Raw genomic sequence first — 72,089 nt, forward strand, 5'->3', positions numbered from 1 at the left:
GCACATATAACTCTGCATATGGATCTAACGCGAAGTCCTTTCGCACGGCCAAAAAGTGTGCCGACTTTGTCAATCTATCGACAATCACCCAAATAGTATCATGGCATCTTTAGCTCCTTGGTAATCTCGTCACAAAATCCATAGTTATATGTTCCCATTTCCACTCTGGGATTTTCAAAGGTTGCAATAATCCTCTGGGCTTACAATGCTGCGCCTTTACTTGCTGGCACGTCAGACATTTAGCCACATGTCTGGCTATGTCTACCTTCATACTATTCCACCAATAATACTGCCTCAAATTCTGATACATTTTGGTACTACCTGGGTGGATACTATAACCACTACGATGCGCTTCTGACAAAATTTCTTTCTTAAGCTCCGCATCGTCGGGCACGCATAATCGTCCACGGTACTTCAGTATCCCGTCCTCGGATATCTGGAAGTCCGGCTTTCTCTTGGTATCATCCATCTCTAAAATCCTTTGGATTTCTTGATCCGTAGACTGCAAAGTCCTAATCTTAGCCTGGATTTCTGGTTCAATCCTCAATGTGGCTAGCAAACTCGAGACTTGACTTACTTCAAATCTAAATTCCGAGTCTCGCACTTTTTCCAACAAAGCCCATTCCTTGACCATCAAGTGTGCGATGCTTGACTTCCGACTCAATGCATCGGCTACCCGGTTGGCCTTCCCGGGATGATACAAAATATCGCAATCGTAATCCTTTAACAACTTCATCCACCGACGCTGTCTCATATTTAACTCCTTTTGAGAAAACAGATATTTAAGGCTCTGGTGATCTGTATATATCTGAAATTTCTCTCTGCATAGATAATGTCGCCAAATTTTAAGGGCGAATACTATAGCGGCTAATTCCAAATCATGCGTCGGGTAGTTCAGCTCATGCGGTCTTAACTGCCTTGATGCGTAGGCCACTACTTGTCCATTTTGCATGAGTACACACCCCAATCCTTTCAACGACGCATCACTATAAATTTCATATCCTCCGGGTCCTGATGGAATAGTCAACACCAGTGCCGTTGTCAATCTATGTTTCAATTCCTGAAAACTCCTCTCACATTTGTCGGTCCATTCAAACCTTGTTTCCTTTTTCAACAAATGTGTCAACGGTGTTGCTATTGTCGAAAATCCTTCCACGAAGCGTCGGTAATATCCTGCCAAATCCAGAAAGCTTCTAACCTCTGTCACCGTCGTCGGTCTCGGTCATTTCATTACCGCCTCAATCTTCGTTGGATCCACTGAGATTCCTTCTCCAGAGATCACGTGTCCAAGAAATGCTACTCGATTGAGCCAGAACTCGCACTTGCTAAACTTAGCATACAGTGCGTTCTCTTTTAAAGTCTGCAAAACTCTACTCAAATGAAATTCATGCTCCTCTGGGCTCTTCGAGTACACCAATATGTCGTCTATGAAAACGATCACAAATTGATCTAAGAATTCCTTAAACACCCGATTCATTAAATCCATAAAGGCAGCAGGGACATTCGTCAATTCGAACAGCATTACCGTAAATTCATAATGTCCATATCTCGTCCTAAATGCCGTCTTCGGTATATCCTCCTTCCTAATTCTCAATTGATGATACCCCTTTCTCAAATCAATTTTAGAAAACACCGAAGCCCCTTGTAATTGATCAAACAAATCATCAATCCTCGGCAAGGGATATTTATTTTTTATCGTCACCTGATTTAGCTGCCTATAGTCAATACATAACCTCAGCGATCCATCTTTCTTCCTCACAAATAAAACTTGCACTCCCCATGGAGACGCACTTGGACAAATAAATCCATTATCTAATAATTCTTGCATTTGCACCTTTAATTCCTTTAACTCCGACAACGACATTCTATAAGGCGCCTTCGAGATTGGCTCAGTTCCAGGGGCCAACTCGATTACAAACTCTACTTCTCTTTCTAGTGGCAATCCCTGCAATTCCTGAGGAAAGACATTGGGATAATCGCACACCACGGCTATGTCCTCTAGCCTCGGCTCTTCGGCCGTCGAATCTACTACAGCCGCTAGAAATCCTTGACACCCTTCATTCAACAACTTAATAATTTCTAACGATGAAATCCATAGGATCGAGGGTCCCCCTCGATTTCCCACAAACTTGAATTTCGGATGTCCAACATGATTAAATTGAATCACCCTACTACTACAATCCATTACGGCCCTCTACTTAGACAACCAATCCATACCCACTATCACATCGAAATCATACATGGCTAGAACTGCTAAATCAATCATTTCCTCCCTATCCCCAATCACAATCTTACAATTCGGGCACCCCAACGAGACTAACATCTTATCATTCAAGGGAGTCGTAATACACAACACAACATCAAGCAACTGCAGTTCTATGCCAGCCAACTCAACAAATTGCTCAGATATAAATGAATGTGACGCCCCAGGGTCAAATAAAGCATACGCAGCATGGTCGCATAAGGAAACCGTACCTGTGACAACCCCTGGTGCGTTCTCAATCTCTCTTCTAGCCATGGCGTACACCCGTCCTTGGGCCTGTGGCCTAGTCTGATTAGCTATCTGGGCAGCTCCGGTTTGATTCCCGTTCTGGGGTGGCGGCAACGCAGGCGATCTATTCTGCCTGAGGTTGGGGCAAAACCTTATGTGATGACCAAACCCACCACATCCGCAACACGCTCCGCCCCTGGTTGGACAAGGTCCATTTCCATGTCTTTCCCCACACACCCGACATGGACCATTCTTATTACGGGCCAGTTTCCCTATATTCCTTCTAGCAGGAGGGACAAAACGTCGATTACCCGTCATTGGCCTCTTTCCTAACTGACGGTTGTCCCTACCCTGGGCAAACCTCGACCCAGAAGTAGCGGCCCTATCCGCCAAGTCTCGCTCAATCGCTTGAGCCCTACCATAGATCTCATTATATTATCTTAAATTCAACGAAATCATTTGGCTGCGAAGGTCCGGTTTCAAACCGTCTCGGAACCTTCGAGCCCTATCCAACGGGTCCTCGACCATCTTCGGGGTGAACTTAGACAACCGAGCAAATTCAGCCTCGTACTGATCTATGGTCCTCTGCCCTTGACGTAGCCTCATAAACTCAGATAATTTTTGCTCCCGGGCACTCTCAGAGAAATATTTACCATTAAAGGTTTCCACAAACATCGCCCAAGTTTGGGCGGTACCAGCTGGAAACAACCTTCCTCTGGTGGCTTTCCACCAATGACTTGCATTTCCCTGCAATTGATATACTGCTAATGTCACTTTCTCTTCATCAGTGCAGCCTAATACCTCAAAGGCTTTTTCCAACTCCTCTACCCACAGCGATGCACCCTCAAGTTCGCCTCTCCCATCAAACTTAGGAGGCTTTAACTTTAGAAACTGCTCGACTAATTGGTGCATTTGCCTATTCACATTCACCTGCCCCTGCCCTTGAACCCCCATTATTATTATTGGCAGCAGCGGCCACAGCGGCCTCGGCAGCTTGGGCAATAGTGGCAGCTCGTTCCTGAGTTTGTCGTCCTATCATATTACCAATTTCTTCTAGGGTCCTCATGACCGCATCCATTCTAGGATGTTCTGTAGCTCGAGATCGGGCTCGTGAGCTGGACGGACCCCCAGTTCCTCTACCTCACGAACTCATCCTCACGATTTCTACCACTTGTCTACCTGCTATAATTCCACTCAAGAATTAGAAACCTAGGCCAACTATGCCAGTCTAGCCCTAGGCAATGAATTAACACAAGAATTCACTCAGCAGGTAATCAATCATCACAGCACAAGGCCATAATCAATAGGGTCTGTGCACTTACCTCAGGTTAAGACGCACCTGCATTTCAATTGTTATAACAATCAATTCACCCAACAATCACAACAAACAATCTAGAGGCACGTGTAGCTTATTCCACCCTATGACTCGCTAAAGTCTCCCTAGATTACTACCCCAGGGTCTCCGCTCCTTATCACTCCAGGCTTCGACCAACTTAGATCGAGCTGTGCTCGCTCTGATACCAAATCAACAAGTGATGTCACGCCCCGAACTCCATCGAGCACAAGACACACTTCTCCGGTCGAATAATGCGACGTCCCAAGATATCGCCGACCTCATTCAACTTATCAGAGATTTAAAACGACCATCGAAAGCCACAAATACCCGGACAAGAATTAACTAGGGGTACAAGGGAGAATAAATATCCATTACTTAACCAACTTTATACAATATCCACATATACAACCTTTACCATAATTTACATGCACGTCGAACTATTCAAAACTACACACCACCGATATCCAAAAGATCAGCAGCCTGGGTATACCCTATCTTCAAAAATGGAATATATCAAAAGGATCACCTAACCCCTATACTGGCCCCTACGCTAGCCCCTACGCCCTCTACTTGGCGTCCACTCAGAATCTGACTCCTCAACACCCGAATCTGAATCCCCCTGAACTGTCTGCTCCTCTGACGAATCCGGCTCGGCCTCGATCTCAATCGGGTGGTTTATATCACCCGACTCTGCTGGAACCTCGACTCGCTCCTTCTCAACTGGCTCATCATCTTACTCGTCCTCTGGCACAAACTCGGGATCGCACTCTAGGACATACTCTGGCTCGTACCATGGCTCGTCCTTGGGTGCGTCCTCCGGTTCTTCTTCAGGCTCATCTTCTGGGGCCTCTTCAGGTTCTGCCTCAGGTTCTTCCTCTACTGGTTCTTCCTCTGGGATCGCCTCGAGATCCACATCCATCGGATCATGCCCCGCCTAGAACTCTTCCGGCTCCGGTTCATGCTCAGCCCCTGAAGGCTCCGGTGCTGCAGGCGCAGGCTGAAGGTCGGACTGCACTAGACTAGTCTCCAAACTAGTCGTCTCGACATCCGGAGGAGGTATAGCTGATGGATCCCAGTCCCCAACTCCATCACAGGGGACGTCGAAGCCACGGACGGGGCCAAACTCATCCACCCCGTCTCTGAACATCCAGGCAGTATACGTGTGGGCCTGCCAAAGGGGTAGTCCTATATCTACCCAAACTACGGTGGTATGCTTAACCCAGGTCATATTATCATCTATCGGGTACTCTACAACACTGTGGTCGGTGTGCATGGATACTCCAAAACGCTCAGGTGGCGACGGTGGGAGATTCATCGCTCAGGTCGAGGTTCTGAAATTTTTAGTTGAAACAACCATGAGATCACATCTCAGTAAGCACACACCCTAAACCCTACCTAGGCTATCACGTACCTCCAGACAATCACAAACATAATCACCCTCAACCATCACCTAACAGGCACACAATTATACTTACCTAGGCCTTTCCTGCGTGCAGCCTGCACGTTAGCCACAGTAGTACAATTTCCAACCACATGCACATTTTAATTACATTTCACGCATTCGTTCCTGCCTCATCACATTCTTTTCACCCAATTCGCCAGTGACCCGCGTAGTAGTACCGCCTCAGGTTCACTGCGACTATCTCATTTTTCCACTCGACACGCTAGTGACCTGCGTAGTAGTACCGCCTCAGGTTCACTGCGACTAACTCATAATAACAACACTTCTTGGCCTGCGTAATGGTACCGCCTCAGGCCGTGTATCTTGCCCGCGTAATGGTATCGCCTCAGGCTCAACACCCACCACATACGACACAACCCGCGTAATGGTACCGCCTCAGGTTGGCCGTCCTCCGGTAATACCGGGCATCGTCCCGCGTAGTCGTACCGCCTCAGGACGGATCAATTCCCCGCGTAAGGGTACCGCCTCAGGGATTTTCGTAATCTCATGCCCGACATTTCACACACTTTCTCATTCAATTACTCGCTCGATTCTCACACCAACAAGCCCAATTACTAGCCGATTAAATCCGGCTCATGCATGCATCCATCTCCACGCATTTCACATACTCAGATAAAGCCCAAACATGGCTAATTTGGCGATCCACGCAACTCAGCCCATGCGTGCACACAACAAATTCATATTTCAATCAAATATTTCGCAAACTAGCGAGCAATCACGGCCGCCATCGGGCCCACAATCACAGCCACAAATTCAACATTTCCACGCATATTTCAAGCCATAACAGGCACCACAACACAGCCATATCACAGCACGTCAAACCGGCACAAATCATCTCCAAATCGGACCATATGCCCGTCATTTCATTTCCCGATTTTCCAGCATCTAACTCAGCACCAAATCAGTCTCGAAATCATCATAATTTCATTCATAAATCAGCCATAATTATCCCCCAAATCGGTCCACTAATATAACCACTAAACAGTCTCTAATTAACCCCTAAACCGTCAACTATCAACCCGATTCAGCCCTAATTCATCTATCGATACCCGAGGTCCTAAATAGAGTTTAGGGCGCGACTTACACGAACTCTAGACTAGCTCGGCTAGAGTGGGAAGGGGGCGGCTGATCGGCGGCCTCACGATGGCACGCGGCGGCGGCGAGCGACTGAACGGCGGGCGGCGGCGACTTCCTTGGCCACGGTCACTCACGGCCACGAAGAGAGTGAGAGATCACCGAGAGGGAGAGGGAAAGAGAAAGACAGACGGCGTGAGGGCGGTGGTGCTGCTCGGTGGCGGGATGGCGGTGGCACGGCGGACGGAAGGCCGAATGGCGGTGGCGCGGCCAAGGGGAAGAAAGGATGGTGGGTCGGTGAGGGTAGGGGAGAGAGAGTCGAAGGGAAGGTGAGAGAGAGTGAGGAGAGAGATAAGAGTTTCGACTTTAATAGTTCAAAGTCAATAATTGAAGGGCCAAAAGACCATCTTGCCCTTCTCTCACAAATCCAATCATCGGCTTAGATTCGATCTTATCTTGAGATCGACGGTCCGGATCGAATCTTTTCCAAAATATCCAAGGGCAATTTGGAAATTTCTCAAAAAGTCCAAGGGCAAAATTGTCCAAAATTTTTTATTTCTAATATTAGGTCGAAATGACCAAATGCCCTTCCCAAATTACCTTGGCCTTAACAAACTTCCAGGGGTGAAATGGTCATTTTTCATTTCTCGCCGAAATTCAATTTTTCTGAAGGATTTGGACAAATCCGAGGCTACTCGAGCAAATGACGACATCGTCCAAATGATCAGTCGTGACTTTCTAAATTTCCAATGCCCAACTTGGTCACTAATTAATGATTAAGTTCTAAATAACGTAACTTGTGCATATCTCATACCAATGGGTGGTTTTTGGGGAAATTCGCACATTTGACCCGTGGCCGATACTGAATCTTGCCACGTACAAGTTTACTCGGGTCGGGACGACTTCGGTTGTCACTTAATTGCGAGGATCGATCGCTAGTTCCGACGGGCACGATCGTTTGGTATAGGTTCGGAGCCATTTATTGATTCATTTCGTGGTCAAGCGGAATCACCCGCGATCCACTAATATGACAGCGGCGAACTGATCCCTAACTATCCTTGGATCGGCCTTCATTGGCTTAAAATGTCACCTCGACAATTTTTATGATCGAAAGTCGGTTCACGATCGAGTTTCTTTAGTCACGCGAATTCAAATCCCTAATTAGCATTTCCCTAACGGTTAGTATATGTAACATCTTGAATTTCGACCCATTTCCGGGATCCGACAAAGTGGATATTATTTCTCATTTGATTTTAGTACGTCTCGCCCAGAGCTGGCCCCTCGCGGGATACTGACTAATGGAAAAGGCTAACTAGGAAAACGATACGTGGACCGGGGACCCGATCGCGAATCGGGCGCCGATTCCGAGAAACGGCAGGGAAGTATTTTGGGCCAGTGTGGACCGACTCTAAGAAGGTGACAGATCTGGTTTGGCCAACGACGTACGATCGGATCGCGGGTGATTCCGCTCGACCGAGAGTGCGCGTGGCAAATAAATCCCGAACCTGAACCGAACGATCGTGATCCTTGGAATAATCAATAATTCCTTGCGCTATCCCGGTAATCGAGACCGTCACGACTCGAGTGACCCTAGGTTGATACGCATAACCCCTAAACAGCCACCCGTCAGTAAGAGACTCTAAAATTCTGAATTGAGCAATTTTGATCGCCAAATTGGACCCGAACTTCGATGTCGAAATTCTATAGGTGTTTGCGACTATTTTGCAAGGCCAACGTCGTTTTGGTATGGCCACATACATTTGGGGTCGGTACGGTCAAAAAATGGAATTTCTACCCGGGACCGGAAAATTACCGTTTTGCCCTTATGGCCTATTTTTGGGTTCCGAATTTTGGCAATTTTTGGGAATTTATTGTGGATAATTATGAGTCAAAAATTCATAATTTTTGAATGACCAAAAGGGCCCTCAATTATTGGATGAGAGTGATTAATGGCCATTGGATCAAAGGGCAAAATGGTCCAACGCACCGGATTGCGACATGTGGCGCCACTTTTTGACCCGTAAGACCCCTTTGACTCTTTCTCTCTCTCCTCCCATTTCTTCCCCCATCAGCCGATCATCTCCCCTCCCACGCCACTTCTTCTCTTTCATTTTCCTCTTGGTTTGGCCGTGAGAGGTCCCCCGCCGGAGGAGCCGCTTGTCGGAGTGCCGTCGCGCGCGAGAGAAGCGCCGTTCGCCGCCACCACCCTCACCGACCAGAACCTCTGCTGTGAGCCGCCGGAACGCCGCCGCCAATTTCGCCATTTACCGGCAATCGACCGCCCGTTCTCGTCGATTAGAATTTTGGGGAGCATAAATAGGTGAGTGGAAATCCTAACCCTTAATTAGGATTATGTGCACTTTGGACAAGTTTTAGGGGTAATTGGTGGGGGCTGATTTGGGCTGATGTTATGGTGATTTTAAGGGCCTAAGGTGATGGTTTAGGGATGGTTTTAAGGCTGTGGAGACTTGGTTTAGAGGTTGTATGAGTTGGATTTGCTTAATGGTGCAAGTTACTGATTCTCGGATTACTGATTTTACTGTACCTCTGAACTTTTTTATTTTTATTGTGATCATTGTGGTTCGAATCTGAAGAAGTTTTCTTCATAAAAGTTGTTCCCAACATCTTTAAGTATAACATACTTTAATTTGGGAATTTTTAGAAATCATTTGAGGCCATTCGGAAGTCCATCTTTGGACCGAAACAAAACTGCCCGATTTACTGTTCACCCGACCTTCTGGTCTATTCGAATTTTTATAAATTTTTTCAGGCCTATTTTCAAAATATTTTCTTCACAAAAATTGTTCGGGACATTTGTTGCTATAACATGTAAAAATTTCAAGCCTTTAAACAATTATTTGGGTACTGAATGAGTTGTATTTTGATGGCCTGAGGGGCTGTCCGAGCGAATCAGATTTTGTCCGACTTGGAGTGTTAAAACGAGGTATTTACGGTTAGAACTGGGTTTCTAGTTCTTCATAGAAAATGTTCATCGAGATGTTTTGTACAACATATCCAAATTTCATAATTTTTGGAATTGATTTACCATTTATTTCAAATGGATTTCTGTCACTGTGCAACTGCCCAGTTTGGACCCGATTTTTGTATATTTCCGGTTTTTCTCTCTCTCGGACTGATTAGTGGCTGATTTGGGTACAAATTGTGCTTGATTGTATTAAATTTTGTGGTGCCTCGTTTGAGCGACTCGGTGGTTGAATGGTACTTTGTCATGCTCAGTTGTTTAATGCCATGCCGCATGATTTCGTGTTCGAGCAATGCAGTGTGTATTTGGCCAATCATTGGTGTGAATGTTTATTGCCCAAGTGCGTAAACTATGTTTTGGGCCACATGGTACTAGTTGGCCAAGTGCGCATGTTATGCGAATAAGTATGGGCAATTGATTGGCTATTTGAGCACGTTGATTTGGCATGTTTGTTGAAATGCCGTGCTGAAATTGAATGCTCATGTTGCATTATACGACATTGCATGGCCACGCATTGTGTATGCCTAGTGTGAGGCATGTGACGAAATTATGCGAGAATGCCTGTCTGCCATGAGTATGTGATCACCTAATTATACCCTGATACGTTTTACGCGGGGTTCAGATAAAAATTGGCAGTGTGCCGTGTGATCACTTATTGGCCTTCAGGTCGTGCCGTCCTCATGCACTTTGTAGCAGGACGATGCCCGGTATGTCCGAAAGACGACCAACCTCATGCACTTTGTAGCAGGCTCTGGTTCGTAAGGAGATCGGTATTGCGCCTCATGCACTTTGTAGCAGGCTAGAGACACTGGGCCTGGGGCGTTTTTACGCTGGCCGTGGAGTGTTGTGAGCCTTCGGGCCGTGGCCTTCGGGTTGATTTCTAATTAAAAATGAGCTGTATGCCAGTGTGCAGTGTGAGCCAGAATGAAACATGGCATGATGATGACATTTGCATGCATAAGAATGCATGGGCCAGTGTGCGAGTATGCAAGACTCGGTGAATGGCATGCGAGATGAACACTTTGAGTATGAGCATGCGTATGGCATACGTGTGAAAATGTGTACCATGTATGTGCCGTGATTTTTATGTCGAACTGTTTAACCTGCAGGGTCAGCAAGGTAAGCGAACCGGGCTCAAGGGCCTAGGTCGTTTGATTGATATTATTGTCCGTTGTTGTGTTGATTTGCTTGTCAGGAGGTGCATGTTAGCCTAGTTTCGATTTAGGAGGCCTACTCACTGAGATTCGTCTCATAGTTGTTTAAACCCCATTTTTCAGACTCCTGATAGAGGTTGCCTGGTGTACCCGATCCATACGAGAATCCGGAGCCCATAAAGCAGGAACCCGAACAGGTTGGCGAGGTCGAGCAGATGGATTCAAAGGATGAAATAATCGAGGTTGAGTCCGAGTCATCAGGATCTGATCCCGATTAAGTTTCCTAGGATCAGCCTTAGCCTCCCTTAGGTCAGGCCAGTAACCCTTTTGATTATAGCCCCACCTTAGACTGCCCCCTTGGCCACTTAGGGATTTTGTTAGTAGTGGCCGTCGACCCGCTTTTGTTTGGCGATTTGTATTGGTGTATAGTGAACATTGTATATGTTTTGAAGTTCAATGCAAGTCTTGATTATTAGGCTTTGAATTGTTCGATGTTCTTGCTACCCTTGGTCATGTATTGTTTTGTAAGGGTGTTTTAATTGTTGCTTCCGCATGTGTCTTATGCTCTGTTTTGGGAGATGGGTCGGCGATGCGTCCTGGGACATCGCATCAAAATCGACCGGTACGTGGGTTGATCGTGCTTCGAGGGGTTCGGGGCGTGACAGTATCCCAGGAATGATCAGTTCCGGGCGAGATCCAACTACAAGTACGTTCATAAAACCATCCATTTCATAAATCCCAAGTGGGTCGGATTTCAGAATGTCACAATAAAATTGGTCAAAGTCATGATATTGTAATATAGTTGGTTCATAATATCCAATCACTAATGACAAACACCTTTAGATAAATATGTGATCATCTTGACTAAAAAGCTAAGAAAAAAAGAGCGTCCACCTGAAATAAAAAGTTTGACAAAAATGAAATAAAAAGAAAAAAAGTATCACCGAATAGTTATTTATTTTGTCAAAACTGAATAGTTATTTGATTGTGGAGGACCCGTTTCCTGAGAAATTCTAATTGTGACATCGAAAGTATAAAATTTATTTGAAATGTCAAAAAAAATATTAGTTCAAGGAGAGAGATAAAAGTGATTTGGGTGAGGGGGTGATGACTAGATAATTTTTAGGCATGATGCTATAGGAGAAATTTAAGTTGAGAAAATTGTTTTGGAGGGAGATTTATTCTGGGATTTGCTTTCCCAGAGGAATCTCTTTTCAAAGAAACAAGTTAGATTGTGTATTGAAAATAATAAACTTTCCTTATTTAAATATTTTAACAAAGTGTCCTACTAGCATTTATTAATAAAATCCTATATAATCCGACGATTGTTATGTTTTTGTGATTCACTCGTTAGCACCACCAGGACCATGGGAGTATTAATAGAAAAGGCAAAGTTAAGTCAAAAAGCACCTGCATAGGATGGTTCCACGCACCTTCCGCAAATTGCTATCGGAATTACGCGTGCAATGATTGCCCATTGGTTTTCTTCGCTATTTCTTTATTTATAAAAAGAGAAAATGACACAAATAATTTCTGAATTTTGATCAAATATATAATATGATTTATGAATTTTTAATTTGTTCAATACGATCATTCAACTTTAGTCTAATGTTCAATGCGGTCCCTAAACTTTTAATAAAGTCCCACTACATTGAACATTTTTATATAGTTCATGGACTAAATTGAATATAGACTAAAAGTTCAGGGACCGTATTGAACAAATCAAAAGTTCAGGGACTACATTGAACATTAAACTAAAGTTTATAGACTACATTGAATAAATTAAAAGTTCAAGGATCACATTATATATCGGGTCAAAATTTAATAATTGTTTGTGTCATTATCCCTTATAGAAAAGGCAAGTCAAGTCAAAGTCATGCTCGCTTTGAACCAAAACACCAGCTTAGGTTCTACACAAAATAAATTCTACTCAAGAAATAAAAAGAAAAAAAATTGGTTATGATGCAATATCACAATATAATTGGTGAAAGTCATCATATTGTAGTTTAGTTGGTTCATAATGTTCAATCACTAATGACAAACAATTCTAACGAGCAATGGCTTTCGTTAGTTTTCTTTTCTATTTTTTATTAATATGAGAAGGAAAATATATTTATTGGATCATGAAGATTAACAGAGAGAATACTTCTTACATTGCCAACAAAGCAAATTGGCTTTCGACAAAAAAGAAGAAGAAGCAAAATGGCTAAAAACTTGTACATTACCCTAAGATTGCTTCATTTGCTATACCTTCATCACATATGTATAGATTTTATATACACAGACATATGGCTAAGATATTAAGTATAATACCCAATTATAACTTTGTTTAAGTGATCATGACGACAAAGACAATGACAAATAATACTCTATCCAAAAAAATTAAAGGGACTTGATTATTCATGTCACACGCGACATCATCCGATGGTCATGCTAGCTGGATGTGGCTGGATTTTGTGTAAGATCAATTTGGTTAGAAAATTTGTAAAATTTGAAGAACTTGATTCGATAAAGTATAAGTACGATAGAGAAAAAGTGAAAGTGAAGGATAAGAACAAGACTGCAGTCAGCAAATATCAGCAAGATAGCGGCAGTAGCTGAGAAATTATGGTCTCTAATCTGACAAGACAAGTAAGCCTACTTTGTACTGCATGAGCAATGAATGAAATGGTCACACTGCATACTGAAAATTCCACTGGTATGTGGGTCCAATCTCAAATACATCAAAAGCCAAGAAAAGGTCACTACTGTGAACATCTCTCTATGAACTTGTCTAATCATAAGCGTCAAGAGGGAAAAAAATCTCTAAGCCAAACTAGCAGCTGGGAGCGAAATATAATCAGCAAGGGATGTTAGCACATAAATTTTGAGGATCTAGTCAATTATTTATTGCATAGAAAACTTAGAGATCGATCCCGACCCCTAAAAAAATATTAGTCAAATTACATGCAAATATTATGAGTATTTTTCATTCATTAATGGTAAGCCCACATATAATTACATTTTGATTGGATTGGTGCGAGGAGACTCTGAGCTTAATTGAGTTAATTAGACTAAGCCTGCGGGAATGAGAAATTCCGCCTAACCATTTATTTCCTTTGCTCGACCAGATATCATATATGCAGTATAAGGACTTTAGCACGAATGGAGGAGCAAATCTACGTTATTGAGGAATATATTTTGAACATTTTTTGGGAGAATTAACTGGCCAATTCTTTCCAATATTAAAGATGCACATCATGCTAAAAGCAGGCAAGTTAATTTTTCTTAGTCAAAACTGGAAGTGATTGAACACTACTCGAAAGGGAATAAACAAAAATAGAAAAAGAAAAAGGAAGAAAAAGGTGAAGAAAGAAAGTAACTCACGGCGTGAGCATGATAGACCAAAGAATAATATATATACCAACTCACAAGAGGAAAGTGGAATTCGGTCAGCCCAAAACATATGGGCGGAGAACAAGAATTAGGGTTGCCCATGCCAGAGAACATTGTGGGTTCAACGACATTGTAGATTGATTTACATGTCTCAAAGTCATCATTAGATGGAGTTAAAGCGGACTGTAAAATGCATGTGAAGGAATTCGAAAACTACACTTGTAAGAGTGAACTAGGTGGAATTACGATATCAGCAGCATTCGTGAAAAAAATTGGGTTGAACGGACCAAAATATTTTAAATATTTGTAGCTTAAGTTTTGTCGAATTAATGCATTTCGTTAATCAGTCAATTGGATCTTGATGAGAAGTTTCATTGTAAGTGTTCGCCGATACATTTTCTTGGGTTTCGCTTTCCACATTATTTTCAAATTTCCACACCTTTTAAAAAAAATTAGAGGGGAAGTTAGGAATTCAACAGGAAACGTAAAAATCGATTAATTTATTGAGAGAGATAAAAATGACTTCGGTGAAAGGAAGTGACTAGATAATCTTTAAACATGATGTAACAGTGAAAAATAATTACTAACTCCATCATGTTTAAAGATTATCTAGTTTTGGGTGCACTGTACTGTAATGGCTTAAAGTAAATGATTGCACAGGTAATTCAAGCCAATTCTTATGTACTATATAGCTCGACTTTCAACTTGACTCAACTTGTTTTTTTGCCAAGGCTAAACTTAATTCATTTGTGAAAAATAAGCTGCGAGTACATGCCCGCTTAGATAAAACTGAAAAATAATTACTGAAAATTTCGAGTACTGAATTTCAAATTGGACCATTTTAGATACTTAAAATGAAAGAAATGTTGTTTGATAATAATTAATTTCCACCGCATAACGCGGTAGCTGCATGGAACCTATGCGCGTGCTTTCATTGATTTTAAAATCGGAGCGTGGAAACTACATTTTACCGACAGTGGAGCGCACATGGGGCTTTCGCTTTCCTTCGTCTCCATTGGCGAAGGCTTCATGGATATTATGAACCAACTATACTACAATATCATGACATAGACCAATTATATTGCTGTATAATGTCGCATCATAACCAATTGTTTTAATTTTTTTTTTGTTTCCTATGAAGAATCTATTTTGTTAACATGTTTAATGTACTACCTCAAATTACAAATGGGAAAAAAATGAGACGTGATAAATAGTGGACACTGTAGTTCACAACGATGATAGTTTATCGGTTATGTGTTTCGTTATGGAAGAAATAAACAAGTATATGCATATAATAAAGATTAGATATCAAAGAGAAAATGAATTAAAGTTTAGGGAAGAATATGAAATGCAATTTTTTTCACATCATAAAGCTTTTTTTTTTTCTCCTAATGGTGCTTTTACTGATTACTACGCATGCTCGATCGATAAATCTCTCCATGAAAAAAAAAAATTGGAATCCAGGATGCGATCGGGGCAAAAGAGATTTTATGAGTCATTTAGAGTGAATGAACCAAACTTCCATTATTAGAATGATGTAATGAAAATTTGTCTACATAGGTAGGGTTTCCTCTCCATCTTGAAACATATATATATATACACACATACAGATATATATATATATATATATGAATGGGTTAGTCAAATTATTTAGATTAAAAATGTTGCAGCATAGGAAGATCGATTGGGGCTATTTGTGCAAAGCCCGTAATGCTGACTTATTGCCATTCAACGGTTCAAGACTCTACATGCTAAGCGAACCGCTGTGAGCCATGCCGCAGAGAGAACAATCATCGCACGCGTTAGCTTCCGCAGCACCTTGCGGAAGGTGTGTGGAACCCACCGAGCAAATACTCACATGCTCACATGCACTCGCGTGCTCCTGGTGATTTTGATCGAAACTCCAGATCCAGCACGACTTTGAATTGATAAAAGAAAGTAGAAAAGGAAAACAAAGGAGCAAATGCTCACGTGCTCCAGCTGTGATCTCCACCGATTCTCGGCATTATGCGAGGAAGGTGCATTGCAGGTGCTTTCATTGAGATTCGAGATCCAGCACTGTCTTAACTTGGCTGGACTTTCCTAAAAAGCAAAACTAACGACCGACAGTCCGACACTCACATGCTCCTGCTACTAATGTACATCGAATCAATAGCAAAAGCATATCAATCGTGGGATTATATATATGGAATTTTTTTTTATTAAAAGTCTGCAGGATGCATTACTTTTTTCAAAAAGAGATTCATCTGGAAAAATAACCCTCAAAATAAATCTCTTCCAAATACAATTTTCTCAAACTAGAATTCTCCATAAATTAAGTTTGAATTATTGATGTAATAGTGGGCATAGTTATGATTTTGTGTGATATTTTTCTGTTTCGAACTTCAAAAGAAGAGAGATCAGAGAAAAGAAGTATCTTATCATCATCATCATCATCATCATCAAGATTATTATTATTAATTTGAGAGAGATCTAATCTTTTAGGTCAGAATCATATTAATAAAAATAGCGCATGAGCCAAAACTGCAGCAAGTTATGTTTGTCATTGCATTCGAGTAGATTCCAATTCGAAAACTTATTTAAAAATCAAAATGATTTAGAAAATTTTGAACAACCAAAAGGGATATTTCTCCCTCGACATATAGAAAACTGTGCCCGGCTAACATATTTTACAAAATGAAATTGACTTGAGTTCAAAAGAGTCTTTGTTTTAGTTACCAAAAGGGATGACCGTTTCTCTCTTGACCAGTAGGTGCCCCATACAATTTTTAGTTGTTATTCGAATAAAAATTCAAAAAATATTATTAAAAATATCCATGTCAGCACTGGTCTTGCCATATAGATGGCTAGAGTTTACGTCAACGATTTATGATCAAAATTGGCCAGATAGATTGAATTGACACAAATGCAAAAGGTTTAGGATTCAATTCGCAAAAATATAAGATTTAGAACTGAATTGGCACAATTATATTAGGTTTAAGACTATTTTAGTAATTTTCCCTTATTTCGAGTCTTTGACCCAGGTTCGTACCATTAAAATTTTAAACTATGGTCACTGTGATATCGACACTTCAAACTTTTTTCTGTGTTACCAAAAATCTTGAATCATGTCCATTGTTACAACAATAACCCACGTGTAACCAAAACCCACAAATTTATACACTAGAACAAATATCGGATATTGGTCTACATTGTGCAAAGTTTAGGATTTTTAATGGTGAACAGAGGATATTTTAGTCACACCGGTACAAGTTTACCAAAAAAACGTTTGAATTATTGATGTAACAGTGGGCATAGTTATGATTTTGTGTGATATTTTTCTGTTTCGAACTTCAAAAGAAGAGAGATCAGAGAAAAGAAGTATCTTATCATCATCATATTCATCATCATCATCATCATCATCATCATCATCATTAAGATTATTATTATTAATTTGAGAGAGATCTAATCTTTTAGGTCAGAATCATATTAATAAAAATAGCGCATGAGCCAAAACTGCAGCAAGTTATGTTTGTCATTGCATTCGAGTAGATTCCAATTCGAAAACTTATTTAAAAATCAAAATGATTTAGAAAATTTTGAACAACCAAAAGGGATATTTATCCCTCGACATATGGAAAACTGTGCCCGGCTAACATATTTTACAAAATGAAATTGACTTGAGTTCAAAAGAGTCTTTGTTTTAGTTACCAAAAGGGATGACCGTTTCTCTCTTGACCAGTAGGTCCCCCATACAATTTTTAGTTGTTGTTCGAATAAAAATTCAAAAAATATTATTAAAAATATCCATGTTAGCACTGGTCTTTTCATATAGGATGGCTAAAGTTTACGTCAACGATTTATGATCAAAATTGGCCAGATAGATTGAATTGACACAAATGCAAAAGGTTTAGGATTCAATTCGCAAAAACATAAGATTTAGAACTGAATTAGCACAATTATATTAGTTTTAAGACTATTTTAGTAATTTTCCCTTATTTCGAGTCTTTGACCCAGGTTCGTACCATTAAAATTCTAAATTATGGTCATTGTGATATCGACACTTCAAATTTTTTTCTGTGTTACCAAAAATCTTGAATCATGTCCACTGTTACAACAATAACCCACGTGTAACCAAAACCCACAAATTTATACACTAGAACAAATATCGGATATTGGTCTACATTGCGCAAAGTTTAGGATTTTTTTATGGTGAACAGAGGATATTTTAGTCACACCGGTACAAGTTTACCAAAAAAACGTTTGAATTATTGATGTAACAATGGGCATAGTTATGATTTTGTGTGATATTTTTCTGTTTCGAACTTCAAAAGAAGAGAGATCAGAGAAAAGAAGTATCTTATCATCATCATATTCATCATCATCATCATCATCATCATTAAGATTATTATTATTAATTTGAGAGAGATCTAATCTTTTAGATCAGAATCATATTAATAAAAATAGCGCATGAGCCAAAACTGCAGCAAGTTATGTTTGTCATTGCATTCGAGTAGATTCCAATTCGAAAACTTATTTAAAAATCAAAATGATTTAGAAAATTTTGAACAACCAAAAGGGATATTTCTCCCTCGACATATGGAAAGCTGTGCCCGGCTAACATATTTTACAAAACGAATTTGACTGAGTTCAAAAGAGTCTTTGTTTTAGTTACCAAATGGATGACCGTTTCTTTCTTGACCAGTAGGTGCCCCATACAATTTTTAGTTGTTGTTCGTCTGTGGCTATTGGGATTATGTCTCGACTTACACGCTGTTACCTTAGGATATTAAATTGCCAGAATAGACACTCAAGTGAATGATTTTATATAGATGTCGCACTCAAGTGAGGGAAAAAAAATTATTAAAGAAGTTCCGTCTAACGCAGGTAAAGAAGGGACAAAAGAAGGAAGGAGCAACAATGAAATGCATCCTCATGTTTTTTTCCTTGAGGGAATCTTTTGACTAAAATCTAGCCGACAACACAAAGGTACGCAACAAAATATGGGTCCGCTGTTATGTAGTACTAAAAAAGATAATAACACAAACAGTTTCTGAACTTTGGCTCAATGTGCAATTTGGTCCCTAAACTTTTAATTTATTCAATATGGTCCTTGAACTTGAGCCTAATGTTCAATGTTGTCCATGAACTTTTAATTTATTTAATTCGGTCCGTGAACTTTTAGTATATGTTCAATTTAATCCCTGAATTATATGAAAATATTAAATGTAGTCCCTAAACTTGAATTAATGGAAGGACTATATTGAACATTTTCATATTGTTCAGGAACTGAATTGAATATGTACCAAAAGTTTATGGACCACATTGAACAAATTGAAAGTTTAGGGACCACATTACACATTGGGTTAAAGTTTAAGGACTACATTGAACAAATTAAAAGTTCAGGGACCAAATTGCATATTGGGCCAAAGTTCAGGGACTGTTTGTATCATTTTCCCTACTAAAAATGGTTGATACTTGACGCCTGGAAGTTAGATTAATTCTTAAAGATTTTAAGCATTTCATCAATGAGAATATATACGTATCTAAATGTAGAGACATAAAGCTGCATAATCTATTTTGAGCAAGGTTTATACCATTGAAAATTCTAAACTATGGCCATTCTGATACCAATACTCCAAATTATTTTTTTACATTACCAAAAACCTTATATTATGTTCATTGTGACAACAATACCCTACATGTCATCAAAACCTACAAATTTGTAAAATAGACCAACTATGGGATATTGGTTCACCGTAGGGGTGAGCGTGGTCCGGGCGGGCGGTTCCCGACATGGAACTGGGAACCGCCCACTAAGGACCGGTTCTGAGAAATTGAAACTGGGAATCGCCCGTTGGTTCTATGGATCCACCCGGGAATCGGACCGCCGGTCTAGTCCGGTTCCCGGATGGGTCCATGGAACCGGTCCCACCAAGTTTTTCGCAAATAAAGATGACCGAGAGTGAGAGAGAGAGGCGATGAAAGGCTAAAGGCGCGGCCGTGAGTTGATGGGAGTTGAGAGTCGAGCTTTAGATTAGGGATTTTATGGTTTTCATTTTTCTAAAAATGTTTTCTTTTTTTTTTGGGTTGAAATTTTTCTAAAAAATTATATATATGTATATATATATTACCGGTCCGGTCTGGGTGGACGGTTCCACGCCTAGAGCCGGGAACCGGACCGTTACTCATCGGTTCTAGTAAATTAGAACTGGGAATCGGACCGGTCCTCACGGGAACCGCCGGTTCCGGGCCGGTCCGGTCCGGTTCGAGGTGGTCTGGGCGGTTCCCGGTTCCTTTGCACACCCCTAGTTCACCGTGCGCAAAGAATAGAATTTTTTGTAGTAGATAAAGGATATTCTTGCCATACCGGTACAAATTTACCCAAAAAAAAGAAGAGAAATTATGATTTTTTGTGGTATTTTTCTATTTTGACCTCCAAAAGAAGAGAGATCAAAGTAAAGAAGTACCTTGCTATTCTTATTATTATTATTTTGAGAGAAAGATCCATTAAAAAACTAATCTTTTAGGTTCGAATCATATTAATAAAAATAACGTTTGAGCCAAAACTGGAGCAAGTTATGCTTGTCGTGTCATCCGTGTATGTTTCAATTCAAAAACTTATTTATAGACCAAAATGATTTAGAAAATTTTTAGCAACCAAAATGGATATTTCTCCCTCAAAATCTAGAAAACTGTGCCCGGCTAACATTTTTTACAAAATGAAAATTGACTCTAGCTCAAAAGAGTCTTTGTTTTTAATTCTTCTATGCAGGCGCTTATTCATTAATTGCTAATATATATGTCGACTAGTGGCGGTAAGCAATGACGAAACCAAAGGGGATGCCCATTTCCCTCTTGACCATTAGGTGCTCCATACAATTTTTAGTTTTTATTTGTCCGTGGCTATTGGGATTTTGCCTCAATTTTTAGTTTTCTCTGCACACTCTTGTCTCAGAATCTCAAATAAGCACCTTACTCTACTCGATTCAACAAATTGGCAAAGATTGTAAGCAAATTAGCTTCATAACTGAATGAGTAGATCACCAAATCAATAAGTAATTCCTCGCCTCAACTAGAGATTGGACACGTTGCTATAAAAAACTACGTGAATGTCATGGAATAAAGCATTCTACATAGGTAATCACTAGAGGTGAGAAAATGGATGACGAACCCATTTTGTAATTCAGATTCAATGACCGGGTTACCTGACTGTGATGAAAGGGGTTTAGATAGGTCTAAAACAATTAAAGCCCGATCAGATAGAGATGCTGTTCCCAGTGTTCTATTGAAATTGATAAGTATTAAAGAATATTGGTAGGAGACACGGTATATATCTTATTTTATCTTATAACTCATATAATCATATTCATCTAATTCGGTATGTACATGACACACATGCCAGAATTTATGATGTGGTGCCACATGGCTATGACATTGTGCGGCATTGATTTATATTAATTCACTATATTGACAATGATATTATTAGTATATTATTGTTGTTTAATCACCATAATGTATGCTTATACCAATTACTATGGAAATGTATTTTTGGAAATCCAATACGATTAGACCTAATGCACGCTTTGTAACATACATTTCGTTAGACCAAATGTAAAGCCTCTCACAATTTTGCAGATAAAATAGTCAGTTTTATAAGTCGCTTTATAGCATGTTGATAATTTCATGATCCTTGACACGCGTTAGTAACATAATTTCTTAGCATAAGTGATCGCTGATAATACAATATTTCAGTAGTGAAATGAAGATTATCCATTTGATACTACAATATTTTTTGAAATTCCTGTTGTTGATTATATTAAGAACATCCAAACACTCGGATTGATCGTGATAGGGTATTTGAAAGTTCATAAGTGAGAAGCATAAGGCTTCGAAAGAGCACCTGGAATGATCGCAACGGGTACTTAAAACATCCAAACACTTTGATTCATCGTGATAGACATTTAAATAGACGAGAAGCACAAGGCTTCAATGGAGCACCTGGATTGATCGCGACAAGTATTTGGAAGTTCAAAGATGAGAAGAACAAGGCTATGATGGAGCACTTGGATTGATTGTAACAGGCACTTAAAATATCCAAACACTTGGATTGATCGCGACAGGCATTTGAAAGTTCATAGATGATTTCTGAAAAGATTTGTCAATAAACATGTGGAATTTACTCCAAAAGTTTAGTGATTTTGGAATATTTAGGACTTACCTTGGATATTCGGGAAAATCTCTCATCTTCAGGAAGTTCGAAAATTCAAGAATATTTGGACAAATCATGAGGCTTCATAAAGCAACTTGAACATCAGGTACAAGAAGCTCTTGGTCTTTGAGGGAACATTACATGTTAGACACGATTAGAGAAGATATGCATGCATTCATCAAAGAGATAAACAATCAATGCTATCCTAGAATGCACATTTTAAAGTTTATTGAGGTTTTTATCAATTCAATCGAGGTTTATGAATAATGGTTTTATCATGCTTGCATCACTAAATTTTCACCGGGGAAAATCATCATCAAGACAATTTTCACTCATAACATGGATTTTTTGAAAATGCTAAATGAGAGACTTTTAGTCTGAAAGGGTTTTTCACTCACTCTCATTTAGAAGGCTTTTTTATCCCATCCATTGATGCGGGATAAGGGAGAAACACTCGATCTTACCATTATAATCCTACCTACAAGGGTTTGAGTTTTTTCACAAATGATATGACCTTACCAATCTGAGATGTTTTTATTGAGACCGTAATGTAGGCTCGATCAATGTTTGGGAGTAGGAAGTTTCATCTCCTTTTGACACTTTCAACCAGGTTTAGTGGGCAGCAGATAACCACGTTGAGGCATGGGTGCCGTCCAGATGTACTTCTAAGGGAAAAATGTCAGGTGGTCACATATTCTAGTGCACTTCGGAACCCTAGATGAAGGCCAACCCTAAGCTCGGATCTTGTCTCCTTCCTTTGTTCGGTCACGGGCTATCTCCTTCATGGCTGTCTGTCGTCAAATCACCGTTACCTTGATACACTACTGCCATTACATTGCGAGAGCTATGAGACGCCCTCCCGCACTACTAAAAGCTCGTTTAGTATAATTAAGATTGATCTATAAATATGTGGGCAACACATGTTTTAAAGATATGATACGTCAAAACACAGTGGGTAGCTTTCTGAAAGCTATTGTAAAGCTAGTGCAGCTGTGAATGTACGACAGCTATAAGATATTTGACAAACACCTTATATTTTAATTGCGTAGCACAGGTGAAACCATCGTAGGAACCCACACGAAACCACCTCTATGAATGAAATAATTTATTCGTGATTTCAGCTTCGTTGTCGAAATGAAGATAAGAGGTAGGATGTGGAGTTTACAAGAAGCTTCAGGAATAGAATTGAATTGATCCAAGGAAAATTGCGAAAAGTAGGTATGATTGCAACATGAGGATTTCAGATATGATTAGGAGCACAAACGAGATGATTTAATTACTTGCGTTGAGTAAAGGAGATTTGATCGGTGATAGACTTGGTTTGATTTGAAGCGACCGGAGAAGACGTAAAAAGATATGGAAGTAAACATAAGAAAAAGATGAGGAGTGCGGCTCACAGAAATCGATGTCTCAAACCGATTCTCAGTTATTGATGTATGCGGATGAATTATACGTCAACAGTGGAGATGGATGGAGATACTCATTAGATTACCGAGTCGAGTAGAGGATCCGAGTTCAAGAAGAGACTTTCTTTGTTGTTATTATTGTGTCGTATAATTTAACGGATGAAGATTTCTCTATCCAACACGGTGTTTCCCTAGTGCCTCTAGGTAAATTTTCATAGTTGATCACAATCTCATTTCCATGAATTGATGTTTGAGATTTATTGGGACACCACGGAAAATAAAGTGCAAGGCAGGTGATTTATGTGTGAAATTCTCTCCTTTCTTATTCATTTGTGGGTCTGAACCCTAGGTAAATTTTCACCAGTGACTCTACGTAAAATTCCACCCTCGATAACAATCTCATTTCCATGAATCAATGTTTGAGAAGTTGTTTTTCGATTGATTCAGGGCGCAGCAAAGCCAATTTAATCAAGGTAAGGGTGCTTACTTTTCCTGACGCTGAGTCATCCTAACCCAATCTAGCCGCGTTAATTGAACACAAAAAGTTTTTGGATGATATGGAAACCCAAGATATGAGTGGTAACTTCCAACTGCTTAGGGATCACACCTTATTTTTGTCGAAGTTCAAAAATTAAACAGAATTTATCGGTAGCAATATAACTTATTTGTCACGCCCCGTACCCCACGAAGCGCGAACATCCCACCTGCGGTCGATAAGTTGGCTGCGACGTCCCAGGAAGCGTCGCCGACCCACACCCATACAGAGATCAAACACAAGCGGAAGCATAAAATAAACAAACCCAGACAATTACAATATGAGCCAAGGATAGCCATCCAATAAACAAGATTCAACGCAGAAAATATGTACATACTTCTATTACTATTTTAAAACTCTTTTTTTACAGCGTTCACGACAACCAAAAAGGAAACACCAACAGCTGGGAATAACCCAAACAGCCACTTCTCCGTTCTGCTCCATCCCCACCGGGGTGCATGCTCGACGACTGCTGGATAAAAGGCGGTATTCCCAAAAAGAGGTGGTGACCTCGGCATCCTCTCGCTGGGGGTCTGAAATGTTTCGGTTTACACAACCGTGAGACGAATCTCAGTGAGTTCAACCCCTAAACCTAGGCTAGGCTAGCATGCAATCTCCTGACTGGAAACAAACATTTAAAATCATAACACAACCATAATCATACAATTCTCTGACCCTGCAGGTTAGACAGATCAATATATAACAATCATGGCACATACGTGGCACACACAGTCACACGTACGCCAAACACATGCTCATGCATCGAGTCTCACACACTCGCATGCTATTCAATGCATGTTTATGCATGCAAATGTCATTGACATATCATGCACATTTCTTTGGCCCACTGGCCCACACTGGCACACTTGCCCAAATTAATTATTATTACGACTCGAGTCATCAATTTTTCATGGCCCGGTGCGTCTAGCCTGCTTCAAAGTGCATGAGGCGCAGCAACCGATCTGGCCCAGTGTCTCTAGCCTGCTTCAAAGTGCATGAGGCGCAACACTGTTCTCCTTGCGAACCAGAGCCTGCTTCAAAGTGCATGAGGATGGTCGCCTTCCGGACGTACCGGGCATCGTCCTGCTTCAAAGTGCATGAGGACGGTATCGACCCGAAGGTCCTTAGGTGATCACACAGCTCATTATTATCTGAACCCAGCGTATAACGCTTCAGGGTATTTTAGGTGATCACATGCTCGTGGCAGACACGCATTCTCGCACAATTTCATCACATGCCTCACTCTTGGCATACACAATGCGTGTCTATGTTATGCAATGCAATGCACCACGAGCACCAACATAATTCAGACACCCAATGTCACAACACGTGCTTAATTGGCCCAATTAATACCGTGGGGCCTAACGTGCGATTCACAAATCAGCAATTCATTGTAACCAAACAATGGCCAATCGCACTCCACAAAATCAGCCACACAACACACGACATAACAGTACGAAATCAACCACAATTAAGCACAATTGACGTACAATCAGTCAACCCGGCATACCCGGCAATTTCACCGACGAACTCCTAAATTGGTCATTAAACCCCATTATCCTCCCAAACGATTCTCATTAATCCACTAAATTTTTCCGATAATAATTTCTACCAATCAATTCTCAACCCAGTCTCAATTACACACTGCTATTATCTAAGCCAGTCCAAAATGCACCGATAACACCTAAACCAGTCCAGAAAAACGCAACATCAGTCCTAATCCGGGTTTAGGAATTTTACTCACCAAAACAAGGGTCACGACGACGGGGAATGGCGGCCGATCACTGATGAACAGTGAAACCGGCGGCGGAATTCCCGGCGGACGGCGGCGCGGTGTACGGACGGAGTGAACAGTGATCCCCGTACGGACGCGTGAACAGTACCCCCGCACAGACACACTGTACGGACGGCTGGGAACGGTGGCCGGCGAGGCGCCGGTCACGGCGGCGACGGCCGTACGGTCTGGATGAACAGTACCATATGGACGTGAACGATAAACTGTACGGTCACTATACCTGACCGGGCTGAATTGGGCGACGTATGGACATGCTTGAGCAGCCGGGTGTCGACGGAACAGCGATCGGAGCTCCGGCGAAGCTCCGCGTGATCTTGTTCCTCAGAATGGAAAATGAGAAAAAGAGAGAAAAAGAGAGAGAAAAAGGAGAGAGAAATGGACGGAACCGAGGCTGAGCTGAAGCGGGGGACCAAGGGGGTCGACGGCGAGGCACGGCGGTCGGCGCCGTGCTCCGGCGAAGCTCCGGCGAGAGAGAAAATGAGAGAGAAAATTTGAGAGAAAATGAGAGAAAGTGAGGGGAAAATGGAGAGAAAATTTTTCTGAAGGCTGGTCTGGTCGTGGGAGTGAGAGAGGAGAGAGAAAAAATGCTTATCTTAGTCAAAAACTAGGGCCTAGGGTGCCATGTGTCAAAAATCAAGCCAATGGACAATTTTGCCCTTGATCCAAAGGCTAGGATTTGCCCTAATCCAATAATTTAGGGGTGAAATGGTCTTTTGTCCCCTAACCATGGTTGACCAGACCTGGTTTAACCTTAACTCACCTTGGTTAATCCCAAAATTAAATCCAATTTTCGGAATTAATCAAAAATGGCCTAGGGGCATTTTCGTAATTTTCCAATCCCGAACCGAAATTCCAATTTTCGCACATACGCGTTCCATATATGTGTGGCCAACATAATATGGCGTCGGAATCGCGAAATTCATCGCGCAAGCCCTCGAAAATCGACGTCAAAGTTTCGGGAATAAAATAATATTATTTTTCCAATTTTTGTCGAAATTCCAGTTTTTGTCCAAAATGACTCCTGGTATGCGTGGCCACCCAAAAATGGCATCGGCCACGAAAAATAACCTCATTTGGCCTCGAAAAGCGACGCTGGCATCCTGGGGGCAAAATCGTAATTTTTCACCCCCGGACCGAAATTCCAATTTTTACTCGTACTAACTCCACATGTGAGTGGCCAGCGTAATATGACGTCAGATTCCCAAAAATAGTCTCTTAAGCCTTTGAAAATCGATACCGAAATCCGGGCCCAATTCCGTGAACAAAACCCGCTAAACTTTCAATTTCAGAGTCTCTCACTAACAGGTGGCTGTTTAGAGGTTACGCGTATCGACCTAAGGCTATTCGTATCGTGATGGTCTCGATCATTGAGAGAATGAGAAATTATCATTAGTTCCAAAGGTCACAATCATTAGGTTCAAGTTCCGGACTGGTTGACCACGTGCACTTTTGGTCTTGCAGAATCACCTGTGTCCCAATCGTACATCGTTGGCCTTGGCCAAACCAAATCCATTACTCTTTCCTAAGATCGGCCCACGTTGGCCTAAAATATTTCCTCAGCGTCTCTCGTGATCGGTATCCCTTTCGCGATAGGGTCCCCGGTCCACGGACCATCTTCTAGTTAGCCATATCCTATTGGTTAGTATCCCGAGAGTGATCAGCTCTGGGTGAGACTTACTAAAATGAAATGCGAAATAATATCAGTTTCATTGATCCCGGAAATTACATCGAAATTCGGGCTGTTACATTATTTCTTGGAATGAAGGCAAACAAAGTAGACCTTAGTCCAACAAGACCAAATACAAAAGTTCCCATAGTAATCTCTAGACCCACTTGACAATTCAAAGGAGTCCACAACAAGCGGACTTATTAATTAAGGATGAAACCAGTAGCATTCGCTGGCCACAAGAAGTCAGATCTTCTTGTGTAGTTCGACTACCCACATGTTGTAAGCTCGGCACACAAGTTTCGGGGCGTCAAAACCGGCCGCATGTGCCATGACCTCGAGCTCTTTCTCCGTCCGGTCCTTCCCCCCGGGACTGACATTCAGCATGCTTATGTCTGCTAAGAATGCGTTCCGGGTCACCCTGTCGGTGTCCGGATATTCTGGAATGACCGCATCCACGATCACCACCTTGCCCTTATCCGGCAGTGCCTCCCTGCAATTCTTCAATACCTTAACACAAAACTCGTCGTCTCCACCGTGAATTATCCACTGTAAAGAACAACCAAAATTCAGTCTTCTCTATGCGTACAAAGCAACCACAGTGTCTACTGTATGATTCTTTATATTCACCCAAAGTGGCAACTGAAGTTGTGTTAACCTTCATTAAAATGACGTCTGCTTTAGGGATGTATTTCGTCATGTCCCCTTCGACATGTTCAATACCTGTCATCACGATAAACCGGGTCATCCCATCGTTGTTTAAGTACTCAAAAGCCACAGCTTTTTCCACAGAAATCACGATTCATTTTCTTGAGCACGTTATTTTTATATGAAGAACATATTTTCCTCAATTTGCCTCTAATTATTGAGTTACAAGTTATATTACGAGTTAGAGGACATGCCTCTTCTATCAATATCATCCATCTCCTTCTTATGATGATTTTCCTAATAAGATAGACTCTTAGGGCCTGTTTGGTAACTGGCCAAATAATGAAAATTTCTGTTCTTTTGTTCCCAGAATCAGTTTTGGAATAGAAATCCGTTTGTTAAATTTTTTGATTCTGGGCACAAATTTGCAAGAATTTGTGCCCATAATCAGTTTTTGAGCAGAATCAAGAATAAAAGAAAAAAGTAGTTTCTTAATTCTGGGAACAAAAATGAGAATCAATTTTTTTTTCTTCTTCTTTTTCTTGGTTTTTAATGTAGCTTCTAATGTCCGGCGCGAGGGCCACTCTCGTCGCATCTGGCGAGATTAAAATATTTTAATCAAAAAATATTATTAATAATAAAATTTTTTACCGGCCATGAACAAAAACAAATTATTTTACCAGCCATGGCCAGCGACTAGGCCATGAAAAAAAAATATTTTATCGGCCATGGCAAAAAAAAGGAAAAAAATATTTTAATAAAAAATATTATTAATAAAAAAATTGTTAATAAAAAAAATATTGTACCGGCCATGGCCGGCGACCAGGACATGGCAAAAAAAATAAAAAAATATTATTAAAAATTTTTTTTACCGGCCATGGCTAAAAAAAAGAAACAAATATTATTAATAAAAAAAATTTTACATGCCATGGCCAAAAATAATAAAAAATTATTTTTTAATAAAAGTATTATTAATAAAGAAATTTTTTACCTCCATGGCTAAAAAAAAGAAACAAATATTATTAATAAAAAAAATTTTACCAGCCATGGCCAAAAATAATAAAAAAATTATTTTTTAATAAAAGTATTATTAATAAAGAAATTTTTTACCGGCCATGGCCAAAAAAAATAAAAAAAATATTTTTAATAAAAGTATTATTAATTAAAAAATATTTTACCGGCCATCGCCAAGGAGGAGAAGAAAAAAAGAAAAGAAAGAAATATTTAAATATTTAAAATGTTATTAAAATATTATTAACAAAAAAAAAATTTATGCCGTTACCAAACGCATTTATATTCTTTTACTATTTCAGGAATAGAAATTCTGGGCCGTTACTAAACGCCTTCAAATGCTCAGAATCAGTTCCCTGGCACAGAATTAAAAAAAATCATTTCTGACGAGAATCTATTCCCGGGCACAGAATGGTTGCCATGCGCAGTCTTAGTGTGCGAATCATGTCTCGAGCTGCAATGGCAATCCACTACAAAGTCCTGTCCGTTGCGCAAGCTTAGCCTTGCTAAAAAAGCACACTTAATGATGTGTGTGTGAGAGAGAGAAATTGATTACCAGGAATAGAAGGTGCCTCTCTGACAACATGAGGCAGATCAAAGTTGATACCATGAATGTGTGGGTGTTTCGACACTATAATCCTCAGGCTTGCCCCGACACCGCCGCCAACGTCGACAACCGTCTTGGCATTGTCAAAGCCACGGTAAAGCTCAACGATTTTGTTCATGTAAACGTTGGTTGGGCCTTGCATGGCGTTGTTGAATATCTCGTTGAACTTGTCGTCTTCGCTTGTGTACTCAAAAACGTTCATGCCATTTGCAAGTTCGAAGGGCCTTCCTCCTTCCATAATCGCGTCTTTTAAGCAGTACCTGTAACAGCAGGCATAAACAAAGAGATTGTCATGGGAAAAACAAATAATTATGAAAAGAAATTAAAGTCACGTCTTCCAAATCATTTTGCCACTCGACCAACCAATTAAAGTCGAAAAGAAGATACTCAATTATGGAATAACATAGTTAAATGTAAAGCAGAAGAGAAGAATTTCTGTATATTCAATGATCATAATGAAGATTACATTTGTCTATTTATAGGTTTTATAAGACAATTATCTAAAGTAACATGTATCAATAAAGATATGCACGATCAGGAGATATGCGTGCAATTAAAAGAAATAAATAATCAACAATAATATCATAATTGTCTCCAATATAGGAAAATATCCTATAGAAAATTTTAAGAGTCTCTAATATAATATCGCTAACAAATATGAAACGATATTATGATATCTCAATATTTAGCAAAAAGAAGAAGTAAAATGCCAAAAGCAGAAGTCCCTCCAAAAGACAGAATTAAAAGATCACAAACCAGCCGCTCGTCATGACTTTGTCGGTCAAGAGAAGCAGCAAGGGCGCAGCGAATGTCGATGCCCCGCGGGCTCTCATAAAGTACTTGCTCCTCGGTCCCAAGCCGTAAAGCCTCCGGGTGTCCCCGTCTGGGCCGTGGGCGAGAGTGCACGAGAGGATGGAGTTGCTTGCGAGAAGCCGCATCATCCGGTCCAGAGTGACGGGGGCTTCAGGGTTCTTCGTAGACAGGCGCGATGCAATCTCGGCAGGGGAGAGCGGTGGAGCTGAGCCAGATGGCCCGCCCTCGGCCAGCATCTCCAGGATGCCAAGCTCAACGGCGGCCTTCAGCACCATGGGGATGCCTATCAGCGCATTCATTTCCATGGCGAACAAGAACTCATCTTCGTCCTCACTGGACGTCGTTATTACTGAGCTCTTGCACGCACTCATGTTTGATTTTTGCCCTCTTCTTTTTGGCCTTTTTGTGGTATAGAATGGCTGATGCGTCGATACCATGGAGGAGATTTTATAAGCATTCTTGAGATTGTCGTTACCTTTATTGAGTGGACAACTTTTAAGAGCTTAACTTTCACGAGACAGAAAATATTAGGTGGTCCCCGACCACTCACGAGGCACCACATGGTCCACGTGGCTTGGGTGGGACCGGCGGGCCGGGACCCCTTTTTTTTCACAAAATATTAATTTTCTTTCTCCTTTAGCCTTGCATCCTCCTATGCACGCTAAGGACCTACGCCCCTTCGTCAGTCTCTCCCTTCTCTCTTCATTAATGTGGGGCCTCCTCCTTCTCTCTCCTTCTCTATCTCCTCAGCTCTTCTTAGAGAAACTCACGAAGGAAGCCCCACATTCTCTCTCCATTTTTTCAAATATCGCTCCAGCCCGAGAGCGATTCGCCCGCCCACCGATCCCGACCTCCACCATGGCCTCCGCCTCCGCCCGCTGGTCACGATCATCGCCGTCGCAGCTGCGTCCCGGCCCGTCGGTCCCACCCAAGCCACGTGGACCATGTGGCGCCTCGTGAGTGATCGGGGACCACGCCTACGTGGAGCGCCGGGACCACCTAATATTTTCTCTCTCGTGAAAGTTAAGCTCTTAAAAATTGTCCACTCAATAAAGGTAGCGACAATCTCAAGAATGCTTATAAAATCTCCTCCATGGTATCAACGCATCAGCCATTCTATACCACAAAAAGGCCAAAAAGAAGAGGGCAAAAATCAAACATGAGTGCGTGCAAGAGCTCAGTAATAACGACGTCCAGTGAGGACGAAGATGAGTTCTTGTTCGCCATGGAAATGAATGCGCTGATAGGCATCCCCATGGTGCTGAAGGCCACCGTTGAGCTCGGGATCCTGGAGATGCTGGCCGAGGGCGGACCATCCGGCTCACCTCCACCGCTCTCCCCTGCCGAGATTGCATCGCGCCTGCCTACGAAGAACCCCGAAGCCCCCGTCACTCTGGACCGGATGATGCGGCTTCTCGCGAGCAACTCCATCCTCTCGTGCACTCTCGCCCAGGGCCCAGACGGGGACACCCGGAGGCTCTACGGCTTGGGACCCAGGAGCAAGTACTTTATGAGAACCCGCGGGGCATCGACATTCCCTGCGTCCATGCTGCTTTACTTGACCGACAAAATCATGACCGGCGGCTGGTTTGTGATCTTTTAATTCTATCTTGTAGAGGGACTTTTGCTTTTGGCATTTTACTTCTTTTTGCTAAACATATTTTCCTTTCATGTTTTTCCATAATTCAGTATTTGCTTTTCGACTTTAATTGGTTGGTCGAGTGGCAAAACGATTTGGAAGACATGACTTTAATTTCTTTTCATATTTATTTGCTTTTCCCATGACAATTCTCTTTGTTTATGCATGCTGTGCAGGTACTGCTTAAAAGACGCAATTATGGAAGGAGGAAGGCCCTTCGAACTTGCAAATGGCATGAACATTTTTGAGTACGCGAGCAAGGACGACAAGTTCAATGTGCTATTCAACAACGCAATGCAAGGCTCGACCAACGTTTACATGAACAAAATTGTCGAGATTTACCGCGGTTTCGACAATGCAAAGACAGTGGTTGATGTCGGCGGTGGGGTTGGGGCAACCCTTAGGATTATAGTGTCCAAAAACCCACACATACATGGTATCAACTTTGATCTACCTCATGTTGTCAGAGAGGCATCTTCGATTCCTGGTAATCAATTTCTCTCTCTCACACACATATTATTAAGTGTGCTTTTTTAGCAAGGCTAAGCTTGCGCAACGGACAGGACTTTGTAATGGACAAACTAATTAAATGGATTTTCGTCACTGCTCGGACATGATTCGCGCACTAAGAGTCTTATCTTTTTGGAAAAATCATTATCTGAAGGTCAATGATATTGATAGAAGGGTCATGTCCTTTCACTATGCATTTGATTGGTGGGTTATGAATATAAACATCATTCACATTTATAATTTAGTAATATAATTTGTAACTCACCAATCACAGGCGGATTGAGGAAACTATAGCTCTTGATATAGAAAAACGTGCTCAATAAGATGAGTCCTGATTTATTTGAATAAAGCTGTGGCTTATGAGTGCCAAAACCAAGATGGAATGACCCGGTTTATCTTGTGACGACAGGTGTTGAACACGTCGAAGGGGACGTGACGAAATACATCCCCAAAGCAGACGTCATTTTACTGAAGGTTACACAACTTCAGTTGCCTCTTTGGGTGACTATACTTAGAATTATACAGTAGACACTCTGGTTGCTTTGTCCTCATAGTTTAGACTGAATTTGGTCGTTCTCTGCAGTGGCTAATTCACTGTGGAGACGAAGAGTTTGGCGTGAAGGTATTGAAGAATTGCTGGGAGGCATTGCCGGAGAAAGGCAAGGTGGTGATCATGGACGTGGTCCTTCCAGAATATCCCGACACCGATGCTGTGAACCGGAACTCATTCTTAGCGGACATATGGATGCTAAGCAGCACTCCCGGGGGTAAGATGTGGACGGAGAAAGAGCTCCAGGTCATGGCACTTGCGGCTGGTTTCGACGCTCCAAAAGTTGTGTGCCGAGCTTACAACATGTGGGTAGTTGAACTACACAAAAAGATCTGACTTCTTGTCGTCGCCGAATGTCAATGGTTTCATCCTTGAAGAATAAGTCTGTATGTCGCGAACTCATTTGAATTGTGAGGAGAGTCTCCAGATTTCTCTAGGAACTTTGATATCTGCTTGTGTTTGCCTTCGGCCCCCTTTGTTTGCCTTCATTTCAAGAAATAAGTTATATTGCTACGGACAAATTCTGTTTAATTTTTGAACTTCAATAAGGGCACATAACTTTTTTCTAGCCTGCACTTTATTCCGCTTGAAATCTCAACAAATGCTAAGTATTGATTCATGGAAACAGAGTTGTCATCAATGATTGTTGCGACCTTCCTCGAGGTGAACTACCAAGAGAAAGCTAATAAATTACCGGACGGACATGAACGGTTACTCATCAGATAGATGGTGCCGTCGCCTAGCGTGAACTCTTCCAAACTCATACCCATCGCAACTTAGGTTTTGAAAAAAATCATTTTAAACATGGAATTTAATTTATTTTGAAGCCGCCACTAATCAATTATGGGTTGATTAAATACCCAAGTAAAATACGGGAGTACATTTTACTTCTACGAATCAGAGATTCATAGATACAGGGGCTTGATTATGCTAGATCAATCAAATGCCCTTTCGGTAAGTTTTCTCTTTATTTTGAAAATGTTGAGCAAGCAGTCTTTGTCAAATTTGTTCACACGTAAATTTTGATTACCCATTTAGTAAAATTATTGCATTAAAAACATTAGGGGTTAATTGATCAAATTGCATAGCATATAGACATTGGGTGCATTTGCATTAATAAGATTTATTAAAACATATTTTCTTTTTTCAAAAAAAGAAAGGGGGCGAAATCGGGCCGGGTCCAGGCCGGCCCAGCACCTTCTTTCCCTGGCCTAGCCCTTTCGTCCTTCCCCCCGGCCTGGCCTTCTTTTCCCCTTTCTCTCCTTCTTCCTTAGGCTCTTTGTCACAACAGAAGAGCAAAGCAGAGCCAAAGCAGGAGCAGAGCAAGCGGCAGAGCAGGTGAGACGCGACGGGAGAGCAGGCCAGCCGGCCGGTTAAAAGGAAGGGGGAGAGAGAGAGAGAGAGTACGAGGGGGTTCGGTTGGTTTTGGACCGAAAAACAGAGAGGGAAACCGAGGGAGAGTGAGAGAAAAGAGAGAGCAGAGAGCGAGAACCGAGAGTGAGAGAGCTCCCCCCGACGACCACCGCACCCGACCCCACAACTGACGCCCTCGGGATCCCGCTTCCCGGCGTCTGCCTTTTGGTAAGTTTCTTTTGAGTTCAACTCCTCTCGCCCCGAGAATCTAGGCTCAACTACACCAAGGCGGCTGGCCACAGCTCGATTCATCTTGGGCCCCCCTGCTAGCCGCCGTCGCCGAGCCGGGTAGGGACCCACGGCGAAGACCCTTTTCGTGCCCTGTTTTTCCCTGTCTCGGCTGACCAGGGGCGAGACTCGCCGACGCTCGTTGGCCGCTGGTTTCGAGCGTCGGCGAGCCTTCCCCGTCGCCGTTGTGTTCTGCCCTCTATTTTGTGTTGATTGTGGCCGTGAGTTTGAGCCTTAATCGGCTGAGTTCTTCTTTCCCGGGCGACGCACACCAGCTGTTTGTTAAAATGCCCAAATGACATCCAGTGTTGTGTCCCGATTTTTGGTCGAAACCGAGTCGTCCTTGTAAGAATTTTCTAATGTGGGCTTCATTAATTGAAATTAACTGAATTAGTTTGGTCTAATAAAGTTGAGATATGTGGGTTCTTAATAAGTCTAATATGGGGCTGGCTAGTGTGGGCCGAGTACGGCCCAGCCCGTAATGAGAGGGCCCATGGTCGAAGACTCTATAAATAGCGCTCAAGTCCCTCCCCTAACCTGATGATGCACAATCTAACTCACATACGGATCTAGAGAGAACTTTCTTCTTGTGAGTGGCAATCTCATTAGGCCAGTGTTCAAAAGAAGGGTATAGGGGAGAAGCACTTGAGTTCATGTTCGGAAACCATCGCAAATTCCGCGTCAAGTTCGATGGATTCCAAACCAGGTACGCGAATCGATAATTTCTCCATTAACGTGTTTCGATTTCTGATTATGGTGATCTTGGGCATGCCATTTTCGTGGCCAGCAGTCCTTGTACTGTTTTGCTCCGTGGTGGCGTCCCTGTTGAATGTGGTGTTCCCGGGCATCGAACGTGTGGTCGTTCCATTATGTTTTCGCTCCCCTCCGTCGCTGTTTCTTCAAAAGGCCGGAAATGGCATCCTCGGCCGGCAGCATCGGGACCGACCGCAGAACGATGACCCCGACGGGGAGGGGTGTTGTTGTCGGGGTGGCCTACGTTTCTCAATCCGCGGCTGCCATCGTGGCAGCTCACGACGGCCACGGATCTCACGGATCGGGCGCCCGAGTGGCGCATGCCGTGGCCGTCGCTGAGGCATCGCCGACCAAACGGGGGCTGGGCACTCAGCCTGGCTCAACCGAGGCAATGCCGGACGAAGGCCAAGCTCTTGGCCAGGTCGAGCGGAGGCTGGGCTCATTCACCGAGCCTAGTCCAGCTTTGGACCCTGGCCGGAGCACTCGAGTCCTTATATTATATAATATTATAATATTATTTTCTTATTAAAAACATTAAAATTTAAGAAAAAAATTTATCAAAAATTATCAAAAAAAATTCCGAAATTTTTTTATTTTTTCAAAAATTAGGAAATAGCTGAAAATTTAGATATTTGAGTAATTTCCTTTTAAAATATGTGAAACTTTTTTATCAAAAAATTGTGCTCAAATTGAACAAGCTCTTAGGGCTTTATAATAGGTTGAATGTTTTTAGAGACAGCTGCTAGGTTGTTGTTTGCGCATTTCTATTTTGATTATCACTTGATTGAGTGCTTTTGAAGTATTGATTGTTTTTTCCTTAGCCTAATTAGGATTATAACCCTAGGATTCACAACCGATAGGAAGATTGCATGAACACTTTGGTTGCTAATTGTTATTTTAATAATTGCTCACCCGCATTATCAACTTACACGTTAGTTAATAGGTTTAAAATCAATCCAGACTACCTGACACATATTTTCTTGAATTGAACAAGGTTAGACATCGAAATGGCACTAGTTGATTAACTAATGTAATCAAGTTCCCGAATTCATTGGATCTCTGATTCGTAGGAGTAAGGTAATTCTCCCGTTGCTTTACTTGGGTATCTAATCGACCCACCAAAAACTAATTAGTGGCGATTCCTAAATAAAAATTTATCTGCATGTTAATAACCTCAACATTAAGTTGCGAATTGGTATGGGCTTGGGAGAGCCCAAGTTAAATTATAGGTTTAGACTTAGTAATTCATTAGCCAAACCCCGAACATGGTTCGAGGAGGTCGCGACAAAATTAAATCCTAAACTACTAACATGTGATGGGTGTTCATGCAAATACACAAGCAAGTAATGTAACACTCAATAATCAAAGTAATAAATAAATTACTTGGAAAGATGAAAGAACCTTGATGTGCTAAGCAAATCAAAAGCATAGCTTCATTATCGTCGAATGCAACAAGGATTCTGCAAAAATGTTAACTAGAAAGCAGACAATGATGCAATGTGCGCATGACCTAAACGTGATTTCTAAATATAATAACACGATGTCGATTAATTCTTTTTGGATTTTTTCTTGTTTAAAATAAGCATGACTTAATTTAAATATTATGACTATATGTGTCCTAATCTAACATGCATTGATGAACTAGAATAATATCCTAGATGACATGTATACTATATTAATAAAATAAATGCAACCTATATCCAATACTAAGAATATGGCATGAATGCTATGACACGAGATAGAATCAATCATGGATTAACCCTATTAATTAGACCATGTGAAAGGCTATTTGTGTGTTTTATTTTTATGAAAATTAAAAGGGAGATTTGGGCGTTATATTTTAATGGCAGAGTGATACATAACATCCACGGGAGTTCATTCAACACATTCGCTCGTGCACAAGGTCCCTCTCCTCAGCAAAGCTCTCCTCTCAGCGGCCAGCTTCCGGCGTTCATCTCCAGCACGCCGGTCCTCAAGCACGACCACGTCTTCAAGCTATCACTCTCCACTGCACACTCAATAAGCCCCGGTATTGCCATCAAACGGTCTTCATCACATCCCAGTCACCGGCCAGCACCATGCCGCTCTCTCGCTGCCCAGCCCGCATCGCTGGTTCTGCCGTCGTCGCCGCTGCCCAGCCCAGCCAGTTGTCATGCTCCTGCTCGGTCACGTCCACTGGTCACCGCCATTCTCCACCGTTCTTGTTCAAAGTTATTAATCTTATTCAGGTAAGATTATGTTTTTAATTAGTCTTATTTGATTTTCAGGTAGTTTGATTTTTAGATTGTATGTTCATCTATTGCATGTTCTAATTGTTTGCATGTCTTAGAATACTTAAGGCGCGAATGATAATCATTCTGTTCCAGAAATCAATTTCTAGTCAGAAATTTCTATTTCTGTTCCATGGACGAGTTTCTGAGTAAAGAAACGCGTTTGATAACGACACAAAATTTATCTTTCTAGAACATAAATTTGTTTGATAATGACACAAAATTTCCATTCATTAACGGGCGGCGGTCGACAAGGGTGAAGGTGGCTGACTGTTGACACCTAATTTTTAGCCGACGCGTCATTAAAAGCAGAAAATTCGAGATTATGGTTTCCGATCGCGACGAAACCCGTTTCTTGAACAAAAAGTGTCATTTTTTAATTCTGTTTGTTGGCCTAGCTTCTATAGAAAATTTTCTACTCATTTCATTTAAAAACCCGAAAAGTCCAACGGTTGACTTTCGAGTTGACTTTTTGGTCAACCCTTTGACCAAAAGTCAAGCCCAGGTCAAATTGGGGCTTTTCACATAAAAAGATTCCTTTCAAGTCCAATTTCACTTTAGAAGTGAAAATTCCAGAAAAATTCAAAGATTTGATCATAAAATCAAGCTCCTAGTGAAAAGTCAACTAGGGTTTGACGTTTGGTCAAACCTTTGACCAAAAAATTGAAAAATATAAAAATCCAAAAATTATCTTATTTTACATTCAATTTGCCTTTGGCATTTGAAATTTTACAAAAATTGGTTTAGAATCAACTTTTTCCCAATTTGTGGAATTTGGTTCAAATCGGCCAAAAATGAAATTACTTCATTTCTAGTCATTTTTTAGGTTAGTTTTCTTCACGACATTTGATCTAGAGGTCATATTATATTCAATTTTGGAACAAATTTTGTAATTCCAAGCCAAACGCAAAAACCCCCAATTTAGGCCCTAATCAGTGATTTTGATCAATTCTTCATGATTTGCGCAATTGAGACACGAATGAGCCTAATTTCTTATATGAAATCCAAATTCGAAATCAAATTTGGAAGATTCACATGAATTTGAGCCAATTTGATCAATTTAGTGGTCCAACGATTGAGAAGTCTAAGAGTAATTGGTCCAATTAGTGCAATTCAACTTGACCCACTCTAGACTAATATTCAATTTGATGAATTGAGACTCAATTTGGCTAATTGGACTTCAATTAAATTCGTTAGTCTAGCTTGGCCATGCAATTAACTCAAATTCAAGAACAATTGAGCTAAACAAGTTAAATTGGATCAATTTGTGCATAAGTTTCAAATTGGTTCGATCCAATTTAATCGAATTCAATATTAATTGGATCGTTTAATCATGATAGGAAGCAAATTGTACAAAATTGGAACAAATTGAGCCAAGGATTGAACCGGTTCAACCCGATTAAACTCGGGTCAAATCGGTCCAATCGGTTCAACCCGGTTTGACCCAAATTGAACCGGTCCGATCGGACCGGCCATTTTCCAATCAAAAATCCGGCGGCCGGCGATCTATTCCGACCAGCCAAGGTTGGCCACATCCCTTTGAGCCCAAAATGACAAAAAATGCCCTTAAATAAAAATTACGAAAATACCCCTAAGTGAAATTACTAAAATGCCATTCATTAAGGATTAATCAAATTACTTAGGAGATAAGCAAATCAATCATGGTCATTCATTTAGAATTGATCATGTCCATCCATAATGCCATGTCACCAATCCTTAGCCCTTAAGGAATATTCTTAATCATTAAGGATCCATTCTAGGCCATTGGATCAATCTAAGGGCTAGGATTCAAAGTTGAGGGGAGTATATAGGTTTTTTTCCCTCAAAAATTGGGGGAGCTCTCACATTTTCAGATCTGGTTTTCTCTCTCTTCCTTCTCCTTCTCTCTCCATCTCACGTTATCTCTCTCTCCCTCTCCCTCTCTTGGCCATGAGTTTTCTTTGCTCACGCCGGCCACTTGCCGGCCGATTTCCGGCGCACCGTCGCCACTCCGGTAGCCCCCCAGACGTCCTAAAGCCAGTCGTAAGGCTGGCCACATCTGCTGGTGGCTGGAGCATCTCCGATCAGCTCCATCTCTCTCTCTGTTGCATCACCGGCGGCCGAACCGATGATCTGTCCAGCCGATGATTCCGGCGATTCCGGCATTCCGGCGTTCTTCCTAGGCAGTCTAAGGCTTGCAATCATCATCCTTAGCCCTGTCACGAAGCTGTGGTGGCCAGCTTTCACCGGAAAAGCCACCGGAGTTCAACTTTGAGCTTGATTTTATTTCTTCATCTTTAGATCGCAATCTTACGCCGATATTCTTACCTTTTGACGTAGATATCGGGAGCTATATTTGGCGCCATTCCAGAGTTTATCGGTGGCCAAAATAGCTCGTTTGAGCTCAGAAACACTCCTGAACAAGGTAGGTACATTTGGATGTTATTCTGTAAATTCGTGTACAGAGAAACCTGCATGTTTGAGATGCTGATTTCAGCTCGTTAATGTCGAAATCTTGCGAAGTGATGAACTAGAGAGTCGTAAAACACGTCTCAAGCTTCGATTTGATATATTGTATGCCTCAATCAGACTTAGTTTACTAGGTCAAAACTCTTTCGGAAGTTAGGATCAGAATCTGGAATGTGATGTTCAAGTCTGTTCTGATGATTTCCTGATTGACGTTATGATGTTCTATGATTTTTCTGATTTTCTACAATCGTTTTTTGAAGAAACTTTCTTCATGAAAGTCGTAGAACACATCTTAATCTGTTCATCATAAAATTTCATAAAATTTCAAGCATGTTAGGATTGTACGATCTGCAACGCCATATATGCATAGATCTGTAGACAGACTAGTTTCTGACTGACCTTCATGTGTTATTATATTTTCATAAATTCATGTGTTCAAAATATAAAAAAAATTTCTTCACAAAAGTTCACACTGAGATCGAGATCTTTCCAGTGATACTAATTTCATCAAAATCGGAATTCATTTGAATTTTTAAAATGAATTTTTATGATCTAATCAGTATCTGTGTTCAGATCTGATTTTCATTCCTTTGGAATCCAAAAGATGTTTCTCCAAATTTGATAAAGTTAGAGTCCTCCTTTGCAAAAAATCAAAACTACAAAGTTGTTCCTTGGGATCTCATTATGTTGACTGGAAATTTTGAGGGCCTAATAGCAATTTTTAGAGGGTCAATTTGCTTAAAATCTCATATAAGGCCTTCTCGGGTTAAAATTCGATTTGCAGTTGAGTCCTTTGTGAAAACCGAATTTTATAAAAATTTGGAGGACTTTTTAGAAAAAACTCAAAACATGAAAGTTGTCACAAACGGAGAATCCTAACTGTATAAAACGTTTCACACGGTTTTGATAAGTTTTGTTATTTTTCCCGCCATTATTTTGAAATCCCTAACAGAACCGGGTCCAGTCTGTCATCGAGAGTGAAATTGTCTGTTTCGTGAAAATCGGTGGGGATTTAGAAAAAAATGGTCTTCTTAACTTTTGATCCTCATGACATGAGCTTTCTAATGACATCTGAATCACTTCATTTGGACATCATTAGGTTAGTTAATCACATCTGAACAGAAGTAATCCGAATTAGATAATAACTGAATAAGTGGTCTCCTTATGAAGCCCACTTCCCATTGCTTGATTGATTGAGAAATAAGGCCCATGGGCCTGAATGCATGCTTATTTCATTGCTATGCATGTGTTTGTTAGACGGATGTTAGGCCCGGTACATGTTCGGCGGGTAGCCCATTATGGTCATTTAGAACCCGACTTTAGGGGTTAATTGATATGAGTTGCCGCTTTGTAAATGCAAATGGTAGCCCATTATCGTTAACCATTAATCAAATAATGTTAGATGATTAGGTGGGTGGTGAATCGAAATGCATGAAAAACAAAGGCCGATCCCGAGGCCCATGCTTGATTAGTGAATTATTTGCACCATTTCTTTTCTTTAGTTGTTCCTTTGTGCATTGTTTGTCGTGAATGTATGTTGTGAATCTAAATGCCGACACTCGAGAGGCGGTCCATGGAGGGGATAATCCAAAATTGTAAAAGACCAAGGCGATAGATCGATGTCCAATCCGGTCTCAATTTGTATTCACTTGACGGTGGCGATAGACCGATGTCCAATCCGGTTTCAATTTGTATTCAATTCATTCATCCCCGATCATGTCTTGGGTTTTCAATTTGTGTTGTAATAAACACCGGACGAGTTGCGGGTTTTACTTTCTTGCACTTAGAATTAGCTCGTCTTTTCAATACTTTGAGTGTTTACTTTACGAAATGTCTTTCAATATAATTGATTGTTTCTTTCTTTTTCTAGACTAAGATAGGATTAGTTTAGAATCTTAAATGAAAATACAAAAACAAGATGCATGATCACTTAGTGGACTAAGACTTTAACATGAAAATGGTAAAAAATAAATGCATAACAACTTAGATAACAACCATGATAAGTTTAGCGGTACCGAAAGGGCATTAATAGAAATATTAACGTAAGCTAGTCCCCGAACTCATGATCTCTGGTTTTCGTAGAAACCGAAATGAAACTCCCGCGTTTCGATTGGGTATTCTAGCCGACCCCCGACCTAGGCTAGTGGCTACTCCTTAAAAAGATAAAATCGATCCGCTGTCACGCGAGGTATGGATTTAGGGAAAATCCACGTTCATGATCAATGGACCATATGGATGACCAAAAGATCGATGCTTCGGTAAAGCTATCTTTTATGATGTGTCGTATAGACCGTTTCATGAACACTTACCTCTAAACCCGCCTTATCGAGTTTGGCCCTCGTGAGGTAGGTCGCGACACCGGCGGGAGCAGTAGCAGTAGCTGGCAGACAATCGGCGGGCGGGTGGTAGTGGGCGGACGCCAGCAGCCCTCAGTGAACGGCTAGCGATGGACGGAGGTGGGCGTCACGCGGTGGACAACGGTCGGCAGTGGTGAGTGGCCGACGGGAGGTAGGTCGCGACACCGGCGGGAGCAGTAGCAGCAGCTGGCAGACAATCGGCGGGCGGGTGGTAGTGGGCGGACGCCAGCAGCCCTCAGTGAATGGCTAGCGATGGACGGTGGTGGGCGTCACGCGGTGGACAACGGTCGGCAGTGATGAGTGGCCGACGGGAGGCGGCGAGCAGCTGACGAGCGGGCGGCGGCTAATGACAGGAGGGCGGGCGGCGGCGAGCGGGCGGCGGTGGGCGGCCGGCGACGGCGGCAGATGGCTGGCAGTGGGCAATGGTGTGCGGCGGGCGGTGGACCGTGATCAACGAACGATGGCGGTGGATGGCAGAGGACGATGGGTAGCGGGCGACGACGGTCGGTGGCGGTGGATAGCGAGCGATGGCAACGGGTAGCGACCAGCAGCCGTCTACGGCAACAGGCAATGGGCAGCGGTGGCGGGCAGTAGACGGAGGCGAACGGCGGCAGTCGACGGACTAATGGTCGGTGGGCGGGGGGAGGCAAGCGCGAGCTATGAGATAGAAAATTAAAAAAAATTTGATTCTGATTTATGTTCCAAACTTATTTCTAGAGTAAAAATTTGTTCCAGAAATAAAAAAAAATGAAATTGCATTATCAAACAAATTTTTGTTTCAAACCTATTCCCCGAAAAAGAAAATTAGTTCTTGCTGGGATCAAAATGATTATCGTTCGCACCCTTAGCTTCCCTTAGGATTATCATTGCACGTTAATTGGGGAGTCCCATCTTTGAGCCAAAAGATCGGACCCTCCATTATAATACTCATGCATAACACATAGTAATTATTAGTAAGCTAAGTTCACTATCAAGATCCTTATGCACAATGGGCATATTTTTTATATAGTCTTAGACTTTACTACTTAAATAATTGATTGCATATTTGAGTTATCAAATCATCAATCATGTAGCACTTTAGGTTATACATGTCATATTAGGTTAGGATGCACTACAGTCATATCCATTCAAAAAAGGGTTAATACTACGAAAAACCCCAAACTTGTATACGTGTGACAATTTTACCCCGAACTAATTTTTTTATCACCAAAAACTCAAAACTGATACACCTGTAACAAATTTACTTTGAACTATTTTTTTGACCACCAAAAATCCCATACTGGTACACTTATGATAATTTTATCCCAAACTAATTTTTTGACCACTAAAAACCTCAAATTGGTACATTTGTGACAAATTTACCCTCCGTTAGTATCCGTTAAATTGGATTAATATCCCGAAAAATCACAAATTGGTAAACTTGTGGCAAACAGAGCGGTAAAACCCAAACTGGTACACCCATTAACTACCACGTATCATCTAACTTAGAAATTTGACAGTAAAATTTAACGGAAACTAACGGAGGGTAAATTTATTATAGGTGTACTAGTTTGGGGTTTTCGGTGGTTAAAAAATTAGTTCAAGGTAAAATTATAACAGGTGTACCAGTTTGAAGTTTTTGGTGGTCAAAAAATTAGTTCGGGATAAAATTATCACAATATACCAATTGAGGGTTTTTTGTGGTCAAAAAAATAGTTTTTGGTAAATTTGTCACAGATGTACCAGTTTGGGGTTTTTCGTGGTATTAACCCTTTAAAAAACACCAAAAAATATGAATTTGCATTTCATATAGTCTTCATATGGATTTAATCCATGATCAGTTCTATGTCATAATAATATTCATCTTTTTAATGCATATCACATGTTATTAGCTTTAAGGCATAATTTCGTAATATTGCATCTAGTTAATCAATGGATAGTATGCATGGCATTTAGGAGTTTACGCTAATTTATCAATGCATGTTAGTTGAGGATGCATATAATCGTAGTATTTAAATTGAATTATGTTCTCGTTGCATTTAGGGAGTTGATTTTAATTCATTATCTTAATAAATAATTAAAAACTCAAAAAATACTGATTAGCATTGCATCTTATTTGTTAGATCATGCATTTCATTTAGTGGGTTAAATCATGCATACATTAATCATGTTCATGTAGCTTTTCAAGGTTTAATTTCCTATTCATTAAATAAATCAGAGAAAAATCCAAAAAGAATGGTTCAAGTTGCATGTTGATTTTGCATCATAATCATGCACATTTATTCAGGCGTTACATATAGGTCTTGCATATGCATATTATATCATCACATCTTTGCCTTTGGAGTCTTATTTTGGAATCAGTAGTGAAGCTTTGCTTTGCTTGCTTATGCACATCAGGTTCTTCACTTTTCCATAATTTATTTAGTGCTTTGATTATTGAGTGTTACTTTATTGTTTGTGTACTCACGTGATCACCCTTCACATGTTAGTAACATAGGATAAAACCGACAAATACTGCAAGCAAAAATATTTTCAAAATAAAGAGAAACTGTACCGAAAAACCATTAAATTAATCTACTGTAACGAAGTCCCCAAATTCATGAATATATGATCCGTAGAAGTAAGGTAGACTCCCATGTCTTACTTGGGTGTCTAATCAGCGGCAGCTCCAAAAGGTAAGTTAATTATTAGATTAAATTGAGACCCAAGCTACGGTTGGTATGGAATTGGGAAAGCTGCTAGGCATAGGCACCATCTCTTTGAAGAGTGACCATTCATGTCCGCTTAGTAATCATTAGCTTTCCCTTGGTGATTCACCTAGAGAAAGGTCGTGTCAAGGAATCAAGTCAAAATGAAGATCGATGAATCAAGAACGAAGCACATGTTCTAGACATAAGGCCAACAATTTCGACTAACCTGATTACCAGTTCTTAGAGGCCATGAATTTTGAAGGCTACTCATGATAATGGCTGAGAAATACAGGTTGTAATCGTCAGAAAGAGAAGATATGAAGTATAAATGGAATCGTAGACAAGGGGCAAATGATAAGGTCATCATTATCGAATTAGTGGGTTTCTTGATAACCGTTTGTTAAATACATGTTGTTGAATCTTAGGAGTGACATAGGTTGTTGTTTGTTTTTTTTTTTGTACGGTGCTTACTTGAGTATCATGACTTTTTTTATCACTTGAGCGCCATATTGATAAAAAATCGTTCACTTGAGTATCATTGGCAATTTGTATGGCCGGAAAATCTAACGTGGCATTAAATTGTCTAACGTGACTTGTCAGCGAGATGAAGTCAACAAAATAGTGCTTAAACAACATGGTTTGGCCCATTTGTTTGCCCAAAATCAACAAATTATGGCTTAATTCTTCAAACCCTAACCCCAAATTAAGGAATTAGGGCAAATTTCTTCAAACCCTAACCTGAAATTTGCAATGGAAAGAAGCAGTTCAGATTGTGTAAACAAGCCAAGACGATTATGATAATTGCTTAGTGTCCACGTTCAAGAAGTGCAAGTTTTGAAGTTGCGTGGTTCAATTTTTTTTTTTTAATGATCGAAAAAAAATTGTATTCATTGCTCAAAATGATACATGAGAAGTACATAGACTTCGTAGCAAAGCCAATTGAAGCAAAGCAAAGTCTAGAATACTGCAAAATAAAGCCAAATTCAAAAAACAAGGAAGATCAACAAAGGACCAATTGGATCAAGCATACACTCATTCCACAAGAACATATCTATCATGCAAAATAATCGCCGTCTGATCAGTAGATCTCGTATCATCATCAGCGATGAGCAGAAAATTCTTTCTCCAGTAACTACGGCATTGCTAGTTGGCAGTGTGTGCCTAGGTCTGCCTTCCTCTACACCATTGTCGTATGGAGACAACCAAAATAGGTTGAAGAATCACAGATCTAATATTTGAAAGAGCAAATCTTCGTAGTTCAGCGAGACACTAAAGCTCCGCGATTACCATTGAAGCTGAAGGCATAAGACCTGTACAGAGACAGAGCACAGGGATATCGAATCCCCGAAAACATATTTATTAAACTCCTAAATTTAGATTGGAAGACAATAGCTCCTAGATCTAGAACTAGATCGGGAGAGTTCAAACTCTTAAATCTAGAACTAAAGCAAGAAAACAAAGCTCCCAAATATATATCGGGAGAGAAAAAAAATAAGAAAAGAACAAGAAAACAAAAATAAAATCAACAAGAGTGGGAGAGAAGGGTGAGACTAGATTCAACCCTCCCCATGGCTGAAGTTTGAAGAAGACGATGGAGAGAGAAGAGAGAGAGGGCACTACAAAAAAACATGATTATTGCGACGGAAATTTGCGACGGATTATTTTCGTCGCTAATTTGCGACAAACTTTGCGACGGATTTATAAATCCGTCGCACATTTGCGACGAAAATAATCCGTCGCAAATTTGTGAAGGAATTTGCAACGGATTTATTTTCCGTCGCTAGTTCCGTCGCAAATTTGCGACGACTAATTTTCCGTCGCAAATTTGCGATGGATTTATTATCCATCGCAACGATATTTTATCCGTCGCAATTTGTGATGGATTTTGCGACGAAAAAGGGTTCGTCGCTAATTTGTGACGGAAAATTAATTTTTTGATATGCACCCCATCCCCACCCGTCAATTTCTCTCTCTCTCTCAGTAGTGATTCGTCAGGTCGCCCGCTTTTCTCTCACCTTCTCCTTCTATCATTTCTCTCAATAATCCATGCGTCCAGAAATCAATCTCGGTGAAGCTTTTCCACTGGTAAGTATCGTAGCTAATTTCGTGACTAAACATGCAACTAATATGGTCCTGTCCTTCTGATTCGTCGTTGGATGCGAATTTTTTTTTATTGACATTTTTTTTCTGTTTTTGTTGTACCGGCGACCGGCCACCAATTTGCGACGGACGGTATTTGTCCGTCGCAAATTTGCGACGGACACACCTGGGCGAGGTGCTGGTCGACCTCTCCGCCATGGTGGCCTCCCCCAGATCTGGGCGAGGCCGACCGGCCTCGACCCATGGCCGGCGAGGCCGTGCGGGGTGGCCATGGCCGCGGGTCGACCTCGCCGTCGCCCAGCCGGGCGACGGCGAGGTCGACTGCGGCCCCGGCGAGGCCGCTCGGCCTCTCCCAGGATCTGGGCGAGGCCGAGCGGCCTCGCGGGGCCGCCGGTCGACCTTTAGCTGGGCGACGGCAAGGTCGACCGGCGGCCATGGCCAGGCCGCTCGGCCTCGCCCAGATCAACCGGAGAAAATTGTAAGAAATTTGTTTTTTTAAAATTCGGAAAAAATAAAATATTATTTAAAAATGAATGTTAAGTGATTTTGCTTTTATTTAGGTACGTGTCCAATTGAAGGTCTCGCAATCCAAGTGAACTTTGCAATTCTCTTCAAATTGACCACTTTCTGCTACCAAGATTTCAGTCAAATATCTGGGTAAGTCTTCTTTACATGGTAATTTTTTCATTTTTTAAAATTTCAAAGCAATTGTTGCATGAAAAACAAAATTTTAATTTTCATAATTTTTTTAATTAATAACAGTAGATATGATATTTTAAACATTTTACGAGATTTTTTTATTTTAATACAGACACAATGCAAAGAAACAGGGCTTGGATGTATAATAAGAACTTACCTAGACGTCAAGGATTGACCGATGAGTTTTGTACTGGGTTGGAACTATTTTTAGACTTTGCTAGTAGTAAATATGAGTTCATGGATGGAAATAAGTTAAGGTGTCCCTGTAGAAAGTGCAGTAATGGTAAATTTCATGTGCGTGATATAGTTGGAGAACATCTTTGTAGATTTGGATTTACTCCGAATTATTATAATTGGACTTACCATGGTGAACCATTTATATCTGATGAAGAATATCGAAGAAGTGACCAATTTTTAGTTAGGGAAGAATGTAGCTATTATGATCAATTGAACCCATACGAGAGGATGGTGATTGATGCAGCTGGTCAGAATTTTGTTTCAGATTCGAACCATGCAAGTACTAGTTTTACTCCTACACATGAACAAGTGGGTACTAGTCATACATCACAAATGGAAGAGATAGGAGTAACGGGTTTTGATGAGAATGTGTGTAATGGAGCTTTTTCATCTAATCAGTTCTGGGAAGTGTTGAAAGTAGCAGATGAACCTTTATGGCCAGGTTGTGACAACAATACTAAGTTATCAGTGATAGCAAGACTGTTAAATATCAAGGCAGAGCATAATGTGTCGCAAGATTGCTTCAACTCTTTTGTTGAAGTAATGCGGGAAACAATGCCTCGTGATAACAGCATGCCAAGTGATTGTTACGATATGAAAAAGCTAGTGGATAACTTAGGTCTTCCGATTGTAAGGATTGATGTATGTAGTAGGGGTTGTATGTTATATTGGAGAGATGATAAAAATGCAGAATCTTGCAAATTCTGTAGCCAACCTAGGTACAAGATTAATAGGAGGCAGGGTCGTAATCAGAAGCGTAGACCATGCAAGCAAATGTTTTATCGCCCTTAATCCCCAGTTGCAAAGGCTTTATGCGTCTCAAGCCACATTGAACACATGACTTGGCACGCAAATCATGAAACAGAAGAGGATCTAATGTGTCATCCTTCAGATGCAGAGACATGGAAGCATTTTGATAGAACGTACCCTGAGTTTGCGATAGAGCCTCGAAACATCAGGTTAGGTCTCTGTGCTGATGGATTTGTCCTATTTGGGAAATCAGGAAAAAGTTATTCATGTTGGCCAGTTATCTTAACGCCGTACAATCTTCCACCTGGTATGTGCATGAAGACACCTTATATGTTTTTTACATTGATCGTGCCTGGCCCACAAAATCCAAAAAAGTTAATAGATATTTATATGCAATCATTGATTGAAGAGTTACAACGGCTATGGGAGGAAGGTGTCCTTACATATGATGTTTCTACCGATCAAACATTTGTAATGAAGGCTGCTCTTCTTTGGACGATAAATGACTTTCCAGCTTACGGAATGTTATCTGGATAGAGTACAGCTGAGATCTTAGGATGTCCGATATATTTGGAGAGATCAAAGTCATTTAGATTAAAACATGGAAAGAAGCCCAGCTATTTTGACTGTCACAGATAATTTTTACCGATAAATCATACATTCAGAAGGAATAAAAAAGAGTTCATGAAGAATAGGACTGAAAGAACACGTCCACCATTGAGGTTGACCGGCGATCAAATTTGGGAGCGGCTGCAGGACTTTCCAACTGTTGTTCAGAACCCTCACGATACGACTTTTGCGTACGGAAGTACACATAAGTGGACAAAACGCAGTATATTTTGGGATCTACCATATTGGAAGGCCCATCTTATTCATCATAATCTTGACGTCATGCACATAGAAAAGAATGTTTTCGACAATGTCATAAATACTGTGATGGATGTCACCGGAAAAACAAAAGACAACTTGAACGCAAGAAAAGATATGAGAGATATTTGTGATCGACCAACACTAGATGTGGATGCAAGCAGCAGGGGACCAAAACCAAAAGCAGTTTATACATTGGATAAGGAGCAGAGGCGAGTTGTTTGTCAATGGTTGAAATCTGTGCGGTTTCCTGATGGATATACTTCGAACCTCGGAAGATGTGTTGATTTGAATGAATGCAAGTTGACAGGTTTGAAGAGTCATGATTGTCACATATTGATGGAAAGACTAATTCCAATAGCTTTCAAGGAAGTTCTACCGAATTTTGTTTGGGGCTCCATTACAGAGTTAAGCAATTTCCTGCATGATATTTGCTCGACAGTGTTAAAAGCATCGCACATGGACAAACTAGAGAGAGATATTCCAATTATTCTTTGCAACTTAGAAAGGATATTTCCTCCATCATTTTTTGATTCGATGGAGCATCTCTTAGTTCACTTGCCTTATGAGGCCAAAGTTGCAGGTCCCGTACAATTTCGATGGATGTATCCATTTGAGAGGCAAATTTTTTTTTTAAAATAAAGTTCAAATTACTTTATTATATATTATGTTCCGATAAATTTCTTTCTATTGCAACTAGATTCTTATATCATTTGAAGAAAAAAGTGAAGAATAAGGCACGTGTTGAAGCTTCAATTTGTAATGCATATATTGTGGAAGAAGTGACAACATTTGCATCATACTATTTTGAGCCGCACGTGCAGTGCAAGAGGCGGAGAGCAGGCAGAAATGATGAGGGCCCCATTGATCCCAATTGCAAAGCATTCTCTATTTTCAATTATCTGGGTCGACCAAGCGGCGCATGTCAGTCTCGTTACCTAACAAGCGAAGAATTGTATGCAGCCCATACATATATTTTACTGAACTGCCCAGAAGTCGAGCCATACTTCGAGTAAGTGTAAATTTGCAAATATATGTATTGTGTGTCAAATATTTGCTAATATATAAATGATATTTATTACTAGGATTTTCCAAACTTCAATGTATGGACTACCACAAAATAAGTTTGACCGTATGTGCGACGAACAATTTGCAGCATGGTTCAAAACATATGTAAGTTGCCTATGGACCGTTCACTTGCCTTATTAAAATTTTATACATCATTTATTGAAATATATATTATTGACTTTGCGTGTGTAACCGTAGGTTCACAATAATCATGATGAACTTGGAGAGCAAGGATTGCTATATTATCTGTCATGGGGTCCACAGTTAAGAGTGCGGAGTTGGCCAGCAAATTTCATAAATGGATATAATTTTCACACTCAAGAATATGGAATGGGAAAAGCCACAATGAATAGTGGTGTGTCTGTTCGGTCATCCAATGGTAGCTGTCACGCCCCGCACCCTACGAGCGCGCGGTCATCCCTTGGTGGTCGATCATTGAACGCGACGTCCCAGGACGCGTCGCCGACCCAAATGAAACACCCAACAATAAAAGCAAGCGGAAGCGAAACTAATTAACCCAGACAATAAACAACGACAAAGGGATAGTGCGAAACAATAATTGCATACCATCATAAAATAGTCACTATACAAAACGATAACTCGGGCTACCAATTTAGAACCACAGTTTTCAAAAGGGGGCGGTGGTTGACAAACTTATCTCCTCTACAAAAGGTACTCAAAAGACAGGGTAAATGATCTATTCTTCAATCCCTGTGGTGCTCTGGCGGCGTCTCCGAATCGATTACGGTCGCGGATCTGAAATGGTTATATAATAACCGTGAGAACGAGTCTCAATAAGCAACCCCCTAAACCCCACGTAGGCCAATGCGTACCCAGACAAGTCATACATGCAATCTACCCCATAACATATAAAATTCGCATAATTGTACTTACCTCGTCATCAAGTCCATGCCAACTCTACACGTTGGTCGTCACGTGATAAGGCAATAATATTAATTAAATAACACATCACAAATCGCTCAAACACTAACCACGCTTTCACTCAATCACTCCAACTAATTCAACCAGTCAATTCAATCACACTCAATTCGCATGCGTGGCCGAGCAACTTTCTCACGACCTCCCGGAGTCCTTTCACACGGCCGCGTCAACACGCCTCGAGCCGGCCCTCGAGATCAAGCGGGCTCGGTCCGCGTAACCACGCCTCGGGACATTTCTCTCGACCCGCGTAACCACGCCTCGGGTCCTTACTTGCCTTTCTAGCCACACCGCGTAACCACGCCTCGGGTTAGCGGCCACCGAGATCAAGCGGGCTCGGTCCGCGTAACCACGCCTCGGGACATTTCTCTCGACCCGCGTAACCACGCCTCAGGTCCTTACTTGCCTTTCTAGCCACACCCGCGTAACCACGCCTCAGGTTGGCAGCCCTCAGATCAAGCCGGGCTTCGTCCCTCACTGGACATTTCACACTTTCCCACGACCCGCGCTACTGCGCCTCAGGTCAGCCCTCAGATCAAGCCGGGCTTTTCTCATGCACATGCACCACAATACAAAATTCACCATGCTCTTAGTTATATAAATCAATTTCAATCACCACCCTTTCACCAATGTCAATCTAGCACGCCACATCAGTCAACTCAATTCATGCTCCCCACATCAGTCCACCGACCCGACATTCATGTCGGCACATTCAATTAATTCAATTCACCCACAAGCGCCACAACCATTCAGTCAGGCATATTTATCTCAGTAAATCACTAAATTAGTCACACAATTACCGCCACAATAATTCACAAATTGAGCACAATCAGTCAAATTAGCCCACGCCTAATTAAATTCCTAAGCCGGTACTAAATTTCACCCTAAACGAGTCTAAAAATACCCAAAGTACTAGGTAAGGTTTAGGAAGTCACTTACTTGGTTTTGGCCGGAGAAAATCGGCTCGGGCCTAAAATGGCCCGGGTGAAGCATCCGAACTAGGCGCGGGCACGGGCCAACGGGCGCGGTGGCCGGCCAACGCGGGCACAATGGCCGGACGCGCGCGCTGCGCAGCGGGCGCGGTGGCCGTGCGGCGTGCCAAGGGGCGCACGGGCGAACGGACGGGCGGCGCGCCTAGTCGGACGGGCGACGCGCCTGGTCGGACGGGCACGGCACCGGGCGAGCTCGGCCACGGCGCTCGCCATGGGCACGACCTCGGCCACGGGCACAAGGCTCGGCCACGGGCTCGGGAACGGGCACGGCGACGGGCGCGCGGCTTGGTCGCGTGGGCGACGAGCCGGCTACGACTGGGCTGGCAGTCGGGCGGCGGCCGCGGCGGCGACGGCGACGCGGCAGCGACGAGCGGCGGTGAGCTGAACAGGGGAGAAAGAGAGTGAGCCGGGGGGTGAGGGTGAGGGTGAGGGTGAGGGAGAGAGGGATCGGGGTTGAGGGGGAGAGATGGCGGACCGGCGGTGAGCTGGCCGGGCGAGCTAGCGATGGAGGAGCCGGCCGGCGAGCAGCAACGACGGGGACGGCTGGGCGACGTGGCGACGACTCGCAGCAGCGGCGGTGGACGGCACGGGACGGTCGAGCTCAGGTCGGCGAGCTCCCAGGTGCACGAACAAACGAGCGGCGAAGGCGACGGGCTGAGCTCCCGCGGCGGCGCGAGCTGGACAGCAGAGCGGAGCAAGGCGGCCGGCTGGGCAACGCCGGGCCGAGACAGGCAGTGGCGGCGAGCCGAGCTCACGCGTTCGGGAGGAGGAGAAGGCAGGGTCGGGCGAGGCTACCGGGCGACACGGCTGCGCGACGACGGCGCGGGGAGGACGGCGGCATCGGCGGCTGGTGGGGTGGCGTTGGACGGAGGCGGAACGGCGGTCGAACGGCGGTCGGCGATCAGGGCACGGCGGAGCAGAACCAGATGCCCGCGAGGAACAACGAAGAAGAAGAAGAGAAGAAAGAAAAGAAAAGGAAAAAGGAGGAGAGAGAAAAGAGAGAGGGATGGGTCTGCATGGCTTAATGGGGGAGGGACGTGCACGCGAGGGACGGGAGCGGCGGCACGGAGGAGAGAGAGAGAGAGAGAGAGAGAGAGAGAGAGAGAGAGAGAGAGAGAGACGTGCGCGAGAGGGACGTTGCACGGGGGTGGGTGGCGCGGCGCGAGAGGAGAAAGGAGAGAGAAAGAAAAAGCTAATATTTATCCTCGAGCGCGAACCAACGGACACGGTTCAAACTAAATATTATTCTAGCTGTCGCGATTCAAACCCGGAAAAGATCTAAGCTGTCCCGAAAAATCCCAAACAATAATATAAGACAACGGGCCAAAATAAAATAACTCGAAACACACTACGAGGGAGGTCTACCAGTCCAAATTCGCACCCGGTCCAAAAATCCACTTTCTCACTATTCCTAATCACCTCGACGCTGGCCACAATAATATCGACACCGTCCAATTTATTTCGTCCCGAAGCTCTCGAAAATCGCGCCAAGGTCGGGGTCTAAATAACGGCCAAATTCGATCGAATGCGATTCTAGCGAAATCTCAAGGTTTAAAAATAATAACCGGGAGTGATCGGTTCCGGGCGAGATTTTTACTATAAGCGCAACGACGAAATACCCGTTTTATAAATCCCAAAAATGGGCCAAAATTCGGAATGTCACAACTCTTCCCCCTTACAAAAATTTCGTCCTCGAAATTTACAATTCAACCCAACTATTCAAACAAATGAGGATGCGGTGTCGCATCAACTCTTCACTTTCCCACGTCGCACCTTCAGTTCCATGGTGCTCCCAAATCACCTTGACCATCGGAATTTTCTTGTTCCGCAGCACTCTTTCTATTCTGTCTTCGATCCGAACTGGCTTTTCCACATACGACACTCTGTCGTCCATGTCTATCTCTTCGTAGTTCAGCACGTGGGTCGGGTCCGGTTCATACTTTCTTAACATTGACACGTGGAATACGTTGTGCAGTTGAGACAAATTTGGTGGTAGCGCGAGACGGTAGGCCAGGGTACCAATTCTCTCTAAGACCTCGAATGGGCCCACGTACCTCGGGCTCAACTTCCCTTTCTTACCAAACCGAGATAATCCTCTCATAGGCGATACCTTGAGGAAAACGTGGTCCCCCACTTGAAATTCCAAAGGCCTACGTCTTCGGTCCGCATAATTCTTTTGGCGGCTCTGAGCGGTCTTAAGCCTATCCCGAATTATCTTGACTGTTTCGACTGATTGCTGAACCAACTCGGGACCTGTGATGCTCCTCTCACCAACTTCATCCCAACAAACCGGTGTTCTGCAAGCCCTGCCATAAAGTGCCTCGAATGGTGCCATTCTGATACTTTGCTGGTAGCTATTGTTGTAGGCGAATTCCACCAATTGTAGCTGTTCCTCCCAACCACCCTTAAAATCCAAAACACATGCTCGCAGCATGTCTTCCAAGGTCTGAATCGTCCTTTCAGACTGGCCATCCGTCTGGGGATGATAGGCCGTGCTAAGCTGCAACCGTTCCTAATGCCGCATGAAGACTTTTCCAAAAGGCGGCGGTAAATTTAGGATCCCGGTCTGAAGTGATTGTCACGGCACTCCGTGCAGGACGGACTATTTGTCGCACGTAAATCTCGGCATACCTTTCCAAGGCGAAGTCCTTTCGTACAGGTAGAAAATGTGCTGACTTTGTCAATCGGTCGACTACCTCCCAAATCGAATCATGACCCCTTTGACTTCTCGGTAATCCCATTACAAAGTCCATCGTGATGTGTTCCCATTTCCACTCGGGAATTTCCAATGGCTGCAACATACCACCCGGCTTACAATGTTGTGCCTTCACTTGCTGACATGTTAAACACTTGGCCACGTGCTTGGCTACGTCCACTTTCATGCCGTCCCACCAATAATGCTGTCGCAAGTTCTGATACATTTTCGTACTACCCGGATGAATACTGTAATTGCTACGGTGTGCTTCAGACAAAATCTCTTCCTTCAGTTCTGTATCACTGGGTACACATAACCGTCCACGGAACTTTAGAATTCCATCCTCGGATACCTGAAAATCCGATTTCCTTTTTGTGGCATCCATACTCAAAATCTTCTGAGTCTCCGGGTCCGTCGATTGTAAAGTCTTAATCTTAGTCGTATTTACGGTTCAATCCTCGTGCAAGTAGACTCGAGACATGACTCACTTCAAACTTAAATTCCGAATCCCGAACTCCCTCCAACAGAGTCCACTCCTTGACCATCATATGCGCGATGCTCGATTTCCGACTCAGTGCATCCGCTACCTTATTAGCTTTTCCAGGGTGATACATAATCTCGCAGTCGTAATCCTTAAGGAGTTCCATCCAACGGCGCTGTCTCATATTTAATTCCTTTTGGGAGAACAAGTACCTTAAACTTTGATGGTCCGTATAAATCTGAAATTTCTCCCCACACAGGTAGTGTCTCCAAATCTTAAGAGCGAAAATAATCGCGGCCAATTCCAAGTCATGCGTCGGATAGTTACGCTCGTGTGGCCTCAGCGTCGCGATGCGTATGCCACTACTTTCCGTGTTGCATTAGCACGCATCCTAATCCTCTCAACGACGCGTCACTGTAAATCTCATATCCTCCCGGGCCTGACGGGATCGTTAACACTGGCGCGGTCGTCAATCTCTGTTTTAATTCTTGGAAGCTCCTTTCGCACTTATCCGTCCATTCAAACCTCATCTCCTTCTTTAGTAACCGCGTCAACGGCGTCGCTAATGCCGAAAACTTCTCCACGAAGCGTCTATAATAACCTGCTAGTCCGAGGAAGCTCCGAACCTCGGTTACTGTTGTCGGTCTCGGCCAATTCGTGACGGCTTCAATCTTTGTCGGGTCCACCGCAATTCCTTCTCCGGATATCACATGTCCTAAGAACGCCACTTGGTGAAGCCAGAATTCGCACTTACTGAACTTAGCGTAGAGTGCGTGTTCCCTTAAGGTCCGTAGAACCTTTTCCAAATGTACCTCGTGCTCGGCGGAACTCTTTGAATACACCAGAATATCATCTATGAACACGATCACAAGCGATCTAAAAATTCCTTGAATACCCGATTCATTAAATCCATAAAGGCTGCGGGGCGTTCGTCGGTCCAAACGGCATTACCGTAAACTCATAGTGTCCATACCTCGTCCTAAATGCCGACTTCGGCACGTCCTCCTTCTTGATCCTCAATTGGTGATAGCCAGTCCTCATATCGATTTTTGAAAACACCGACGCCCCTTGCAACTGATCGAATAGGTCATCAATCCTTGGCAGCGGATACTTATTCTTAATGGTCACCTGGTTCAATTGTCTGTAGTCAATGCACAACCTCAAGGATCCATCCTTTTTCCTCACGAATAACACTGGCGCTCCCCATGGAGACGCACTAGGGCGAATGAAACCTTTGTCCAACAACTCTTGCATTTGGACTTTTAATTCCTTCAATTCCGACAGTGACATCCTATAGGGTGCTTTCGAGATCGGTTCCGTCCCTGGGGCTAACTCAATCGCGAACTCCACTTCTCGATCAGGTGGCAGTCCCGGCAATTCCTGAGGAAAGACATCGGGAAAGTTGCACACCACGGCTATGTCTTCTAGTCTCGGCTCTCCAGCCGTCGAATCGATTACATTTGCCAGAAATCCTTGGCACCCTTCATCCAACAGCTTTGTTACCTCGAGCGATGAAATCCAGGGGATCGAGGTTCCTCCTCGGTTTCCCACAAACTCAAATCTAGGATGTCCAGTCGGATTAAACTGGATCACCCTGCTACTACAGTCCATAACAGCTCTCTGCTTGACTAGCCAGTCCATACCAATAATCACATCGAAGTCATGCATACATAATACCGCCAAATCTATCCTTCCTTCTCTATCACCAATCACTATTTTACAATCGGGACACCCAAACGTAATCAGCACTTTATCATTCAGCGGAGTAGTCACACACAGCATAACATCAAGCAATTTTGGCTCAATCCCGGATAATTTAACGAAGCGCTCGAGATATAAATGAATGCGACGCCCGGATCAAACAAGGCATAAGCGGCATGATCACGAGAGAGGCCGTACGTGACCACGCCGGGCGCGTCACGAGCCTTCCTCCTTGCCATTGCATATACCCGTCCTTGGGCCGGCGGCCGATTCGAGTGGCCGGTGGATAGCTCTAATTTGATTTCCATTCGGCGGCGGCGGCAGAAGTGCGAGTGACCCGGCCTGCTTGTTGTTTGGACATTCTCTCATCTTATGGCCCCTTCCACCACATGTAAAACATGCTCCGCCCCTATTTGGGCAAGGTCCATTCCCGTGTTTTCCACCACACAACCTACACGGGGCGTTCTGGTAACGGTTTGGCTTCCCGATATTCCTCCGGCGGGTGGAGCAAGCGACTATTTCCCGTCATGGGTCCTTTCCCCGGTTGACGGTTGTCCCTAGCGGGGCATACCGCGATCCGAAGCGGCGGCTCGATCCGTCGATCTCGCTCAATTGCCTGAGCCCTTTCATATATCTCATTGTAGCCTCTCAAGTTCAACGAGATCATCTGACTGCGAAGGTCCGGCTTCAGCCCATCCCGGAACCTCCTAGCTTTGTCCATCGGGTCCTCCACCATCCTAGGGGCAAATTTGGATAGTCTTGCGAACTCGGCCTCATACTGATCTACCGATCTCTGACCTTGGCGGAGCCCCATAAATTCAGCCAATTTCTGTTCTCGGGCACTTTCCGAGAAATACTTGCCATTGAAGGTCTCGGTAAAAACAATCCAATTCGGGCGTACCAGGAGGAACACTTGACCCACGGTGGCCCTCCACCAATCACTTGCATTATTCGAAGGCGATGGCTGCAGCGTCACTTTCTCTTCCTCAGTACACCCCAGCACCTCAAAAGCTTTCTCTAGCTCTTCTACCCATCTTGGTGCAGCCTCGGGGTCGCCTCTCCCATCAAACTTCGGGGGTTTCAACCTCAGAAATTGCTCAACTAGCTTGGACATCGGCTGTTCGCATTTACTCGCACTATACCCGGATTTCCACTAATCACATTATTCCCTGGTTTCCATTATTCCCTATGATCTCACTTTGGCGGTGCTGCAGCACAGGATCGCGCTCCTTTCTCCCGTCTGTCTACCCGATAATAATCCTGCTTCCTCAAGTACCCTCCAGCACTTCATCCAATCAGGATCCCCACAACTCCGGCTTGCGGGGCTATACGACCTCGACCTCGACCTCTACCTCGACCTCTACCTCGACCTCGACCGCTCATCTTACCGGTCCTCACAAGGCTCACCTGCTAAATTCCACGCAGGAATTAGAAACCTAGGCCAACTACACCAGTCTAAGCCCTAGGCAGTGCATCACAACACATTTCATTAAGCAGGCAGCCAACCACAACAACACCCAATCACAACCAACAGAGTTCATGCACTTACCTCAAGTCCTGACGCACCTGCACCTCACATAATATTGCATAAAAACCACTCGGCGATCACAATCATACGATCACGGTACGCATGGCACACAAATCTCCTTAGCTGTCTACCCCAAAGTCATCGCTCCTTATCACTCCAGGCTTCGACCATCTTGGTTCGGCGACCTTGCTACGATACCAAATCAACGGGGATGTCACGCCCCGCACCCTACGAGCGCGCGGTCATCCCTTGGTGGTCGATCATTGAACGCGACGTCCCAGGACGCGTCGCCGACCCAAATGAAACACCCAACAATAAAAGCAAGCGGAAGCGAAACTAATTAACCCAGACAATAAACAACGACAAAGGGATAGTGCGAAACAATAATTGCATACCATCATAAAATAGTCACTATACAAAACGATAACTCGGGCTACCAATTTAGAACCACGAGTTTTCAAAAGGGGCGGTGGTTGACAAACTTATCTCCTCTACAAAAGGTACTCAAAAGACAGGGTAAATGATCTATTCTTCAATCCCTGTGGTGCTCTGGCGGCGTCTCCGAATCGATTACGGTCGCGGATCTGAAATGGTTATATAATAACCGTGAGAACGAGTCTCAATAAGCAACCCCCTAAACCCCACGTAGGCCAATGCGTACCCAGACAAGTCATACATGCAATCTACCCCATAACATATAAAATTCGCATAATTGTACTTACCTCGTCATCAAGTCCATGCCAACTCTACACGTTGGTCGTCACGTGATAAGGCAATAATATTAATTAAATAACACATCACAAATCGCTCAAACACTAACCACGCTTTCACTCAATCACTCCAACTAATTCAACCAGTCAATTCAATCACACTCAATTCGCATGCGTGGCCGAGCAACTTTCTCACGACCTCCCGGGTCCTTTCACACGGCCCGCGTCAACACGCCTCGGGCCGGCCCTCGAGATCAAGCCGGGCTCGGTCCGCGTAACCACGCCTCGGGACATTTCTCTCGACCCGCGTAACCACGCCTCGGGTCCTTACTTGCCTTTCTAGCCACACCCGCGTAACCACGCCTCGGGTTGGCGCCCTCGAATCAAGCCGGGCTCGGTCCGCGTAACCACGCCTCAGGACATTTCTCTCGACCCGCGTAACCACGCCTCGAGGTCCTTACTTGCCTTTCTAGCCACACCCGCGTAACCACGCCTCGGGTTGGCGAGCCCTCGAGATCAAGCGGGCTTCGTCCCTCCTTGGACATTTCACACTTTTCCACGACCCGCTACTGCGCCTCGGGTCGACCCTCGGATCAAGCCGGGCTTTTCTCATGCACATGCACCACAATACAAAATTCACCATGCTCTTAGTTATATAAATCAATTTCAATCACCACCCTTTCACCAATGTCAATCTAGCACGCCACATCAGTCAACTCAATTCATGCTCCCCACATCAGTCCACCGACCCGACATTCATGTCGGCACATTCAATTAATTCAATTCACCCACAAGCGCCACAACCATTCAGTCAGGCATATTTATCTCAGTAAATCACTAAATTAGTCACACAATTACCGCCACAATAATTCACAAATTGAGCACAATCAGTCAAATTAGCCCACGCCTAATTAAATTCCTAAGCCGGTACTAAATTTCACCCTAAACGAGTCTAAAAATACCCAAAGTACTAGGTAAGGTTTAGGAAGTCACTTACTTGGTTTTGGCCCGGAGAAAATCGGCTCGGGCCTAAAATGGCCCGGGTGAACAGTGCCGAACTAGGCGCGGGCACGGAGCCAACGGCGCGGTGGCCGGCCAACGCGGGCACAATGGCCGGACAGCGCGCTGGCCGCGGCGCGTGGCGCGTGGCCGTGCGGCGTGCCAAGGGGCGCACGGGCGAACGGACGGGCGCGCGCGCCTAGTCGGACGGGCGACGCGCACGGTCGGACGGGCACGGCGGCCGAGGCGAGCTCGGCCACGCGCGCTCGCCCATGGGCATGCCCTCGGCCACGGGCACAAGGCTCGGCCACGGGCTCGGGAACGGGCACGGCGATGGGCGCGCGGCTTGGTCGCGTGGGCGACTAGCCGGGCTACGGCACGGGCTGGCTGGTCGGGGCGGCGACGACGCGGCGACGGCGACGCGGCGGCGACGAGCGGCGGTGAGCTGAACAGGGGAGAAAGAGAGTGAGCCGGGGGGGTGAGGGTGAGGGTGAGGGAGAGAGGGATCGGGGTTGAGGGGAGAGATGGCGGACCGGCGGTGGTGGCCGGGCGAGCTAGCGATGGAGGAGGCCGGCCGGCGGCAACAGCGGGGGCGGCTGGGCGACGTGGCGACGACTCGCGGCAGCGGCGGTGGGCCGGCACGGGACGGTCGAGCTCGGGTCGGCGAGCTCCCAGTGCACGAACAAACGAGCGGCGAAGGCGACGGGCTGAGCTCCGCGGCGGCGGGACGGCGAGCGGAGCAAGGCGGCCAGGCCAGGCAACGCCGGGCCGAGACGAGCGTGGCGGCGAGCCGAGCTCACGCGTTCGGGAGGAGGAGAAGGCGAGGGTCGGGGCGAGGCTGCGGGCGACACAGGCCTGCGCGACGACGGCGCGGGGAGGACGGCGGCATCGGCGGGCTGGTGGGGTGGCGTTGGACGGAGGCGGAACGGCGGTCGAACGGCGGTCGGCGAGCGGGGGCACGGCGGAGCGGAACCGGCGACCCGCAGGAACAACGAAGAAGAAGAAGAGAAGAAAGAAAAGAAAAGGAAAAAGGAGAGAGAGAGAAAGAGAGAGGGATGGGTCGCATGGCTTAATGGGGGAGGGACGTGCACGCAAGGGGGGACGCGGCGCAGGAGGAGAGAGAGAGAGAGAGAGAGAGAGAGAGAGAGAGAGAGAGAGACGTGCGCAGAGGGGACGTTGCACGGGGGTGGGTGGCGCGGCGCAGAGGAGAAAGGAGAGAGAAAGAAAAAGCTAATATTTATCCTCGAGCGCGAACCAACGGACACGGTTCAAACTAAATATTATTCTAACTGTCGCGATTCAAACCCGGAAAAAGATCTAACTGTCCCCGAAAAATCCCAAACAATAATATAAGACAACGGGCCAAAATAAAATAACTCGAAACACACTACGAGGGAGGTCTACCAGTCCAAATTCGCACCCGGTCCAAAAATCCACTTTCTCACTCTTCCTAATCACCTCGACGCTGGCCACAATAATATCGACACCGTCCAATTTATTTCGTCCCGAAGCTCTCGAAAATCGACTGCCAAGGTCAGGGTCTAAATAACGGCCAAATTCGATCGAATGCGATTCTAGCGAAATCTCAAGGTTTAAAAATAATAACCGGGAGTGATCAGTTCCCGGGCGAGATTTTTACTATAAGCGCACTGACGAAATACCCGTTTTATAAATCCCAAAAATGGGCCAAAATTCGGAATGTCACAGTAGCAGTTCAAAAGATGATTTTTATGGATTGTTGGATGAAATCATAGAGATAAAGTACCCTGGACCATTAATGATGCGGGTTGTGTTATTTAAGTGCAAGTGGTTCGACCCCGTCAAAGGAATGAAGGTGCATACGAAGTTTAATTTGGTTGAAATAAATCACAAGAAAATGTATATGAAATATGAACCATTTGTCTTGGCACAACAAGCAATTCAAGTATGTTATGCATCATATCCTAGTTTGAAACGTGATAAAGCTGATTGGTGGGCTGTATGTAAAATCAAAGCACGGAGAAAAATCGAGAACACTGGAAGGATAGAGCCTATCAACAAGAGGAAGTTTGTAACACGGTTGAAACTGAGGAATATAATATTCCAACTTTACGAGATCCATGTGAAGCTATGATAGATGTGGATCCAACAGAAATTTGCGAATCAAATGTACAAGACTGTTCAGAATCTGATTTTGAGACAGATGATGAAGACGGAGAGCAAGACGAAGACGAATTGGAAGATGAAGACGAAAACGAAGACGAAGACGAAGACGCAGACGAAGACGAAGACGAAGATTAAAATTTTTGTGACAAAACACTAATGATGTGTAATTATTATTGCGACAAGTGTTATTTTGGTTGTCATAATTATTATTATTGTTCTTGTTATTATTGTTATTGTTATTAACATTATTGTTGTTGTTATTACTGTTGTTGTCGCTTATTCTTCTTAATTTAATTGATCATCGGAAATTTTGTCCCTAAATGATGACAAGTCAAATATTATTCATGCGATGACATTTGCGATATTATATTTTCCATTGGATTTGGATCGTCGCTAATTTCGTCGCTCATTTTGCGACAACAACTTATTCGTGGTTACTGTACATCGAAGAATTATTGACGGACCAACAAATTCGTGGCAATTGTTCGAATTCGTCGCAAAATTTGCGATGGATTCGAAAATGTCCTTTAATTTTGGAATCCGAAATAAATCCGTAGGAAATTTGCGACGGAAAAATATTGTCTGTCGCAAAATTGTGGATGGGAAAAAAATACGTCGCAAATTTGGGACACAACAAAGTCCGTCGTAAATTTGGGACGGGAAAAAATTATCGACGGAAATTTGCGACGGACAAAAAAGTCCGTCGCAAATTTGCGACCAACATAATGTCCATCGCAAATTTGCGACGGACACAACAAAGTCCGTCGCAAATTTGGGACAGAAAAAAAATTCCTCCGTCGCAAATTTGGGACGGGAAAATAAAATTCCCTCGCAAATTTGCGACGGACAAAAAAAGTCCGTCGCAAATTTGCGACGGACTATTTAACGTCCGCCGCAAATTTGCGACGGAAAAAAGTTCCGTCGCAAATTTGGGACGGGAAAAAAAATTCCCTCCCAAATTTGCAAAGGACTGTTTTGTCCGTTGCAAATTTGCTTTCCCGCCTGCAGGCGCACGTTCCCCCGTCAGCTTCTCTTCTCTGACAATTTTTGTTGTCTTCCTCCTCTTCTTCTTCTTCTTCTTCGTCTTCCTGCGGGTTGTCTTCGCCGAGTGCACTGATCCGCCGCCGTCGTCGACTCAGCCGCCTTCGCCGTCGCCCCCGTCACCGTCGCCGCCGTCCCCGTCGTCGTCTGCCCGCGCGTGGGGTAGCCGCTCGCCGCCTCCTTGCTCGCCGCGCGCCTCGGCTGGCCCGCCTCGCGATCGCTGGCCGTCGTCCACCCAGCCTCGCCGGAGCTCGTCGTCGCCGCCCAGCCGCCGCCCAGCCGTCGCCGCCTAGCCTCGCCGAGCTCCCCGTCGACGCCGCCCAACCGTCGCCGCCCGGCCTCGCCAGGCTCCCCGTCGCCGTCGCCCAGCGTGTCGTGCCCGGCAGGTCTGCCCGGCCTCGCCGGAGGCTCGCCGCCCATGCCCAGCCGTCGCCCGATTCGTCCCCACCCAGCGGCCCGCCCGGCCTCGCAGAGCTCGCCGTCCCCGCCCGGCCGCCGCCGCGATCCGTCCCCGCCCGAGCTGCCGCCCGATCCGTCGCCGCCCGGCCTCACCAGGAGCTCGCCGTCGCCGCCCGATCGCCCGCCGAGGCCGTCGCCCGCCCGGCTCGCCGCCGTCCCGGCCGCCGCCCGGCCCGCCGCCCAGCCCAGTCGCCCGGCCTCGCCGAGCTCGCCGTCGCCGCCCGGCTCGCCGCCGTCCAGCCGCCGCCGCCACCCAGCCGCCGCCGGCCGACGCCCATGTTGACCCGCCACTATTAACCAGGCCAAAATCTAATTATTGTTGGGTTTTTCTTGGCTTTAACCAAGTAAGCAACTCTCTAAATCCTACCTACTATAATGAGTATTAATCGGACTTGTTTACGGATTGTTTAGTGTCTGATTAGTTGGCTAAGTTAGAGGTCGATTTCAGGATTGCATGTGGCTTTGATCGATGTTCAACTGGTTAATTTGTCCATTATATCGCCGATTAAGCGTTTAATGATCATCGGGTGATTGATTAAGCGTTTATTCAGAAAATGCATTAAGATTGAACAATTCTGGAAAAATTCCGAAAATTTTCGTGAAAATTTAATAAAGTCATATTTTGGGAAAATATTTAATTTGGTGAATTTTTTTTTAAATTAAAAAAACCAAAATTTCAAAATATCACAAAATGGCAAAAAATAACTGTGGCCACCCAATTTGAGTGAAATTTAATTTTTTTTAGGTGCCCGAAAAAGGAATAATAATAAAAAATTCGAAATTTTCAAAATATTATAAAATGGCTTAAAGTACCTGTGGCCACCCATTTTGAGAGAAATTGTAAATTTTTTATGTGCACAAAAAATGTAAAAATAATAATAAAATAAATAATTGCAAAACTTCACAGAATGGCTTAGAATACATGTGGCCATCAACTTTGAGTGAAAAATAATTTTTTTTATGTGGCAAAAAAAAATTAAATATTTAAAAAATTTGAAAACTTCACAAAATTGCTTATAATACATGTGGCCACCCACTTTGAGTGAAATTTAAATTTTTTACGTCGCCAAAAAAATTTAAAAATACAAAAAAAAATATTTCAAAACTTTACAGAATGACTTAGAATACCCGTGGCCACACACATAAGTGACATTTAAATTTTTTTAGGTGCCCAGAAAATTGCAAAAATAATAAAATTAATTTTATTATAAAACTTCACGGAATGGTTTAGAATACTTGTGGCCAGCCACTTTGAGTGAAATTTCAATTTTTTTAGGTGCCCAAAAAAAATTTAAAAAATCAAAAATTTGAAAACTTCACAGAATGGCTTATAATACATGTGGCCACCCACTTTTAGTGAAATTTACATTTTTTTAGGTGCCCAAAAAAATTAAAAAATAATGAAATAACAAAATTTCAAAGCTTTACATAATGGCTTAGAATACCTGTGGCCACCCACTTTGAGTGAAATTTAAATTTTTTTAGATGCCCAAAAAAATTAATGGCTTATAATGCCTGTGGCTAGCCACTTTGATTGATGATCGTGTGGCCGAGAACGAAGATCATGTGGCTGAAATTGATGTTTCATGGTTGTTCTTGTACTTGATGAATTATCGTGTGGTTTGAAAGTGGATCGTCTTGTTAATTATGGCTAATGTCGGCTTACCATGGTATATCGTGCTCATATATTGATGTTTGATATCAAATTGAGTACGATTCATAGTATATTTGTTCGTAGGTAATTGCACGTCATAAACACTCGGCATTGGCTAATTAAGAGGGAACATTTTCTGCTTGTCAACCAAAATGGTAAGCTTCGTCATGTACGTCATTATGTGTCCGTAATACGTGTTCATATTTTTTTACATATTTATCTAACCTTCCTACTTGTCAGTAGAAACGTGGAGGTCACATGCATAGAAGACCAGCCTCTTCAACGGGGTCATCCTCGGCCCTTTCCTCGTCTCCTGTCGGTTCATCTAACCCGCAACCACAATATGCTGATGGACAATATGGACACGTTGGTCCTTCCTCCAATGCTCAAGAATATGTTATGGGACTTGGCCACATGCCAACTCAATCTCCTCCAGTTCCATCTCCTTTGGCTCCCTCTCCTTCCGTTCCACCTTATTATTCAGCGCAACATTCGCATAATGACCGAAACGAAGGTGAAGAAGATAACCGATTCTTGATATGCCCATTTGGAGATTCGTAAGTACTTCAATTTTTTTTTAGTATATGTAATATTTATGGCTTTCGATATGGATGTCAATTGAATTGTCGATGTTGCACAATATCCGTATGTTTGCAGATTCACGGATGCTGCGTTTGTTGTGAGGGAACTGAATAAAATAGTCAAAAACTATTGGATGGGGGAGTATGTTAATTACATAAGTTTTCCACAAGAGGTGAAAGATTTGTGATGGAATGAGTTCAAGGTAAGTTTTAGATATTCTATTTTCTTACCAACTAAGTTCGGTGTAGTATATTGATGGTCAAGAATGATGTAAAGGGACCAGAACAGCTCTTTACTTTTCGGTACTAAAGGGACCAGATATTTTCCCCGATATGAACTTAACAAAGTCTATCGCCGAATTGTCTGGTGCATGGTAATGGATATGTGACCATCATAATAACTTTCAGTTTTGCTTGTAATGATTGCAGCGGAAGTTCAGGTGGGATGACCAGCAAGAGAATGAAGTGAGAAGAATTTTTCAGAAGAAAGTCAGTGATCACATACGAAATGTGATGAATAGAGCGAAGAGCAGAAAAGTGAAGCCGGCTTTCATTACAGCTGACAATTGGGCGAAAATTAATAGAATTTGGGAAACTGAGAAGAGTCAGCAAATCAGTCAGCAGAATAAAAAGAATCGATCTTCCAGTTCTAGTGAAGGGTCTGCCATATATGCTGGGGGCTATATCAACATTGGGGAGCATCGCAAACGACTGGTAAGTCTGTTAAATAAGTTATAAGTTAATTTAATTCAATTACTCATGTTTACATTTTGTAGGCACAAGAATTGGGGACGGAACCGACATTTGCAGCTACATTTGAACGCACATTTCAAAAGAAAGATAAGACGTGGATTGGCGATCGAGCAAAAGCTATTAAGGTATGTAAGGTTATACTTTGGGCTTTATGGAAACTAGAATGAAAACCGTGAATGCTTTTAATATTTATGGTAGATATATATATGAAGTTATTTTATTTTCATCTATATTGTTAATGTAGGAAAAATATGATGAACTTTTAATGGGCAATGCTAGTGGTAGTGATGGTTCTGCAAGTGCGTCTGAGCCAGCAGTTGACAGTATGCCATTATGTGTGGAGGCAATGGGTGGGGTGAAAAAAGGAAAAATATTTGGGATGGGATCCTTGTCAAGGATGTTCATGCCGAATCAAGCTAGAACTTCATCATCCAATGCGACTGGTCGAAGGAGGACACGACATGACGAGCAATTGACCCAAGAAGTGAACCAACTGAAAAATATAATTGTAGAGAGGGACGAAGAAATAAATGACTTGAAACAGCAAATGCAAATCGTTATGCGACACCTCAACATCAATCGCAGTGAGGTTCCTCCTGTACCCCCTGCCAATCCAATAGGTGATGAGCACAATGATGAGCAACACAATGATGCTGACATTGATGATGATGCTGATGATTTTCTCGGTCATTTCTAGTTAAAATTGCCAAAATCGGGGGTAAGCTTGCTTCACAATCTTATATGACATAAGTGCAGTTTCACCCAATTTGTTCCTGCCTTACAATTACTTTTTGTGCACAACTTTCTTACTGACAGGTTCAACGATCTAATTTTTCCTATGTGACAGAAATACGGTTTACAATGGTGAAAAAACTACAGTGGATGTCAAAGTTGACTCATACTCATATGTAAGAACATTGATGTTCGTCCTGAAACGTTTTTTTGTTAACCCTCTTACTTATTTTTTTATACCTAGTTCCACATCCATGCATAAACACTTCTTTTATATTCTTGACTGATTGAATATCTTTATTTATGTATCTACATTTCATCAGGTGTCAACAAAAGTGACTACTTTTGGTGTCCTGCCGAGTACCACAGCTGCCCAATCTTGTGTCTAGTTTGTCGATTTTTCGTTTTCTAAGCAGAATCTATGGTTGTCCCGCCTCCTATGAATGTTTTGAATGTATTATAAGATTTGATATCAAATATCATCGTGTCAGGCTTTGCAACTTTGCATATATCATTATTTTTTGCGAACTAGCATCTTTCCTTCAGTTACATTTTTCAATTATATGTCATTGTGTCTGGTTTGTTCGTTTTATGTTTCTGAAGCGAAATCTATAGTTTTCTCGTGTCCTTTGATTGTTTTCAATGTATTACATGATGTTCATTAATGCGTAGCAATTGATATGGACAAGATTTGATGGCCGAAATGCTGTAAAATTTGCAACGAATAAGTAGCGACGAATCAAGTTCGTGCCTAATTTCCGTCCAATACATTTTGCGACGAATTTTGCGACGGATTTTGCTACGGATTTCGCGACGAATTTCGCGACGAATTTTGCGACGAATAAAGTTCGTGGCTAATTTGCGACGAATTATTTGCGACGGATTTTGCGACGAAAATTGCGACGGAATTTGCGACGAAATTTGAGACAAATTTTGCGACGAATTTTGCGACGAATTTTGCGACGAAATATTTGCGACGAACTTTGCGACGGATAGTGTTCGTGGCTAGTTTGCGACAAATTTTGCGACGAATTTTTTTTCCGTCGCAAAAATTTGCGACGACCTAGTAGCGACGGAATTTTTTCTGTCGCAAAAATGATTTGCGACGGATTTTTGCGATTTTTTTGTCGCAAAATCCGTCGCAAAAAACATTTTTTTTTTGTAATGGGGAGAGAAAAAGACTTTTTGTATCTTACCCCGTTGAGAGAGATTTAAGTTCATGGGTCAATTCAATCGGAAACTTTTTCACCAAATGGTTATAAAGAAAATTTTATGGAGGTCTACGATCACAAGCTGCTGCAAAACCATAGAAGAAGCCAAGAAGTACTAGCCCAAGATGAAGGTGACAAAGCTAAACTCATTCCAGAGGTCACTCAACGACACTTTTAGAGTACCTCTCGATATCGCTCGCGGGATCAAACCTCTATAAGTTCGCCCTTTAGGAGCTGAAGTTGGTCATGCAGAGCTTCTCGTCAAGCAACTTTCTCGAGGAAGGCAAGTCTGGAGGCGCAGACCATGGCCGTCAACAAGCAACTTAATTGTCACGTCCTCGTCCATTTTCCACTTTGGATTTGAAAAAATGAGCCACGTTGCATTATAAAATTCATCTAAAAAGTCACGTAGGATGAATCGCCGGAATAGGCACCCAAGTGAACGATCTTTCACCAATTTGGCACTAAAGTAATAAAAAAAAAAAGAAAGTTATGGCCCTAGAGTGAGTGACATACGAAAGTTATGGCACTTATGATGTCCTTATCACTTTCTCGTAAATCATATCCAAGAATCAACAAATGACGATTCACATCATTTGTCAATTTCCATATCAATCCATACCTCGGAATGTGCTTTGTCAACACTTTTCGGCGAAACGATTTATTGGATTGAATGATATGGAATTAGACACAACTCTGTCTTCAAACTCGGCTTTAATGGTGGTAAGTCCCTCATTCCAAGCTTTGGCTAAGTTGGATGTGGTTGTACAAAGAATTTTGAATGAAAGAGTGCTTTAGTGCAATTAGTGAGGTGGCTAGTTCTATCACCTAGAGGGGGTGAATAGGTGATTGTAACCAATCTTGACAAGTTTAAAGCGGAATTAGTACGGTCAAGATTAATATCATGAGAAGGTAAAGTCTGAAGAAGGATTATGCTATGATCAGATACACTTATGTGCAATATGCTATCAAAGACAATAATAAAGAGATTAGGGATCACTACAAAAAAATAAGGTTTTAGCTACAAAAAATTTGGCAAAATTCGTCGCTAAATGAATTTGCGACGAAAAAAATTTCGTAGCTAATACGGCGTAGCAAAATTTAGCGACGAAAAATTTCAATTTTCGTCACAAAATTTAGCGACGAAAAAAAATTGATGGCAAAATTCGTCGCTAATTATCGTGGCAAAATTTGTCGCTAGTTTGCCACGGACTGTATTCGTGGCAAAATTCGTCGCTAATTATTCGTGACAAAATTCGTCGCTAATTATTCGTGACAAAATTCGTCGTTAATTATTCGTGGCTAATTTGCCACCAACTGTATTCGTCGCAAAATTCGTCGCTAATTTGCCCCTAAAAAAAATATATTTTTTATAAAAAAATTCGTGGCTAATTTTCCCCGAAAAAACAAAAAAAATATTATATTTTTTTATTAAAAAAATTCGTGGCTAATTTGCCACGAATTATATTCGTCGCTAATTTACCCAGAAAAAAAATATTCTATTTTTTTTTTAAAATTCGTGGATAATTTGCCACGAATTGCATTCGTCGCAAAATTCGTCGCTAATTTGCCCCGAAAAAACAAAAAAAAATATTCTATTTTTTTATAGAAAAAATTCGTGGCTAATTTACCACGAACTGTATTCATCACAAAATTCGTCGCTAATTTGCCCCGAAAAAATAAAAAAAAAAATATTCTATTTTTTTTATAAAAAAATTCGTGGCTAATTTGCCACGAACTGTATTCGTTGCAAAATTCGTCGCTAATTTGCCCCGAAAAAACAAAAAAAAATATTCTATTTTTTATTAAAAAAAATTCGTGGCTAATTTGCCACGAACTGTATTCGTTGCAAAATTCGTCGCTAATTTGCCCCGAAAAAACAAAAAAAATATTCTATTTTTTTTATTAAAAAAAATTCGTGGCTAATTTGCCACGAACTGTATTCGTCGCTAATTTGCCATAAAAAAAAATTGTGGCAAAATTCGTTGCTAATTTGCCACGAAAAACAAAAAAATCGAATTTTTTTTGAGAAAAAAATTAAGAAAAAAAATTCTATTCTCTAGCTGAGAAATTAATAGGCATATAACCAAGAAACAATTAAAACAGTCTATTTCTCTGAGACAGCTGAGAAATTAACTAGCCGGTGAAGGAAAGATTACTATAGCAATGTGCAAGTTTGATATCAACGCCTAATAACCAAATCTCCTGTAAAAATACTAAATGGGATTATCTATCGCTTGTCACATATGTAATGGATTTATCTCGAGTTTTTTTTTTTGCTGCGTATCTGAATACTTGACTTTGGCTAAATTTCTCAGGTAACTTTAGACCTAAAAGAATCCATCATGTAACTTCTAACCGCA

General features: G+C 42.7%; 2 protein-coding genes across 3 annotated transcripts; one reads left to right on the plus strand and one right to left on the minus strand.

Annotated features, from left to right (window-relative positions):
• Window positions 1-27,548: 27,548 nt before the first annotated feature.
• LOC115686563 (caffeic acid 3-O-methyltransferase-like) lies at window positions 27,549-31,055 on the minus strand. Its single transcript, XM_030611905.2, has 4 exons — window positions 30,491-31,055; window positions 29,684-29,994; window positions 28,127-28,191; window positions 27,549-28,017 (listed from the first exon to the last, which is right to left on the minus strand). The coding sequence occupies exons 1-4, from the start codon at window positions 30,982-30,984 to the stop codon at window positions 27,715-27,717; spliced, it is 1,173 nt and encodes a 390-aa protein (XP_030467765.1). The 5' UTR covers window positions 30,985-31,055; the 3' UTR covers window positions 27,549-27,714.
• A 584-nt stretch (window positions 31,056-31,639) lies between these two features.
• Window positions 31,640-33,777, plus strand: LOC115686562 (caffeic acid 3-O-methyltransferase-like). Of its 2 annotated transcripts, none has more exons than XM_056318641.1 (4): window positions 31,640-32,134; window positions 32,363-32,673; window positions 33,106-33,197; window positions 33,280-33,777. In XM_056318641.1, the coding sequence occupies exons 1-4, from the start codon at window positions 31,641-31,643 to the stop codon at window positions 33,580-33,582; spliced, it is 1,200 nt and encodes a 399-aa protein (XP_056174616.1). In that variant the 5' UTR covers window position 31,640; the 3' UTR covers window positions 33,583-33,777. The 2 variants fall into 2 exon arrangements, with proteins under 2 accessions (XP_056174616.1, XP_030467764.1); XM_030611904.2 differs by having other exon boundaries at window positions 31,643-32,134; window positions 33,106-33,170.
• Window positions 33,778-72,089: the final 38,312 nt, after the last annotated feature.

The sequence above is a fragment of the Syzygium oleosum genome, unplaced genomic scaffold, assembly GCF_021117445.2.
Source record: "Syzygium oleosum isolate NSW1041296 unplaced genomic scaffold, Sole_v2.1 Sole_v2.16, whole genome shotgun sequence".
NCBI lineage: Eukaryota > Viridiplantae > Streptophyta > Magnoliopsida > Myrtales > Myrtaceae > Syzygium > Syzygium oleosum.

Coding starts and splice junctions, on each gene's coding strand:
- LOC115686563 (XM_030611905.2), bottom strand. CDS start 30,984: ATGGTATCGACGCATCAGCCATTCTATACCACAAAAAGGCCAAAAAGA. Junction 29,995..30,490: donor AAAGTCATGACGAGCGGCTG/GTTTGTGATCTT, acceptor CTGCTGTTACAG/GTACTGCTTAAAAGACGCGA. Junction 28,018..28,126: donor CAGACGTCATTTTAATGAAG/GTTAACACAACT, acceptor TGTTCTTTACAG/TGGATAATTCACGGTGGAGA.
- LOC115686562 (XM_056318641.1), top strand. CDS start 31,641: ATGGTATCAACGCATCAGCCATTCTATACCACAAAAAGGCCAAAAAGA. Junction 32,135..32,362: donor AAAATCATGACCGGCGGCTG/GTTTGTGATCTT, acceptor CATGCTGTGCAG/GTACTGCTTAAAAGACGCAA. Junction 33,198..33,279: donor AACTTCAGTTGCCTCTTTGG/GTGACTATACTT, acceptor CGTTCTCTGCAG/TGGCTAATTCACTGTGGAGA.